We start from the raw sequence: 72089 nt of genomic DNA on the forward strand, positions 1-72089 counted from the left end.
GGCCCCAAATGCATGCTGCATGTCATGAGGGCCCCACGTGCATGCCGCATGTCATGGGGCCCCCAAATGCATGCCGCATGTCATGGGGGCCCAACAGGCATGCCGCATGTCATTGGGGGCCCAAATGCATGCCGCATGTCATTGGGGCCCCAAGCGTATGCCGCGTGTCACGGGTGCCCCATGTGCATGCCGCATGTAATGGGGGCCCCAAATGCATGCGGCATGTCATAGGGGCCCCACATGCATGCCGCATCTCTCAGGTACCCCAAATGCATGCAGCATGTTATGCAGGCCCCAAATGCATGCCGCATGTCATGGGGGCCCAAATGCATGCCGCATGTCATGGGACCCACATTCATGCCGCATGTCATGGGGGCCCCCAATGCATGCCACATGTCATGGGGACCCAAATGCATGCCACATGTCATGGGGGCCTCAAATTCATGCCGCATGTCATGAGGGCCCCGCATGCATGCCGCATGTCATGGGTGCCCCGCAGGCATTCCGCATGTCATGGGGGCCCGCAAATGCATGCCACATGTCATGGGGGCCCCACATGCATGCCGCATGTCATGGGGGCCCAAATGCATGCCACATGTCATGGGGGCCCAACGTGCATGCCGCATGTATTGGGGCCCCAAATTCATGCCGCATGTCATGGGGGCCCCACAGGCATTCCGCATGTCATGTGGGCCCCAAATGCATGCCGCATGTCATGGGGGCCCCACGTGCATGCCGCATGTAATGGGGGCCCCAAATGCATGCCGCATGTCATAGTGGCCCCAAATGCATGCTGCATGTCATGAGGGCCCCACGTGCATGCCGCATGTCATGGGGCCCCCAAATGCATGCCGCATGTCATGGGGGCCCAACAGGCATGCCGCATGTCATTGGGGCCCCAAATGCATGCCGCATGTCTCAGGTACCCCAAATGCATGCAGCATGTTATGCAGGCCTGAAATGCATGCCACATGTCATGGGGCCCCAAATGCATGCCGCATGTCATGGGGGCTCCACGTGCATGCCGCATGTCATGGGGCCCCCAAATGCATGCCGCATGTCATGGGGGCCCAACAGGCATGCCGCATGTCACTGGGGCCCCAAATGCATGCCGCATGTCTCAGGTACCCCAAATGCATGCAGCATGTTATGCAGGCCTGAAATGCATGCCACATGTCATGGGGCCCCAAATGCATGCCGCATGTCATGGGGGCTCCACGTGCATGCCGCATGTAATGGGGCCCCCAAATTCATGCGGCATGTCAAAGGGGTCCCGCGTGCATGGTGCAAGTCATGGGTGCCCCAAATGCATGCAGCATGTCAACGGGGCCCCACGTGCATGCCGCATGTCACGGGGGCCCCAAATGCATGACTCATGTCATGGGGGCCCCACCTGCATGCCGCATGTCATGGGGGACCCAAACGCATGCCGCATGTCATTGGGGCCCCAAGCGTAAGCCACGTGTCACGGGTGCCCCATGTGCATGCCGCATGTAATGGGGGCCCCAAATGCATGCGGCATGTCATAGGGGCCCCACATGCATGCCGCATCTCTCAGGTACCCCAAATGCATGCAGCATGTTATGCAGGCCCCAAATGCATGCCGCATGTCATGGGGGCCCAAATGCATGCCGCATGTCATGGGACCCACATTCATGCCGCATGTCATGGGGGCCCCCAATGCATGCCACATGTCAAGGGGACACAAATGCATGCCACATGTCAAGGGGGCCTCAAATTCATGCCGCATGTCATGAGGGCCCCGCATGCATGCCGCATGTCATGGGGGCCCCGCAGGCATTCCGCATGTCATGGGGGCCCCAAATGCATGCCGCATGTCATGGGGGCCCCACGTGCATCCGTCATGCAATGGGGGATTCAAATGCATGCTGCATGTCATGGGGGCCCCACGTGCATGCCGCATGTCATTAGGGGCCCACGTGCATGCCGCATGTCATAGGGGCACCACGTACATGGCGCATGTCATGGGTGCCCCACATGCATGCCGCATGTCTTGGGGCCCACAAATGCATGCCGCATGTCATAGGGGCCCCACGTGCATGCCACATGTCTTGGGGCCTACAAATGCATGCCGCATGTCATAGGTGCCAAACATGCATGGCACATTTCATGGGGGCCCTACATGCATGCCGCATGTCATGGTGGCCCCACGTGCATGCTTCATGTCATTGGGGCCCCACGTGCATGCCGCATGTCATAGGGGCACCACGTACAATGCGCATGTCATGGGTGCCCCACATGCATGCCGCATGTCATTGGGGCCCCAATTGCATGCCGCATGTCATAGGGGCCCCACATGCATGGCGCATGTCATGGTGCCCCACATGCATGCAGCATGTCATGGGGGCCCAAATGCATGCCGCATGTCATGGGGCCCCCCAAATGCATGCAGCATGTCTTGGGGCCCACAAATGCATGCCGCATGTCATAGGGGCCCCACATGCATGGCTTATTTCATGGGGGCCCCACATGCATGCCGCATGTCATGGGGGCCCCAAATGCGTGCCGCATATCATGGGGGCCACAAATGCATGCAGCATGTCATGGGGGCCCCACGTGCATGCCACATGTCTTGGGGCCCACAAATGCATGCCGCATGTCATAGGGGCACCACATGCATGGCACATTTCTTGGGGGCCCTACATGCATGCCGCATGTCATGGGGGCCCCAAATGCATGCCTCAAGTCATGGGGGCCCCAAATGCATGCAGCATGTCATAGGGGCCCCACATGCATGGTGCATGTCATGGGGGCCCCACTTGCATGCCTCAAGTCATGGGGGCCCCAAATGCATGCCGCATGTCATGGGGGACCCAAACGCATGCCGCATGTCATTGGGGCCCCAAGCGTAAGCCGCTCGTCACGGGTGCCCCATGTGCATGCCGCATGTAATGGGGGCCCCAAATGCATGCGGCATGTCATAGCGGCCCCACATGCATGCCGCATCTCTCAGGTACCCCAAATGCATGCAGCATGTTATGCAGGCCCCAAATGCATGCCGCATGTCATGGGGGCCCAAATGCATGCCGCATGTCATGGGACCCACATTCATGCCGCATGTCATGGGGGCCCCCAATGCATGCCACATGTCAAGGGGACACAAATGCATGCCACATGTCAAGGGGGCCTCAAATTCATGCCGCATGTCATGAGGGCCCCGCATGCATGCCGCATGTCATGGGGGCCCCGCAGGCATTCCGCATGTCATGGGGGCCCCAAATGCATGCCGCATGTCATGGGGGCCCCACGTGCATCCGTCATGTAATGGGGGATTCAAATGCATGCTGCATGTCATGGGGGCCCCACGTGCATGCCGCATGTCATTAGGGGCCCACGTGCATGCCGCATGTCATAGGGGCACCACGTACATGGCGCATGTCATGGGTGCCCCACATGCATGCCGCATGTCTTGGGGCCCACAAATGCATGCCGCATGTCATAGGGGCCCCACGTGCATGCCACATGTCTTGGGGCCTACAAATGCATGCCGCATGTCATAGGTGCCAAACATGCATGGCACATTTCATGGGGGCCCTACATGCATGCCGCATGTCATGGTGGCCCCACGTGCATGCTTCATGTCATTGGGGCCCCACGTGCATGCCGCAAGTCATAGGGGCACCACGCACAATGCGCATGTCATGGGTGCCCCACATGCATGCCGCATGTCATCGGGGCCCCAATTGCATGCCGCATGTCATAGGGGCCCCACATGTATGGCGCATGTCATGGTGCCCCACATGCATGCAGCATGTCATGGGGGCCCAAATGCATGCCGCATGTCATGGGGCCCCCCAAATGCATGCAGCATGTCTTGGGGCCCACAAATGCATGCCGCATGTCATAGGGGCCCCACATGCATGGATTATTTCATGGGGGCCCCACATGCATGCCGCATGTCATGGGGGCCCCAAATGCGTGCCGCATATCATGGGGGCCACAAATGCATGCAACATGTCATGGGGGCCCCACGTGCATGCCACATGTCTTGGGGCCCACAAATGCATGCCGCATGTCATAGGGGCACCACATGCATGGCACATTTCTTGGGGGCCCTACATGCATGCCGCATGTCATGGGGGCCCCAAATGCATGCCTCAAGTCATGGGGGCCCCAAATGCATGCAGCATGTCATAGGGGCCCCACATGCATGGTGCATGTCATGGGGGCCCCACTTGCATGCCTCAAGTCATGGGGGCCCCAAATGCATGCCGCATGTCATGGGGGCCATAAATACATGCCGCATGTCATGGGTGCCCAACGTACATACTGCATGTCATTGGGGCCCCACGTGCTTGCCGCATGTGATGGGTGCCCCACGTGCATGCCTCATGTCATGGTGGCCACAAATGTATGCGGCATGTCATGGGGGCCCCACATGCATGCCGCATGTCATGGGGGCCCAACGTGCATGCCGCATGTCATGGGGGTCCCACATGCATGCCGCATGTCATGGGGGCCCCACATGCATGGCGCATGTCATGGGGGGCTCACATGCGTGCCGCATGTCATGTGGGAACCACTTGAATGCAGCATGTAATGGGGGATCCAAATGCATGACGCATGTCATGGGGGTCCCACATGCATGCCGCATGTCATGAGGGTCCAAATGCATGCGGCATGTCATAGGGGCCCCACGTGCATAACACATGTCATGGGGCCCGCATATGCATGCCGCATGTCATGGGGGCCCCACATGCATGCCGCATGTCATGGGGGCCCCACATGTATGCCGCATGTCATGAGGGCCATAAATGCATGCCGCATGTCATGGGTGCCCAACGTGCATGTCGCATGTATTGGGGGCCCCAGCTGCATGCCGCATATCATGGGGCCCCACACGCATGCCACATGTCATGGGGGCCCCACATGCATGCCGCATTTCATGGGGGGCCCAAATGCATGCCTGATGTTATGGCTGCCCCAAATGCATGACTCATGTCATGGGGGTCCCACGTGCATGCCACATGTCATGGGGGATCCGAACTCATGCCGCATGTCATTGGGGCCCCAAGCATATGCCGCATGTCATGAGGGCCCCATGTGCATGCCACATGTAATGGGGGCCCCAAATGCATGCGGCATGTCATAGGGGCCCCACGTGCATGCTGCATGTCTCGGGCACCCCAAATGCATGCAGCATGTTATTGGGGCCCCACGTGCATGCCGCATGTCTCGGGCACCCCAAATGCATGGCGCATGTCATGGGGGCCCCACAGGCATTCTGCATGTCATGGGGGCCCCAAATGCATTCCGCATGTAATGGGGGCCCCACGTGCATGCCGCATGTCTCAGGTACCCCAAATGCATGCAGCATGTTATGCAGGCCCCAAATGCATGCCGCATGTCATGGGGGCCCAAATGCATGACGCATGTCATGGGGGCCCCACATGCATGCCGCATGTAATGGGGCCCCCAAATTCATGACGCATGTCAAAGGGGCAACACGTGCATGCCGCATGTCATGGGGCCCCCCAAATGCATGCCGCATGTCATGGAGGCCCCAAATGCATGCCGCATGTCATAGGGGCCTCACATGCATGCCGCATGTCATGGGGGCCCAAATGCATGACGCATGTCATGGGGGCCCCACATGCATGCCGCATGTAATGGGGCCCCCAAATTCATGCCGCATGTCAAAGGGGCCCCACGTGCATGGCGCAAGTCATGGGGGCCCAACATGCATGCCGCATTTCATGGGGGCCCAAATGCTTGCCACATGTCATGGGTTCCATAAATGCAAGCCGCATGTCATTGGGGCCTCACATGCATGCTGCATATCATGGGGGCCCCACGTGCATGCCGCTTGTCATGGGGCTCCATGTGCATGCCGCATGTCATGGGGGCCCCGCATGCATGCCGCATGTCATGGGGGTCCCACATGCATGCCACATGTCATGGGGGCCCCAAATGCATGCCGCCTGTCATGGGGGCCTCACATGCATGCTGCATATCATGGGGGCCCCACGTGCAGGCCGCTTGTCATGGGGCTCCATGTTCATGCCGCATGTCATGGGGGCCCCAAATGCATGCCTCAAGTCATGGGGGCCCCAAATGCATGCCGCATATCATGGGGGCCTCACGTGCATGCCGCATTTATTGGGGGCCCAAAATTCATGCCGCATGTCATAGGGGCTCCGCGTGCCTGGTGCATGTCATTGGTGCCCCACATGCATGCCGCATGTCTTGGGGCCCACAAATGCATGCCACATGTCATAGGGGCCCCGCAGGCATTCCACATGTCATGGGGGCCCCAAATGCATGCCGCATGTCATGAGGGCCCCACATGCATTCCACATGTCAAGGGGGCCTCACGTGCATTCCGCATGACATGGGGGCCCCAAATGCATGTTGCATGTCATGGGGGCCCCACGTGCATGCCGCGTGTCACAGTGGCCCCAAATGCATGACTCATGTCATGGGGGCCCCACGTGCATGCCGCATGTCATGGAGAATCCAAACTCATGCCGCATGTCATTGGGGCCCCAAGAGTATGCCGCATGTCATGGGGGCCCCATGTGCATGCCGCATGTAATGGGGGCCCCATGTGCATGCCGCATGTCATGGGGGCCCAAAATGCATGCCTCAAGTCATGGGGCCCCAAAAGGATGCCGCATATCATGGGGGCCCAACGTGCATGCCGCATGTATTGGGGGCCCCAAATGCATGCCGCATGTCATGAGGGCGCCGCATGCATACCGCATATCATGGGGGCCCTAAATGCATGCCGCATGTCATGGGGGCCCGAAATGCATGCCGCATTTCATGGGGGCCCCACGTGCCTGCTGCATGTCATGGGGCCCCCCAAATGCATGCAGCATGTCTTGGGGCCCACAAATGCATACCGCATGTCATAGGGGCCCCACATGCATGGTTCATTTCATGGGGGCCCCACATGCATGCCTCATGTCATGGGGGCCCCAAATGCGTGCCGCATATCATGGGGGCCACAAATGCATGCAGCATGTCATGGGGGCCCCACGTGCATGCCACATGTCTTGGGGCTCACAAATGCATGCCACATGTCATAGGGGTCCCACATGCATGGAACATTTCATGGGGGCCCTACATGCATGCCGCATGTCATGGGGGCCCCAAATGCATGCCTCAAGTCTTGGGGGCCCCAAATGCATGCAGCATGTCATAGGGGCCCCACATGCATGGTGCATGTCATGGGGGCCCCACATGCTTGCCTCAAGTCATGGGGGCCCCAAATGCATGCCGCATGTCATGGGGGCCATAAATGCATGCCGCATGTCATGGGTGCCCAACGTACATGATGCATGTCATTGGGGCCCCACGTGCTTGTTGCATGTCATGGGGGCCCCACGTGCATGCCTCATGTCACGGTGCCACAAATGTATGCGGCATGTCATGGGGGCCCCACTTGCATGCAGCATGTAATGGGGGATCCAAATGCATAACGCATGTCATAGGGGCCCCACGTGCATAACACATGTCATGGGGCCCGCAAATGCATGCCACATGTCATGGGGGCCTCAAATTCATGCCGCATGTCATGAGGGCCCCGCATGCATGCCGCATGTCATGGGTGCCCCGCAGGCATTCCGCATGTCATGGGGGCCCGCAAATGCATGCCACATGTCATGGGGGCCCCACATGCATGCCGCATGTCATGGGGGCCCAAATGCATGCCACATGTCATGGGGGCCCAACGTGCATGCCGCATGTATTGGGGCCCCAAATTCATGCCGCATGTCATGGGGGCCCCACAGGCATTCCGCATGTCATGTGGGCCCCAAATGCATGCCGCATGTCATGGGGGCACCACGTGCATGCCGCATGTAATGGGGGCCCCAAATGCATGCCGCATGTCATAGTGGCCCCAAATGCATGCTGCATGTCATGAGGGCCCCACGTGCATGCCGCATGTCATGGGGCCCCCAAATGCATGCCGCATGTCATGGGGGCCCAACAGGCATGCCGCATGTCATTGGGGCCCCAAATGCATGCCGCATGTCTCAGGTACCCCAAATGCATGCAGCATGTTATGCAGGCCCCAAATGCATGCCACATGTCATGGGGGCCCAAATGCATGCCGCATGTCATTGGGGCCCCAAGCGTATGCCGCGTGTCACGGGTGCCCCATGTGCATGCCGCATGTAATGGGGGCCCCAAATGCATGCGGCATGTCATAGGGGCCCCACATGCATGCCGCATCTCTCAGGTACCCCAAATGCATGCAGCATGTTATGCAGGCCCCAAATGCATGCCGCATGTCATGGGGGCCCAAATGCATGCCGCATGTCATGGGACCCACATTCATGCCGCATGTCATGGGGGCCCCCAATGCATGCCACATGTCATGGGGACCCAAATGCATGCCACATGTCATGGGGGCCTCAAATTCATGCCGCATGTCATGAGGGCCCCGCATGCATGCCGCATGTCATGGGGGCCCCGCAGGCATTCCGCATGTCATGGGGGCCCCAAATGCATGCCGCATGTCATGGGGGCCCCACGTGCATCCGTCATGTAATGGGGGATTCAAATGCATGCTGCTTGTCATGGAGGCCCCACATGCATGCCGCATGTCACGGGGGCCCCAAATGTATGCTGCATGTCATGGGGGCCCCACAAGCATGCCGCATGTTATAGAGGCCCCACATGCATGCAGCATGTCTTGGGGCCATCAAATGCATGCCGCATGTCATAGGGGCCCCACGTGCATGCCACATGTCTTGGGGCCTACAAATGCATGCCGCATGTCATAGGTGCCAAACATGCATGGCACATTTCATGGGGGCCCTACATGCATGCCGCATGTCATGGGGGCCCCACATGCATGCTTCATGTCATTGGGGGCCCACGTGCATGCCGCATGTCATAGGGGCACCACGTACATGGCGCATGTCATGGGTGCCCCACATGCATGCCGCATGTCATCGGGGCCCCAATTGCATGCCGCATGTCATAGGGGCCCCACGTGCATGCCACATGTCTTGGGGCCTACAAATGCATGCCGCATGTCATAGGTGCCAAACATGCATGGCGCATGTCAAGGGGGCCCAAAATGCATGCCTCAATCATGGGGGCCCCAAATGCATGTCGCATATCATGGGGGCCCCACGTGCATGCCGCATGTCATGGGGCCTCCCAAATGCATGCAGCATGTCTTGGGGCCCACAAATGCATGCCGCATGTCATAGGGGCCCCACATGCATGGCTTATTTCATGGGGGCCCCACATGCATGCCGCATGTCATGGGGGCCCCAAATGCGTGCCGCATATCATGGGGGCCACAAATGCATGCAGAATGCCATGGGGGCCCCACGTGCATGCCACATGTCTTGGGGCCCACAAATGCATGCCGCATGTCATAGGGGCACCACATGCATGGCACATTTCTTGGGGGCCCTACATGCATGCCGCATGTCATGGGGGCCCCAAATGCATGCCTCAAGTCATGGGGGCCCCAAATGCATGCAGCATGTCATAGGGGCCCCAAATGCATGCAGCATGTCATAGGGGCCCCACATGCATGGTGCATGTCATGGGGGCCCCACATGCATGCCTCAAGTCATGGGGGCCCCAAATACATGCCGCATGACATGGGGGCCATAAATGCATGCCGCATGTCATGGGTGCCCAACGTACATGCTGCATGTCATTGGGGCCCCACGTGCTTGCCGCATGTCATGGGGGCCCCACGTGCATGCCTCATGTCACGGGGGCCACAAATGTATGCGGCATGTCATGGGGGCCCCACATGCATGCCGCATGTCATGGGGCCCCACGTGCATGCCGCATGTCAAGGGGGTCCCACATGCATGCCGCATGTCATAGGGGCCCCACATGCATGGCGCATGTCATGGGGGCCCCACTTGCATGCAGCATGTAATGGGGGATCCAATTGCATGACGCATGTCATGGGGGTCCCACATGCATGCCGCATGTCATGGGGGCCCAAATGCATGCCGCATGTCATGGGGGCCATAAATGCATGGCGCATGTCATTGGGGCCCCACGTGCATGCGACATGTATTGGGGGACCCAAATTCATGACGCATGTCATGAGGGCCCCGCATGCATGCCGCATGTCATGGGGGCCCCAAATGCATGCCGCATGTCATGGATTCAAATGCATGCCGCATGTCATGGGGGTCCCACATGCATGCCGCATGTCATGGGGGCTCCACGTGCATGCCGCATGTAATGGGGCACCCAAATCCATGCCGCATGTCAAAGGGGCCCCACGTGCATGGCGCAAGTCATGGGTGCCCCACATGCATGCCGCATGTCATAGGGGCCCCACATGCATGGTGCATGTCATGGGGGCCCCAAATGCATGCGGCATGTCATAGGGGCCCCACGTGCATGCCACATGTCTCTGGCACACCAAATGCATGCAGCATGTCATGGGGCCCCACGTGCATGCCGCATGTCTCAGGTACCCCAAATGCATGCAGCATGTTATACAGGCCAGAAAATGGATGCCGCATGTCATGGGGGTCCCAGATGCATGCAGCATGTCATAGGGGCCCCACATGCATGGCACATGTCATGGGGGCCCCAAATGCATGCCGCATGTCTTGGGGGCTCCACGTGCATGCCGCATGTAATGGGGCCCCAAATGCATGCCTCATATCATGGGGACCCCCCGTCCATGCCACATGTATTGGGGGCCCCAAATTCATGCCGCATGTCATGAGGGCCCCACATGCATGTTGCATGTCATGGGGGCCCCGCAGGCATTGCGCATGTCATGGGTGCCTTAAATGCATGCCGCATGTCATGGGGGCCCCACGTGCATGCCGCATTTCATGGGAAACCCAAACGCATGCCGCATGTCATGGGGGCCCAAATGCATGCCACATGTCATGGGGGCCCAACGTGCATGCCGCATGTATTGGGGCCCCAAATTCATGCCGCATGTCATGGGGGCCCCACAGGCATTCCGCATGTCATGTGGGCCCCAAATGCATGCCGCATGTCATGGGGGCCCCACGTGCATGCCGCATGTAATGGGGGCCCCAAATGCATGCCGCATGTCATAGTGGCCCCAAATGCATGCTGCATGTCATGAGGGCCCCACGTGCATGCCGCATGTCATGGGGCCCCCAAATGCATGCCGCATGTCATGGGGGCCCAACAGGCATGCCGCATGTCATTGGGGCCCCAAATGCATGCCGCATGTCTCAGGTACCCCAAATGCATGCAGCATGTTATGCAGGCCCCAAATGCATGCCACATGTCATGGGGGCCCAAATGCATGCCGCATGTCATTGGGGCCCCAAGCGTATGCCGCGTGTCACGGGTGCCCCATGTGCATGCCGCATGTAATGGGGGCCCCAAATGCATGCGGCATGTCATAGGGGCCCCACATGCATGCCGCATCTCTCAGGTACCCCAAATGCATGCAGCATGTTATGCAGGCCCCAAATGCATGCCGCATGTCATGGGGGCCCAAATGCATGCCGCATGTCATGGGACCCACATTCATGCCGCATGTCATGGGGGCCCCCAATGCATGCCACATGTCATGGGGACCCAAATGCATGCCACATGTCATGGGGCCTCAAATTCATGCCGCATGTCATGAGGGCCCCGCATGCATGCCGCATGTCATGGGGGCCCCGCAGGCATTCCGCATGTCATGGGGGCCCCAAATGCATGCCGCATGTCATGGGGGCCCCACATGCATCCGTCATGTAATGGGGGATTCAAATGCATGCTGCTTGTCATGGAGGCCCCACATGCATGCCGCATGTCACGGGGGCCCCAAATGTATGCTGCATGTCATGGGGGCCCCACAAGCATGCCGCATGTTATAGAGGCCCCACATGCATGCAGCATGTCTTGGGGCCATCAAATGCATGCCGCATGTCATAGGGGCCCCACGTGCATGCCACATGTCTTGGGGCCTACAAATGCATGCCGCATGTCATAGGTGCCAAACATGCATGGCACATTTCATGGGGGCCCTACATGCATGCCGCATGTCATGGGGGCCCCACATGCATGCTTCATGTCATTGGGGGCCCACGTGCATGCCGCATGTCATAGGGGCACCACGTACATGGCGCATGTCATGGGTGCCCCACATGCATGCCGCATGTCATCGGGGCCCCAATTGCATGCCGCATGTCATAGGGGCCCCACATGCATGCAGCATGTCATGGGGGCCACAAATGCATGCCGCATGTCATGGGGGCCCTAAATGCATGCCGCATTTAATGGGGGCCCCACGTGCATGCCGCATGTCTTGCTGGCCCCATGTGCATGCCGCATGTCAAGGGGGCCCAAAATGCATGCCTCAATCATGGGGGCCCCAAATGCATGTCGCATATCATGGGGGCCCCACGTGCATGCCGCATGTCATGGGGCCTCCCAAATGCATGCAGCATGTCTTGGGGCCCACAAATGCATGCCGCATGTCATAGGGGCCCCACATGCATGGCTTATTTCATGGGGGCCCCACATGCATGCCGCATGTCATGGGGGCCCCAAATGCGTGCCGCATATCATGGGGGCCACAAATGCATGCAGAATGCCATGGGGGCCCCACGTGCATGCCACATGTCTTGGGGCCCACAAATGCATGCCGCATGTCATAGGGGCACCACATGCATGGCACATTTCTTGGGGGCCCTACATGCATGCCGCATGTCATGGGGGCCCCAAATGCATGCCTCAAGTCATGGGGGCCCCAAATGCATGCAGCATGTCATAGGGGCCCCAAATGCATGCAGCATGTCATAGGGGCCCCACATGCATGGTGCATGTCATGGGGGCCCCACATGCATGCCTCAAGTCATGGGGGCCCCAAATACATGCCGCATGACATGGGGGCCATAAATGCATGCCGCATGTCATGGGTGCCCAACGTACATGCTGCATGTCATTGGGGCCCCACGTGCTTGCCGCATGTCATGGGGGCCCCACGTGCATGCCTCATGTCACGGGGGCCACAAATGTATGCGGCATGTCATGGGGGCCCCACATGCATGCCGCATGTCATAGGGGCCCCACATGCATGGCGCATGTCATGGGGGCCCCACTTGCATGCAGCATGTAATGGGGGATCCAATTGCATGACGCATGTCATGGGGGTCCCACATGCATGCCGCATGTCATTGGGGCCCAAATGCATGCCGCATGTCATGGGGGCCATAAATGCATGGCGCATGTCATGGGGGCCCCACGTGCATGCGACATGTATTGGGGGACCCAAATTCATGACGCATGTCATGAGGGCCCCGCATGCATGCCGCATGTCATGGGGGCCCCAAATGCATGCCGCATGTCATGGATTCAAATGCATGCCGCATGTCATGGGGGTCCCACATGCATGCCGCATGTCATGGGGGCTCCACGTGCATGCTGCATGTAATGGGGCACCCAAATTCATGCCGCATGTCAAAGGGGCCCCACGTGCATGGCGCAAGTCATGGGTGCCCCACATGCATGCCGCATGTCATAGGGGCCCCACATGCATGGTGCATGTCATGGGGGCCCCAAATGCATGCGGCATGTCATAGGGGCCCCACGTGCATGCCACATGTCTCTGGCACACCAAATGCATGCAGCATGTCATGGGGCCCCACGTGCATGCCGCATGTCTCAGGTACCCCAAATGCATGCAGCATGTTATACAGGCCAGAAAATGGATGCCGCATGTCATGGGGGTCCCAGATGCATGCAGCATGTCATAGGGGCCCCACATGCATGGCACATGTCATGGGGGCCCCAAATGCATGCCGCATGTCTTGGGGGCTCCACGTGCATGCCGCATGTAATGGGGCCCCAAATGCATGCCTCATATCATGGGGACCCCCCGTCCATGCCACATGTATTGGGGGCCCCAAATTCATGCCGCATGTCATGAGGGCCCCACATGCATGTTGCATGTCATGGGGGCCCCGCAGGCATTGCGCATGTCATGGGTGCCTTAAATGCATGCCGCATGTCATGGGGGCCCCACGTGCATGCCGCATTTCATGGGAAACCCAAACGCATGCCGCATGTCATGGGGGTCCCACATGCATGCCGCATGTCATGGGGGCCCCACGTGCATGCCACATGTAATGGGGGATTCAAATGCATGCCGCATGTCATGGGGGTCACACATGCATGCCGCATGTCATGGGGGCCCCACATGCATGCCGCATGTCATGGGGCACCCAAATGCATGCCGCATGTCATGGGGTCCCCACTTGCATGCCGCATGTCATGGGGGCCCCACATGCATTCCGCATGTCAAGGTGGCCTCACGTGCATTCCGCATGACATGGGGGCCCCAAATGCATGCCACATGTAATGGTGGCCCCACGTGCATGCAGCATGTAATGGGGGATCCAAATGCATGCCGCATGTCATGGGGGCCATAAATGCATGGCGCATGTCATGGGGGCCCCACGTGCATGCCACATGTATTGGGGACCCAAATTCATGACGCATGTCATGAGGGCCATAAATGCATGCCGCATGTCATGGGGGCCCCACGTGCATGCCGCATGTAATGGGGGATTCAAATGCATGCCGCATGTCATGGGGGTCCCACATGCATGCCGCATGTCATGGTGGCTCCACGTGCATGCCGCATGTAATGGGGCACCCAAATTCATGCCGCATGTCAAAGGGGCCCCACATGCATGGTGCAAGTCATGGGTGCCCCACATGCATGCCGCATGTCATAGGGGCCCCACATGCATGGTGCATGTCATGGGGTCCCAAATGCATGCGGCATGTCATAGGGGCCCCACGTGCATGCCACATGTCTCTGGCACACCAAATGCATGCAGCATGTCATGGGGCCCCACGTGCATGCCGCATGTCCCAGGTACCCCAAATGCATGCAGCATGTTATGCAGGCCCCAAATGGATGCCGCATGTCATGGGGGTCCCGCAGGTATTCCGCATGTCACAGGGGCCCCAAATGCATGCAGAATGTCATGGGGGTCCCACATGCATGCAGCATGTCATAGGGGCCCCACATGCATGTAATGGGGCACCCAAATTCATGCCGCATGTCAAAGGGGCCCCACGTGCATGGTGCAAGTCATGGGTGCCCCACATGCATGCCGCATGTCATAGGGGCCCCAAATGCATGCCGCATGTCTTGGGGGCTCCACGTGCATGCCGCATTTAATGGGGCCCCAAATGCATGCCTACTATCATGGGGGCCCCACGTGCATGCCACATGTATTGGGGGCCCCAAATTCATGCCGCATGTCATGAGGGCCCCACATGCATGTTGCATGTCATGGGGGCCCCGCAGGCATTCCGCATGTCATGGGTGCCCCAAATGCATGCCGCATGTCATGGGGGCCCCACGTGCATGCCGCATTTCATGGGAAACCCAAACGCATGCCGCATGTCATTGGGGCCCCAAGAGTATGCCGCATGTCATGGGGGCCCCATGTGCATGCCGCATGTAATAGGGGCCCCAAATGCATGCGGCATATCATAGGGGCCCCACGTGCATGCCACATGTCTCTGGCACACCAAATGCATGCAGCATGTCATGGGGCCCCACGTGCTTGCCGCATGTCTCAGGTACCCCAAATGCATGCAGCATGTTATGCAGGCCCCAAATGGATGCCGCATGTCATGGGGGTCCCGCAGGTATTCCGCATGTCAAAGGGGCCCCAAATGCATGCAGAATGTCATAGGGGCCACATGCATGCTGCATGTCATAGGGGCCCCACATGCATGGCGCATGTCATGGGGCCCCAAATGCATGCCGCATGTCTTGGGGGCTCCACGTGCATGCCGCATGTAATGGGGCCCCAAATGCATGCCTCATATCATGGGGGCCCCACGTGCATGCCACATGTATTGGGGGACCGAAATTCATGCCGCATGTCATGAGGGCCCCACATGCATGTTGCATGTCATGGGGGCCCCGCAGGCATTCCGCATGTCATGGGTGCCCCAAATGCATGCCGCATGTCATGGGGGCCCCACGTGCATGCCGCATGTAATGGGGGATTCAAATGCATGCCGCATGTCATGGGGGTCCCACATGCATGCCGCATGTCATGGGGGCCCCACATGCATTCCGCATGTCAAGGTGGCCTCACGTGCATTCCGCATGACATGAGGGCCCCACATGCATGCCGCATGTCATGGTTCACCCAAATGCATGCCGCATGTCATGGGGTCCCCACATGCATGCCGCATGTCATGGGGGCCCCACATGCATTCCGCATGTCAAGGTGGCCTCACGTGCATTCCGCATGACATGGGGGCCCCACATGCATGCCGCATGTCATGGGGCACCCAAATGCATGCCGCATGTCATGGGGTCCCCACATGCATGCCACATGTCATGGGGTCCCCACATGCATGCCGCATGTCATGGGGGCCCCAAATGCATGCCGCTTGTCATGGGGACTCCACGTGCATGCCGCATGTCATAGGAGCCCACATGCATGGCGCATTTCATGAGTCCCCACATACATGCCGCATGTCAAGGGGGCCTCACGTGCATTCCGCATGACATGGGGGCCCCAAATGCATGTTGCATGTCATGGGGGCCCCAAATGCAGGCCGCATGTCTTGGGGGCTCCACATGCATATCGCATGTCATGGGGGACCCAAACGCATGCCGCATGTCATTGGGGCCCCAAGCGTATGCCGCATGTCATGGGGGCCTCACGTGCATTCCACATGTCATGGGGGCCCCACGTGCATGCTGCATGTCATGGGGCCCCACATGCATGCCGCATGTCATGGGGGCTCCACATGCATGCCGCATGTCATGGGGGCCCCAAATGCATGCCACATATCATGGGGGCCCCACGTTCATGCCGCATATATTGGGGGCCCCAAATGTATGCCGCATGTCATGAGGGCCCCGCATGCATGCCGTATGTCATGGGGGCCCCGCAGGCATTCCGCATGTCATTGGGGCCCAAAATGCATGCCGCATTTCATGGGGACCACACGTGCATGCCGCATGTAAGGGGGATCCAAAAGCATGCTGCATGTTATGGGGGTCCCACATGCATGCCGCATGTCATGGGGGCCCCAAATGCATGCCGCATGTCATGGCGGCCCCAAATGCATGACTCATGTCATGGGGGCCCCATGTGCATGCCGCATGTCATGGGGGATCCAAACTCATGCGGCATGTCATGGGGGCCCCAAATGCATGCCGCATGTCATGGCGGCCCCAAATGCATGACTCATGTCATGGGGGCCCCATGTGCATGCCGCATGTAATGGGGGCCCCAAATGCATGCCTCATGTCTCAGGTACCCCAAATACATGCAGCATGTTATGCAGGCCCCAAATGCATGCCGCATGTAATGGGGGCCCAAATGAATGCCGCATGTCATGGGGGCCCCACACGCATGCCGCATGTCATGGGGGCCCCAAATGCATGCCGCATGTCATGGGGGCTCCACGTGCATGCCGCATGTAATGGGGCCCCCAAATTCATGGCGCATGTCAAAGGGGCCCCACGTGCATGGTGCAAGTCATGGGTGCCCCACATGCATGCCGCATGTCATCGGGGCCCCACATGCATGGCGCATATCATGGGGGCCCCACATGCATGACGCATGTCATGGAGGCCCCAAATGCATGCCGCATGTCATGGGAGCCCAACATGCATGCCGCATGTCATGGGGGCCCCAAATTAATGTCGCATGTCAAGGGGGCCCCACATGCATGCCGCATGTCATCGGGGCCCCAAATGCATGCCGCATGTCATGAGGGCCCCGCATGCATGCCGCATTTCATAGGGCACCACATGCATGCCATATGTCATGGAGGCCCCAAAAGCACGCCTCAAGTCATGGGGGCCCCAAATCCATGCCGCATATCACGCGGGCCTCACGTGCATGCCGCATTTATTGGGGGCCCCAAATTCATGCCGCATGTCATGAGGGCCCTGCATGCATGCTGCATGTCATGGGGTCCCCGCAGGCATTCCACATGTCATGGGGGCCCCAAATGCATGCCGCATGTCATGGGGGGCCCACATGCATGCCACATGTAATGGGGGCCCAAATGCTAGCCGCATGTCATGGGTTCCATAAATGCCCAACGTACATGCCGCATGTATTGGCGGCCCCAAATTCATGCCGCATGTCATGAGGGCCCCGCATGCATGCCGCATGTCATGGGGGCCCCGCAGGCATTCCGCATGTAATGGGGGATTAAAATGAATGCCGCATGTCATGGGGGTCTCCACGTGCATGCCGCATGTAATGAGGCCCCCAGATGCATGCCACATGTCATAGGGGCCCCACGTGCATGGTGCATGTCATGGGTGCCCCAAATGAATGCCGCATGTGTTGGAGCCCACAAATGCATGCCGCATGTCATAGGGGCCCCACATGCATGGCGCATTTCATGGGGCCCCACGTGCATGCCGCATGTCATGGGGGCCCAAATGCATGCCGCATGTCATGGGGGACTCAAATTCATGTCGCATGTCATGAGGGCCCCGCATGCATGCCGCATGTCATGGGGGCCCCGCAGGATTTCCGCATGTCACGGGGTCCCCAAATGTATGCTGCATATAATGGGGGCCCCACAAGCATGCCGCATGTTATAGAGGCCCCACATGCATGGCGCATGTCATGGGGGCCCCACATGCATGCCGCATTTCAAAGGGGCCCAAATACATGCGTCATGTCATAGGGGCCCCACGTGCATGCTGCATGTCATGGGGGCCCATATGCATGCATCATGTCATAGGGGCCCCACGTGCATGCCGCATGTCTCGGGCATCCCAAATGCATGCAGCATTTTATGTAGGGCCCACGTGCATGCCGCATGTAATGGGGGCCCCAAATGCATGCGGCATGTTATGCAGTCCCCAAATGCATGTCGCATGTCATGGGGGCCCAAATGCATGCCGCATGTCATAGGGGCCTCAAATTCATGTCGCATTTCATGAGGGCCCCGCATGCATGCCACATGTCATGGGGGCCCCGAAGGAATTCCGCATGTCATGGGGGCCCCACGTGCATCCCGCATGTAATGGGGGATTCAAATGCATGTTGCATATCATGGGGGCCCCACGTGCATGCCGCATGTCACGGGGTCCCCAAATGTATGCTGCATATAATGGGGGCCCCACAAGCATGCCGCATGTTATAGAGGCCCCACATGCATGGCACATGTCATGGGCGGCCCCACTTGCATGCAGCATGTAATGAGGGATCCAAATGCATTCCGCATCTCATGGGGGTCCCACATGCATGCCGCATGTCATGGGGGCCCCAAATGCATGCGGCATGTCATAGGGGCCCCACGTGCATGCCGCATGTCTCGGGCATCCCAAATGCATGCAGCATTTTATTGGGGCCCCACGTGCATGCCGCATGTCTCAGGTACCCCAAATGCATGCAGCATGTTATGCAGGCCCCAAATGCATGCCGCATGTCATGGGGGCCCCCAATGCATGCCGACTGTCATGGGGGCCCAAATGCATTCCGCATGTCATGGGGGCCTCAAATTCATGCCGCATGTCATGAGGGCCCCGCATGCATGCCGCATGTCATGGGGGCCCCAAATGCAGGCCGCATGTCATGAGGGCCCCGCATGCATGCCGCATGTCATGGGGGCCCCATGTGCATGCCGCATGTAATGGGGGCCCCAAATGCATGCGGCATGTCATAGCGGCCCCACGTGCATGCCGCATGTTTCGGGCACACCAAATGCATGCAGCATGTCATGGGGGCCCCACGTGCATGCCGCATGTCATCGGGGCCCCAATTGCAAGCCGCATGTCATGGGGGCCCCAAATGCATGCCTCAAGTCATGGGGGCCCCAAATGCATGCCGCATGTCATGAGGGCCCCACATGCATTCCACATGTCAAGGGGGCCTCACGTGCATTCCGCATGACATGGGGGCCCCAAATGCATGTTGCATGTCATGGGGGCCCCACGTGCATGCCGCGTGTCACAGGGGCCCCAAATGCATGACTCATGTCATGGGGGCCCCACGTGCATGCCGCATGTCATGGAGAATCCAAACTCATGCCGCATGTCATTGGGGCCCCAAGAGTATGCCGCATGTCATGGGGGCCCCATGTGCATGCCGCATGTAATGGGGGCCCCATGTGCATGCCGCATGTCATGGGGGCCCAAAATGCATGCCTCAAGTCATGGGGCCCCAAAAGCATGCCGCATATCATGGGGGCCCCACGTGCATGCCGCATGTATTGGGGGCCCCAAATGCATGCCGCATGTCATGAGGGCGCCGCATGCATACCGCATATCATGGGGGCCCTAAATGCATGCCGCACGTCATGGGGGCCCGAAATGCATGCCGCTGCATTTCATGGGGGCCCCACGTGCATGCTGCATGTCATGGGGCCCCCCAAATGCATACAGCATGTCTTGGGGCCCACAAATGCATGCCGCATGTCATAGGGGCCCCACATGCATGGCTCATTTCATGGGGGCCCCACATGCATGCCGCATGTCATGGGGGCCCCAAATGCGTGCCGCATATCATGGGGGCCACAAATGCATGCAGCATGTCATGGGGGCCCCACGTGCATGCCACATGTCTTGGGGCTCACAAATGCATGCCACATGTCACAGGGGTCCCACATGCATGGAACATTTCATGGGGGCCCTACATGCATGCCGCATGTCATGGGGGCCCCAAATGCATGCCTCAAGTCTTGGGGGCCCCAAATGCATGCAGCATGTCATAGGGGCCCCACATGCATGGTGCATGTCATGGGGGCCCCACATGCTTGCCTCAAGTCATGGGGGCCCCAAATGCATGCCGCATGTCATGGGGGCCATAAATGCATGCCGCATGTCATGGGTGCCCAACGTACATGCTGCATGTCATTGGGGCCCCACGTGCTTGTTGCATGTCATGGGGGCCCCACGTGCATGCCTCATGTCACGGTGCCACAAATGTATGCGGCATGTCATGGGGGCCCCACTTGCATGCAGCATGTAATGGGGGATCCAAATGCATAACGCATGTCATAGGGGCCCCACATGCATAACACATGTCATGGGGCCCGCAAATGCATGCCACATGTCATGGGGGCCCCACATGCATGCCGCATGTCATGGGGACCCAAATGCATGCCACATGTCATGGGGGCCCAACGTGCATGCCGCATGTATTGGGGCCCCAAATTCATGCCGCATGTCATGGGGGCCCCACAGGCATTCCGCATGTCACGGGGGCCCCAAATGCATGCCGCATGTCATAGTGGCCCCAAATGCATGCTGCATGTCATGAGGGCCCCACGTGCATGCCGCATGTCATGGGGCCCCCAAATGCATGCCGCATGTCATGGGGGCCCAACAGGCATGCCGCATGTCATTGGGGCCCCAAATGCATGCCGCATGTCTCAGGTACCCCAAATGCATGCAGCATGTTATGCAGGCCCCAAATGCATGCCACATGTCATGGGGGCCCAAATGCATGCCGCATGTCATTGGGGCCCCAAGCGTATGCCGCGTGTCACGGGTGCCCCATGTGCATGCCGCATGTAATGGGGGCCCCAAATGCATGCGGCATGTCATAGGGGCCCCACATGCATGCCGCATCTCTCAGGTACCCCAAATGCATGCAGCATGTTATGCAGGCCCCAAATGCATGCTGCATGTCATGGGGGCCCAAATGCATGCCACATGTCATGGGACCCACATTCATGCCGCATGTCATGGGGGCCCCCAATGCATGCCACATGTCATGGGGACCCAAATGCATGCCACATGTCATGGGGGCCTCAAATGCATGCCGCATGTCACGGGGGCCCCAAATGTATGCTGCATGTCATGGGGGCCCCACAAGCATGCCGCATGTTATAGAGGCCCCACATGCATGCAGCATGTCTTGGGGCCATCAAATGCATGCCGCATGTCATAGGGGCCCCACGTGCATGCCACATGTCTTGGGGCCTACAAATGCATGCCGCATGTCATAGGTGCCAAACATGCATGGCACATTTCATGGGGGCCCTACATGCATGCTGCATGTCATGGGGGCCCCACATGCATGCTTCATGTCATTGGGGGCCCACGTGCATGCCGCATGTCATAGGGGCACCACGTACATGGCGCATGTCATGGGTGCCCCACATGCATGCCGCATGTCATCGGGGCCCCAATTGCATGCCGCATGTCATAGGGGCCCCATATGCATGGCGCATGTCATGGTGGCCCACATGCATGCAGCATGTCATGGGGACCACAAATGCATGCCGCATGTCATGGGGGCCCTAAATGCATGCCGCATTTAATGGGGGCCCCACGTGCATGCCGCTTGTCTTGGGGGCCCCATGTGCATGCCGCATGTCAAGGGGGCCCAAAATGCATGCCTCAATCATGGGGGCCCCAAAAGCATGTCGCATATCATGGGGGCCCCACGTGCATGCCGCATGTCATGGGGCCCCCCAAATGCATGCAGCATGTCTTGGGGCCCACAAATGCATGCCGCATGTCATAGGGGCCCCACATGCATGGCTTATTTCATGGGGGCCCCACATGCATGCCGCATGTCATGGGGGCCCCAAATGCGTGCCGCATATCATGGGGGCCACAAATGCATGCAGCATGTCATGGGGTCCCCACGTGCATGCCACATGTCTTGGGGCCCACAAATGCATGCCGCATGTCATAGGGGCACCACATGCATGGCACATTTCTTGGGGGCCCTACATGCATGCCGCATGTCATGGGGGCCCCAAATGCATGCCTCAAGTCATGGGGGCCCCAAATGCATGCAGCATGTCATAGGGGCCCCAAATGCATGCAGCATGTCATAGGGGCCCCACATGCATGGTGCATGTCATGGGGGCCCCACATGCATGCCTCAAGTCATGGGGGCCCCAAATACATGCCGCATGACATGGGGGCCATAAATGCATGCCGCATGTCATGGGTGCCCAACGTACATGCTGCATGTCATTGGGGCCCCACGTGCTTGCCGCATGTCATGGGGGCCCCACGTGCATGCCTCATGTCACGGGGGCCACAAATGTATGCGGCATGTCATGGGGGCCCCACATGCATGCCGCATGTCATAGGGCCCCACGTGCATGCCGCATGTCAAGGGGGTCCCACATGCATGCCGCATGTCATAGGGGCCCCACATGCATGGCGCATGTCATGGGGGCCCCACTTGCATGCAGCATGTAATGGGGGATCCAATTGCATGACGCATGTCATGGGGGTCCCACATGCATGCCGCATGTCATGGGGGCCCAAATGCATGCCGCATGTCATGGGGGCCATAAATGCATGGCGCATGTCATGGGGGCCCCACGTGCATGCGACATGTATTGGGGGACCCAAATTCATGACGCATGTCATGAGGGCCCCGCATGCATGCCGCATGTCATGGGGGCCCCAAATGCATGCCGCATGTCATGGGGGATTCAAATGCATGCCGCATGTCATGGGGGTCCCACATGCATGCCGCATGTCATGGGGGCTCCACATGCATGCCGCATGTAATGGGGCACCCAAATTCATGCCGCATGTCAAAGGGGCCCCACGTGCATGGCGCAAGTCATGGGTGCCCCACATGCATGCCGCATGTCATAGGGGCCCCACATGCATGGTGCATGTCATGGGGGCCCCAAATGCATGCGGCATGTCATAGGGGCCCCACGTGCATGCCGCATGTCTCAGGTACCCCAAATGCATGCAGCATGTTATACAGGCCCCAAATGGATGCCGCATGTCATGGGGGTCCCAGATGCATGCAGCATGTCATAGGGGCCCCACATGCATGGCGCATGTCATGGGGGCCCCAAATGCATGCCGCATGTCTTGGGGGCTCCACGTGCATGCCGCATGTAATGGGGCCCCAAATGCATGCCTCATATCATGGGGGCCCCACGTGCATGCCACATGTATTGGGGGCCCCAAATTCATGCCGCATGTCATGAGGGCCCCACATGCATGTTGCATGTCATGGGGGCCCCGCAGGCATTGCGCATGTCATGGGTGCCCCAAATGCATGCCGCATGTCATGGGGGCCCCACGTACATGCCGCATTTCATGGGAAACCCAAACGCATGCCGCATGTCATGGGGGTCCCACATGCATGCCGCATGTCATGGGGGCCCCACGTGCATGCCACATGTAATGGGGGATTCAAATGCATGCCGCATGTCATGGGGGTCACACATGCATGCCGCATGTCATGGGGGCCCCACATGCATGCCGCATGTCATGGGGCACCCAAATGCATGCCGCATGTCATGGGGTCCCCACTTGCATGCCGCATGTCATGGGGGCCCCACATGCATTCCGCATGTCAAGGTGGCCTCACGTGCATTCCGCATGACATGGGGGCCCCAAATGCATGCCACATGTCATGGGGGCCCCACGTGCATGCAGCATGTAATGGGGGATCCAAATGCATGCCGCATGTCATGGGGGCCATAAATGCATGGCGCATGTCATGGGGGCCCCACGTGCATGCCACATGTATTGGGGACCCAAATTCATGACGCATGTCATGAGGGCCCCGCATGCATGCCGCATGTCATGGGGGCCCCAAATGCATGCCGCATGTCATGGGGGCCCCACGTGCATGCCGCATGTAATGGGGGATTCAAATGCATGCCGCATGTCATGGGGGTCCCACATGCATGCCGCATGTCATGGTGGCTCCACGTGCATGCCGCATGTAATGGGGCACCCAAATTCATGCCGCATGTCAAAGGGGCCCCACGTGCATGGTGCAAGTCATGGGTGCCCCACATGCATGCCGCATGTCATAGGGGCCCCACATGCATGGTGCATGTCATGGGGGCCCCAAATGCATGCGGCATGTCATAGGGGCCCCACGTGCATGCCACATGTCTCTGGCACACCAAATGCATGCAGCATGTCATGGGGCCCCACGTGCATGCCGCATGTCTCAGGTACCCCAAATGCATGCAGCATGTTATGCAGGCCCCAAATGGATGTCATGGGGGTCCCGCAGGTATTCCGCATGTCAAAGGGGCCCCAAATGCATGCAGAATGTCATAGGGGCCACATGCATGCTGCATGTCATAGGGGCCCCACATGCATGGCGCATGTCATGGGGCCCCAAATGCATGCCGCATGTCTTGGGGGCTCCACATGCATGCCGCATGTAATGGGGCCCCAAATGCATGCCTCATATCATGGGGGCCCCACGTGCATGCCACATGTATTGGGGGACCAAAATTCATGCCGCATGTCATGAGGGCCCCACATGCATATTGCATGTCATGGGGGCCCCGCAGGCATTCCGCATGTCATGGGTGCCCCAAATGCATGCCGCATGTTATGGGGGCCCCACGTGCATGCCGCATGTAATGGGGGATTCAAATGCATGCCGCATGTCATGGGGGTCCCACATGCATGCCGCATGTCATGGGGGCCCCACATGCATTCCGCATGTCAAGGTGGCCTCACGTGCATTCCGCATGACATGGGGGCCCCACACGCATGCCGCATGTCATGGTTCACCCAAATGCATGCCGCATGTCAAGGTGGCCTCACGTGCATTCCGCATGACATGGGGGCCCCACATGCATGCCGCATGTCATGGGGCACCCAAATGCATGCCGCATGTCATGGGGTCCCCACATGCATGCCACATGTCATGGGGTCCCCACATGCATGCCGCATGTCATGGGGGCCCCAAATGCATGCCGCTTGTCATGGGGACTCCACGTGCATGCCGCATGTAATGGGGCCCCCAAATGCATGCCACATGTCATAGGGGCCCCGCGTGCATGCCGCATGTCATAGGAGCCCACATGCATGGCGCATTTCATGAGTCCCCACATACATGCCGCATGTCAGGGGGGCCCTAAATGCATGCCTCAAGTCATAGGGGCCCCAAATGCATGCCGCATATCATGGGGGCCTCACGTGCATGCCGCATTTCTTGGGGGCCCCGCATGCATGCCGCATGTCATGGGGGCCCCGCAGGCATTCCTCATGTCATGGGGGCCCCGCAGGCATTCCACATGTCATGGGGGCCCCACATGCATTTCACATGTCAAGGGGGCCTCACGTGCATTCCGCATGACATGGGGGCCCCAAATGCATGTTGCATGTCATGGGGGCCCCACGTGCATGCCGCATGTCATGGGGGCCCCAAATGCAGGCCGCATGTCATGGGGGCTCCACATGCATATCACATGTCATGGGGGACCCAAACGCATGCCGCATGTCATTGGGGCCCCAAGCGTATGCCGCATGTCATGGGGGCCTCACGTGCATTCCACATGTCATGGGGGCCCCACGTGCATGCTGCATGTCATGGGGCCCCACATGCATGCCGCATGTCATGGGGGCTCCACATGCATGCCGCATGTCATGGGGCCCCAAATGCATGCCACATATCATGGGGGCCCCACGTTCATGCCGCATGTCATGGGGGATCCAAACTCATGCCGCATGTCATGGGGGCCCCAAATGCATGCCGCATGTCATGGCGGCCCCAAATGCATGACTCATGTCATGGGGGCCCCATGTGCATGCCGCATGTAATGGGGGCCCCAAATGCATGCCACATGTCTCAGGTACCCCAAATGCATGCAGCATGTTATGCAGGCCCCAAATGCATGCCGCATGTAATGGGGGCCCAAATGCATGCCGCATGTCATGGGGGCTCCACGTCCATGCCGCATGTAATGGGGCCCCCAAATTCATGGCGCATGTCAAAGGGGCCCCACGTGCATGGCGCAAGTCATGGGTGCCCCACATGCATGCCGCATGTCATCGGGGCCCCACATGCATGGCGCATGTCATGGGGGCCCCACATGCATGACGCATGTCATGGAGGCCCCAAATGCATGCCGCATGTCATGGGAGCCCCACATGCATGCCGCATGTCATGGGGGCCCCAAATTAATGTCGCATGTCAAGGGGGCCCCACATGCATGCCGCATGTCATCGGGGCCCCAAATGCATGCCGCATGTCATGAGGGCCCCGCATGCATGCCGCATTTCATAGGGCACCACATGCATGCCATATGTCATGGAGGCCCCAAAAGCACGCCTCAAGTCATGGGGGCCCCAAATCCATGCCGCATATCACGCGGGCCTCACGTGCATGCCGCATTTATTGGGGGCCCCAAATTCATGCCGCATGTCATGAGGGCCCTGCATGCATGCTGCATGTCATGGGGTCCCCGCAGGCATTCCACATGTCATGGGGGCCCCAAATGCATGCCGCATGTCATGGGGGCCCCACATGCATGCCGCATGTCATGGGGCCCCCAAATGCATGCCGCATGTCATGGGGGGCCCACATGCATGCCGCATGTAATGGGGGCCCAAATGCTAGCCGCATGTCATGGGTTCCATAAATGCCCAACGTACATGCCGCATGTATTGGCGGCCCCAAATTCATGCCGCATGTCATGAGGGCCCCGCATGCATGCCGCATGTCATGGGGGCCCCGCAGGCATTCCGCATGTAATGGGGGATTCAAATGAATGCCGCATGTCATGGGGGCCCCGCAGGCATTCCGCATGTAATGGGTGCCCCAAATGAATGCCGCATGTGTTGGAGCCCACAAATGCATGCCGCATGTCATAGGGGCCCCACATGCATGGCGCATTTCATGGGGCCCCACGTGCATGCCGCATGTAATGGGGGCCCCAAATGTATGCGGCATGTTATGCAGTCCCCAAATGCATGCCGCATGTCATGGGGGACCAAATGCATGCCGCATGTCATGGGGGACTCAAATTCATGTCGCATGTCATGAGGGCCCCGCATGCATGCCGCATGTCATGGGGGCCCCGCAGGAATTCCGCATGTCACGGGGTCCCCAAATGTATGCTGCATATAATGGGGGCCCCACAAGCATGCCGCATGTTATAGAGGCCCCACATGCATGGCGCATGTCATGGGGGCCCCACATGCATGCCGCATTTCATAGGGGCCCAAATGCATGCGTCATGTCATAGGGGCCCCACGTGCATGCTGCATGTCATGGGGGCCCAAATGCATGCATCATGTCATAGGGGCCCCACGTGCATGCCGCATGTCTCGGGCATCCCAAATGCATGCAGCATTTTATGGGGGCCCACATGCATGCCGCATGTAATGGGGGCCCCAAATGCATGCGGCATGTTATGCAGTCCCCAAATGCATGTCGCATGTCATGGGGGCCAAATGCATGCCGCATGTCATAGGGGCCTCAAATTCATGTCGCATGTCATGAGGGCCCCGCATGCATGCCACATGTCATGGGGGCCCCGAAGGAATTCCGCATGTCATGGGGGCCCCACGTGCATCCCGCATGTAATGGGGGATTCAAATGCATGTTGCATATCATGGGGGCCCCACGTGCATGCCGCATGTCACGGGGTCCCCAAATGTATGCTGCATATAATGGGGGCCCCACAAGCATGCCGCATGTTATAGAGGCCCCACATGCATGGCGCATGTCATGGGCGGACCCAATTGCATGCAGCATGTAATGAGGGATCCAAATGCATGCCGCATCTCATGGGGGTCCCACATGCATGCCGCATGTCATGGGGGCCCCAAATGCATGCGGCATGTCATAGGGGCCCACGTGCATGCCGCATGTCTCGGGCATCCCAAATGCATGCAGCATTTTATTGGCGCCCCACGTGCATGCCGCATGTCTCAGGTACCCCAAATGCATGCAGCATGTTATGCAGGCCCCAAATGCATGCCGCATGTCATGGGGGCCCCCAATGCATGCCGACTGTCATGGGGGTCCAAATGCATTCCGCATGTCATGGGGGCCTCAAATTCATGCCGCATGTCATGAGGGCCCCGCATGCATGCTGCATGTCATGGGGGCCCCAAATGCAGGCCGCATGTCATGGGGGCTCCACATGCATGCCGCATGTCATGGGGGCCCCACGTGCATGCTTCATGTCATTGGGGCCCCACGTGCATGCTTCATGTCATTGGGGCCCCACGTGCTTTCCGCATGTCATGGGGGCCCAAATGCATGCCGCATGTCATGGGGGCCCAAATGCATGCCGCATGTCATAGTGGCCCCAAATGCATGCTGCATGTCATGAGGGCCCCACGTGCATGCCGCATGTCATAGGGGCCCCACGTACATGGCGCATGTCATGGGTGCCCCACATGCATGCCGCTTGTCATTGGGGCCCCAATTGCATGCCGCATGTCATAGGGGCCCCACATGCATTGCGCATGTCATGGGGGCCCAAAATGCATGCCTCAAGTCATGGGGGCCCCAAATGCATGCCGCATTTCATGGCGGCCCCACGTGCATGCCGCATGTATTGGGGGCCCCAAATGCATGCCGCATGTCATGAGGGCAACGCATGCATGCCGCATGTTATGGGGGCCCTAAATGCATGCCACATGTCATGGGGGCCCCAAATGCATGCAGCATGACTTGGGGCCCACAAATGCATGCCGAATGTCATAGGGGCCCCACATGCATGGCTCATTTCATAGGGGCCCCACATGCATGCCTCATGTCATGGTGGCCCCAAAGGCGTGCCGCATATCATGGGGGCCCCACTTGCATGCAGCATGTAATGAGGGATCGAAATGCAAGCTGCATCTCATGGGGGTCCCACATGCATGCCGCATGTCATGGGGGCCCCAAATGGGGGCCCCAGGTGCATGCCGCATGTCTCGGGCATCCCAAATGCATGCAACATTTTATGGGGGCCCCACGTGCATGCCGCATGTCTCAGGTACCCCAAATGCATGCAGCATGTTATGCAGGCCCCAAATGCATGCCGCATGTCATGGGGGCCCAAATGCATGCCGCATGTCATGAGGGCCCCACATGCATGACGTATGTCATGGGGCCCCCAAATGCATGCCACATGTCTTGGGGCCCACGAATGCATGCCGAATGTCATAGGGGCCCCACATGCACGGCGCATATCATGGGGGCCCCACGTGCATGCTGCCTATATTGGGGGCCCCAAATTCATGCCGCATATCATGAGGCCACCGCATGCATGCCGCATGTCATGGGGGCCCCGCAGGCATTCCACATGTCATGGGGGCCCCAAATGCATGCCAAATGTCATGGGGGTCCCACGTGCATGCCGCATGTCATAGGGGCCCCACATACATGCCGAATGTCATGGGGGTCCCACGTGCACGCCGCATGTCATAGGGGCACCAGATGCATGGCGCATGTCATGGGGGTCCACATGCATGCCGCATGTCATGGGGGCCAAACTTGCATGCAGCATGGAATGAGGGATCCAAATGCATGCCGCATGTCATGGGGGCCCCAAATGCATGCGGCATGTCATAGGGGCCCCACATGCATGCCGCATGTCTCGGGCATTCCAAATGCATGCAGCATTTTATGGGGGCCCCACGTGCATGCGGCATGTCTCAGGTACCCCAAATGCATGCAGCATGTTATGCAGGCCCCAAATGCATGCCGCATGTCTTGGGGGCTCCACGTGCATGCCACATGTAATGGGGCCCCCAAATGCATGCCACATGTCATAGGGGCCCCACGTGCATGGCGCATGTCATGGGTGCCCCACATGCATGCCACATGTCATCGGGGCCCCACGTGCATGCCGCATGTATTGGGGCCCCAAATTCATGCCGCATGTCATGAGGGCCCAACATGCATGCCGCATGTCTTGGGGCCCACAAATGCATGCAGCATTTCATAGGGGCCCCACATGCATGGCGCATTTCATGGGGGCCCCAAATTCATGCCTTAAGTCATGGGGGCCCCAAATGCATGCCGCATATCATGGGGGCCCACGTGCATGCCGCATGTATTGGGGCCCCAAATGCATGCCGCATGTCATGAGGGCACCGCATGCATGCTGCATGTCATGGGGCCCCAATTGCATGCCGCATGTAATAGGGGCCCCACATGCATGGCGCATGTCAAGGGGCCCCGCAGGCATTCCGCATGTCATGGGGGACCCAAATGCATGCCGCATTTCATGGGGGCCCCACGTGCATGCCGCATGTCATGGGGCCCCAATTGCATGCCGCATGTAATAGGGGCCCCACATGCATGGCGCATGTCATGGTGCCCCACATGTATGCCGCATGTCATGGGGGCCCCGCAGGCATTCCGCATGTCATGGGGGCCCCAAATGCATGCCACATTTCATGGGGGCCTCACATGCATTCCGCATGTCATGGGGGCCCCACGTGCATGCTGCATGTCATTGGGGCCCCACGTGCTTGCCGCATGTCATGGGGGCCCAAATGCGTGCCACATATCATGGCGGCCACAAATGCATGCAGCATGTCATGGGGGCCCCACGTGCATGCCACATGTCTTGGGGCCCACAAATGCATGCCTCAAGTCATGGGGGCCCCAAATGCATGCCACATATCATGGGGGCCCCACGTGCATGCCGCATATATTGGGGCCCCCAAATGCATGCCGCATGTCATGAGGGCCCCGCATGCATGCCGCATGTCATTGGGGCCCCACAGGCATTCCGCATGTCATTGGGGCCCCAAATGCATGCCGCATGTCTCAGGTACCCCAAATGCATGCAGCATGTTATGCAGGCCTGAAATGCATGCCACATGTCATGGGGCCCCAAATGCATGCCGCATGTCATGGGGGCTCCACGTGCATGCCGCATGTAATGGGGCCCCCAAATTCATGCGGCATGTCAAAGGGGCACCGCGTGCATGGTGCAAGTCATGGGTGCCCCAAAATGCATGCCGCATGTCAACGGGGCCCCACGTGCATGCCGCATGTCACGGGGGCCCCAAATGCATGACTCATGTCATGGGGGCCCCACCTGCATGCCGCATGTCATGGGGGACCCAAACGCATGCCGCATGTCATTGGGGCCCCAAGCGTATGCCGCGTGTCACGGGTGCCCCATGTGCATGCCGCATGTAATGGGGGCCCCAAATGCATGCGGCATGTCATAGGGGCCCCACATGCATGCCGCATCTCTCAGGTACCCCAAATGCATGCAGCATGTTATGCAGGCCCCAAATGCATGCCGCATGTCATGGGGGCCCAAATGCATGCCGCATGTCATGGGACCCACATTCATGCCGCATGTCATGGGGGCCCCCAATGCATGCCACATGTCAAGGGGACCCAAATGCATGCCACATGTCATGGGGGCCTCAAATTCATGCCGCATGTCATGAGGGCCCCGCATGCATGCCGCATGTCATGGGGGCCCCGCAGGCATTCCGCATGTCATGGGGGCCCCAAATGCATGCCGCATGTCATGGGGGCCATAAATGCATGGCGCATGTCATGGGGGCCCCACGTGCATGCCACATGTATTGGGGACCCAAATTTATGACGCATGTCATGAGGGCCCCGCATGCATGCCGCATGTCATGGGGGCCCCAAATGCATGCCGCATGTCATGGGGGCCCCACGTGCATGCCGCATGTAATGGGGGATTCAAATGCATGCCGCATGTCATGGGGGTCCCACATGCATGCCGCATGTCATGGGGGCTCCACGTGCATGCCACATGTCTTGGGGCCCACAAATGCATGCCACATGTCATAGGGGTCCCACATGCATGGAACATTTCATGGGGGCCCTACATGCATGCCGCATGTCATGGGGGCCCCAAATGCATGCCTCAAGTCTTGGGGGCCCCAAATGCATGCAGCATGTCATAGGGGCCCCACATGCATGGTGCATGTCATGGGGGCCCCACGTGCATGCCACATGTCTTGGGGCCCACAAATGCATGCCACATGTCATAGGGGTCCCACATGCATGGAACATTTCATGGGGGCCCTACATGCATGCCGCATGTCATGGGGCCCCAAATGCATGCCTCAAGTCTTGGGGGCCCCAAATGCATGCAGCATGTCATAGGGGCCCCACATGCATGGTGCATGTCATGGGGGCCCCACATGCTTGCCTCAAGTCATGGGGGCCCCAAATGCATGCCGCATGTCATGGGGGCCATAAATGCATGCCGCATGTCATGGGTGCCCAACGTACATGCTGCATGTCATTGGGGCCCCATGTGCTTGTTGCATGTCATGGGGGCCCCACGTGCATGCCTCATGTCACGGTGCCACAAATGTATGCGGCATGTCATGGGGGCCCCACTTGCATGCAGCATGTAATGGGGGATCCAAATGCATAACGCATGTCATAGGGGCCCCACGTGCATAACACATGTCATGGGGCCCGCAAATGCATGCCACATGTCATGGGGGCCCCACATGCATGCCGCATGTCATGGGGACCCAAATGCATGCCACATGTCATGGGGGCCCAACGTGCATGCCGCATGTATTGGGGCCCCAAATTCATGCCGCATGTCATGGGGGCCCCACAGGCATTCCGCATGTCATGGGGGCCCCAAATGCATGCCGCATGTCATGGGGCCCCACGTGCATGCCGCATGTAATGGGGGCCCCAAATGCATGCCGCATGTCATAGTGGCCCCAAATGCATGCTGCATGTCATGAGGGCCCCACGTGCATGCCGCATGTCATGGGGCCCCCAAATGCATGCCGCATGTCATGGGGGCCCAACAGGCATGCCGCATGTCATTGGGGCCCCAAATGCATGCCGCATGTCTCAGGTACCCCAAATGCATGCAGCATGTTATGCAGGCCCCAAATGCATGCCACATGTCATGGGGGCCCAAATGCATGCCGCATGTCATGGGGGCTCCACGTGCATGCCGCATTTAATGGGGCCCCCAAATTCATGCGACATGTCAAAGGGGCACCGCGTGCATGGTGCAAGTCATGGGTGCCCCAAAATGCATGCCGCATGTCAACGGGGCCCCACGTGCATGCCGCATGTCACGGGGGCCCCAAATGCATGACTCATGTCATGGGGGCCCCACCTGCATGCCGCATGTCATGGGGGACCCAAATGCATGCCGCATGTCATTGGGGCCCCAAGCGTATGCCGCGTGTCACGGGTGCCCCATGTGCATGCCGCATGTAATGGGGGCCCCAAATGCATGCGGCATGTCATAGGGGCCCCACATGCATGCCGCATCTCTCAGGTACCCCAAATGCATGCAGCATGTTATGCAGGCCCCAAATGCATGCCGCATGTCATGGGGGCCCAAATGCATGCCGCATGTCATGGGACCCACATTCATGCCGCATGTCATGGGGGCCCCCAATGCATGCCACATGTCAAGGGGACCCAAATGCATGCCACATGTCATGGGGGCCTCAAATTCATGCCGCATGTCATGAGGGCCCCGCATGCATGCCGCATGTCATGGGGGCCCCGCAGGCATTCCGCATGTCATGGGGGCCCCAAATGCATGCCGCATGTCATGGGGGCCCCACGTGCATCCGTCATGTAATGGGGGATTCAAATGCATGCTGCATGTCATGGGGGCCCCTCGTGCATGCCGCATGTCATTGGGGGCCCACGTGCATGCCGCATGTCATAGGGACACCACGTACATGGCGCATGTGATGGGTGCCCCACATGCATGCCGCATGTCTTGGGGCCCACAAATGCATGCCGCATGTCATAGGGGCCCCACGTGCATGCCACATGTCTTGGGGCCTACAAATGCATGCCGCATGTCATAGGTGCCAAACATGCATGGCACATTTCATGGGGGCCCTACATGCATGCCGCATGTCATGGGGGCCCCACGTGCATGCTTCATGTCATTGGGGCCCCACGTGCATGCCGCATGTCATAGGGGCACCACGTACAATGCGCATGTCATGGGTGCCCCACATGCATGCCGCATGTCATCGGGGCCCCAATTGCATGCTGCATGTCATAGGGGCCCCACATGCATGGCACATGTCATGGTGCCCCACATGCATGCAGCATGTCATGGGGGCCCCAAATGCATGCCGCATGTCAAGGGGGCCCTAAATGCATGTCGCATATCATGGGGCCCCACGTGCATGCCGCATGTCATGGGGCCCCCCAAATGCATGCAGCATGTCATAGGGGCACCACATGCATGGCACATTTCTTGGGGGCCCTACATGCATGCCGCATGTCATGGGGGCCCCAAATGCATGCCTCAAGTCATGGGGGCCCCACGTGCATGCCACATGTCTTGGGGCCCACAAATGCATGCCGCATGTCATAGGGGCACCACATGCATGGCACATTTCTTGGGGGCCCTACATGCATGCCGCATGTCATGGGGGCCCCAAATGCATGCCTCAAGTCATGGGGGCCCCAAATGCATGCAGCATGTCATAGGGGCCCCAAATGCATGCAGCATGTCATAGGGGCCCCACATGCATGGTGCATGTCATGGGGGCCCCACTTGCATGCCTCAAGTCATGGGGGCCCCAAATGCATGCCGCATGTCATGGGGGCCATAAATACATGCCGCATGTCATGGGTGCCCAACGTACATACTGCATGTCATTGGGGCCCCACGTGCTTGCCGCATGTGATGGGTGCCACACGTGCATGCCTCATGTCATGGGGGCCACAAATGTATGCGGCATGTCATGGGGGCCCCACATGCATGCCGCATGTCATGGGGGCCCCACGTGCATGCCGCATGTCATGGGGGTCCCACATGCATGCCGCATGTCATGGGGGCCCCACATGCATGGCGCATGTCATGGGGGGCCCACATGCGTGCCGCATGTCATGTGGGCCCCACTTGCATGCAGCATGTAATGGGGGATCCAAATGCATGACGCATGTCATGGGGGTCCCACATGCATGCCGCATGTCATGAGGGTCCAAATGCATGCGGCATGTCATAGGGGCCCCACGTGCATGCCACATGTCTTGGGGCCTACAAATGCATGCCGCATGTCATAGGTGCCAAACATGCATGGCACATTTCATGGGGGCCCTACATGCATGCCGCATGTCATGGGGGCCCCACGTGCATGCTTCATGTCATTGGGGCCCCACGTGCATGCCGCATGTCATAGGGGCACCACGTACAATGCGCATGTCATGGGTGCCCCACATGCATGCCGCATGTCATCGGGGCCCCAATTGCATGCTGCATGTCATAGGGGCCCCACATGCATGGCACATGTCATGGTGCCCCACATGCATGCAGCATGTCATGGGGGCCCCAAATGCATGCCGCATGTCAAGGGGGCCCTAAATGCATGTCGCATATCATGGGGCCCCACGTGCATGCCGCATGTCATGGGGCCCCCCAAATGCATGCAGCATGTCATAGGGGCACCACATGCATGGCACATTTCTTGGGGGCCCTACATGCATGCCGCATGTCATGGGGGCCCCAAATGCATGCCTCAAGTCATGGGGGCCCCACGTGCATGCCACATGTCTTGGGGCCCACAAATGCATGCCGCATGTCATAGGGGCACCACATGCATGGCACATTTCTTGGGGGCCCTACATGCATGCCGCATGTCATGGGGGCCCCAAATGCATGCCTCAAGTCATGGGGGCCCCAAATGCATGCAGCATGTCATAGGGGCCCCAAATGCATGCAGCATGTCATAGGGGCCCCACATGCATGGTGCATGTCATGGGGGCCCCACTTGCATGCCTCAAGTCATGGGGGCCCCAAATGCATGCCGCATGTCATGGGGGCCATAAATACATGCCGCATGTCATGGGTGCCCAACGTACATACTGCATGTCATTGGGGCCCCACGTGCTTGCCGCATGTGATGGGTGCCACACGTGCATGCCTCATGTCATGGGGGCCACAAATGTATGCGGCATGTCATGGGGGCCCCACATGCATGCCGCATGTCATGGGGGCCCCACGTGCATGCCGCATGTCATGGGGGTCCCACATGCATGCCGCATGTCATGGGGGCCCCACATGCATGGCGCATGTCATGGGGGGCCCACATGCGTGCCGCATGTCATGTGGGCCCCACTTGCATGCAGCATGTAATGGGGGATCCAAATGCATGACGCATGTCATGGGGGTCCCACATGCATGCCGCATGTCATGAGGGTCCAAATGCATGCGGCATGTCATAGGGGCCCCACGTGCATAACACATGTCATGGGGCCCGCATATGCATGCCGCATGTCATGGGGGCCCCACATGCATGCTGCATGTCATGGGGGCCCCACATGTATGCCGCATGTCATGAGGGCCATAAATGCATGCCGCATGTCATGGGTGCCCAACGTGCATGTCGCATGTATTGGGGGCCCCAGCTGCATGCCGCATATCATGGGGCCCCACATGCATGCCACATGTCATGAGGGCCCCACATGCATGCCGCATTTCATGGAGGGCCCAAATGCATGCCTGATGTCATGGCTGCCCCAAATGCATGACTCATATCATGGGGGTCCCACGTGCATGCCACATGTCATTGGGGATCCAAACTCATGTCGCATGTCATTGGGGCCCCAAGCATATGCCGCATGTCATGAGGGCCCCATGTGCATGCCACATGTAATGGGGGCCCCAAATGCATGCGGCATGTCATAGGGGCCCCACGTGCATGCCGCATGTCTCGGGCACCCCAAATGCATGCAGCATGTTATGGGGGCCCCACGTGCATGCCGCATGTCTCGGGCACCCCAAATGCATGGCGCATGTCATGGGGGCCCCACAGGCATTCTGCATGTCATGGGGGCCCAAATGCATGACGCATGTCATGGGGGCCCCACATGCATGCCGCATGTAATGGGGCCCCCAAATTCATGCCGCATGTCAAAGGGGCCCCACGTGCATGGCGCAAGTCATGGGGGCCCAACATGCATGCCGCATTTCATGGGGGCCCAAATGCTTGCCACATGTCATGGGTTCCATAAATGCAAGCCGCATGTCATTGGGGCCTCACATGCATGCTGCATATCATGGGGGCCCCACGTGCATGCCGCTTGTCATGGGGGTCCCACATGCATGCCACATGTCATGGGGGCCCCAAATGCATGCCGCCTGTCATGGGGGCCTCACATGCATGCTTCATATCATGGGGGCCCCACGTGCATGCCGCTTGTCATGGGGCTCCATGTTCATGCCGCATGTCTTGGGGGCCCCAAATGCATGCCTCAAGTCATGGGGGCCCCAAATGCATGCCGCATATCATGGGGGCCTCACGTGCATGCCGCATTTATTGGGGGCCCCAAATTCATGCCACATGTCATAGGGGCCCCACGTGCATGGTGCATTTCAAGGGGCCCCACATGCATGCCGCATGTCATGGGGGCCCCAAATGCATGCATCAAGTCATGGGGGCCCCAAATGCATGCCGCATATCAGGGGGGCCCCACGTGCATGCCGCATTTATTGGGGGCCCAAAATTCATGCCGCATGTCATAGGGGCCCCGCGTGCCTGGTGCATGTCATGGGTGCCCCACATGCATGCCGCATGTCTTGGGGCCCACAAATGCATGCCGCATGTCATAGGGGCCCCGCAGGCATTCCACATGTCATGGGGGCCCCAAATGCATGCCGCATGTCATGAGGGCCCCACATGCATTCCCCATGACATGGGGGCCCCAAATGCATGTTGCATGTCATGGGGGCCCCACGTGCATGCCGCGTGTCACAGGGGCCCCAAATGCATGACTCATGTCATGGGGGCCCCACGTGCATGCCGCATGTCATGGAGAATCCAAACTCATGCCGCATGTCATTGGGGCCCCAAGAGTATGCCGCATGTCATGGGGGCCCCATGTGCATGCCGCATGTAATGGGGGCCCTATGTGCATGCCGCATGTCATGGGGGCCCAAAATGCATGCCTCAAGTCATGGGGCCCCAAAAGCATGCCGCATATCATGGGGGCCCCACGTGCATGCTGCATGTCATGGGGCCCCCCAAATGCATGCAGCATGTCTTGGGGCCCACAAATGCATGCCGCATGTCATAGGGGCCCCACATGCATGGCTCATTTCATGGGGGCCCCACATGCATGCCTCATGTCATGGGGGCCCCAAATGCGTGCCGCATATCATGGGGGCCACAAATGCATGCAGCATGTCATGGGGGCCCCACGTGCATGCCACATGTCTTGGGGCCCACAAATGCATGCCACATGTCATAGGGGTCCCACATGCATGGAACATTTCATGGGGGCCCTACATGCATGCCGCATGTCATGGGGGCCCCAAATGCATGCCTCAAGTCTTGGGGGCCCCAAATGCATGCAGCATGTCATAGGGGCCCCACATGCATGGTGCATGTCATGGGGGCCCACATGCTTGCCTCAAGTCATGGGGGCCCCAAATGCATGCCGCATGTCATGGGGGCCATAAATGCATGCCGCATGTCATGGGTGCCCAACGTACATGCTGCATGTCATTGGGGCCCCACATGCTTGTTGCATGTCATGGGGGCCCCACGTGCATGCCTCATGTCACGGTGCCACAAATGTATGCGGCATGTCATGGGGGCCCCACTTGCATGCAGCATGTAATGGGGGATAAAAATGCATAACGCATGTCATAGGGGCCCCACGTGCATAACACATGTCATGGGGCCCGCAAATGCATACCACATGTCATGGGGGCCCCACATGCATGCCGCATGTCATGGGGACCCAAATGCATGCCACATGTCATGGGGGCCCAACGTGCATGCCGCATGTATTGGGGCCCCAAATTCATGCCGCATGTCATGGGGGCCCCACAGGCATTCCGCATGTCATGGGGGCCCCAAATGCATGCCGCATGAAATGGGGGCCCCAAATGCATGCCGCATGTCATAGTGGCCCCAAATGCATGCTGCATGTCATGAGGGCCCCACGTGCATGCCGCATGTCATAGTGGCCCCAAATGCATGCAGCATGTTATGCAGGCCCCAAATGCATGCCACATGTCATGGGGGCCCAAATGCATGCCGCATGTCATTGGGGCCCCAAGCGTATGCCGCGTGTCACGGGTGCCCCATGTGCATGCCGCATGTAATGGGGGCCCCAAATGCATGTGGCATGTCATAGGGGCCCCACATGCATGCCGCATCTCTCAGGTACCCCAAATGCATGCAGCATGTTATGCAGGCCCCAAATGCATGCCGCATGTCATGGGGGCCCAAATGCATGCCGCATGTCATGGGACCCACATTCATGCCGCATGTCATGGGGGCCCCCAATGCATGCCACATGTCATGGGGACCCAAATGCATGCCACATGTCATGGGGGCCTCAAATTCATGCCGCATGTCATGAGGGCCCCGCATGCATGCCGCATGTCATGGGGGCCCCGCAGGCATTCCGCATGTCATGGGGGCCCCAAATGCATGCCGCATGTCATGGGGGCCCCACGTGCATCCGTCATGTAATGGGGGATTCAAATGCATGCTGCTTGTCATGGGGGCCCCACATGCATGCCGCATGTCACGGGGGCCCCAAATGTTTGCTGCATGTCATGGGGGCCCCACAAGCATGCCGCATGTTATAGAGGCCCCACATGCATGCAGCATGTCTTGGGGCCATCAAATGCATGCCGCATGTCATAGGGGCCCCACGTGCATGCCACATGTCTTGGGGCCTACAAATGCATGCCGCATGTCATAGGTGCCAAACATGCATGGCACATTTCATGGGGGCCCTACATGCATGCCGCATGTCATGGGGGCCCCACATGCATGCTTCATGTCATTGGGGGCCCACGTGCATGCCGCATGTCATAGGGGCACCACGTACATGGCGCATGTCATGGGTGCCCCACATGCATGCCGCATGTCATCGGGGCCCCAATTGCATGCCGCATGTCATAGGGGCCCCATATGCATGGCGCATGTCATGGTGCCCCACATGCATGCAGCATGTCATGGGGGCCACAAATGCATGCCGCATGTCATGGGGGCCCTAAATGCATGCCGCATTTAATGGGGGCCCCACGTGCATGCCGCATGTCTTGGGGGCCCCATGTGCATGCCGCATGTCAAGGGGGCCCAAAATGCATGCCTCAATCATGGGGGCCCCAAATGCATGTCGCATATCATGGGGGCCCCACGTGCATGCCGCATGTCATGGGGCCCCCCAAATGCATGCAGCATGTCTTGGGGCCCACAAATGCATGCCGCATGTCATAGGGGCCCCACATGCATGGCTTATTTCATGGGGGCCCCACATGCATGCCGCATGTCATGGGGGCCCCAAATGCGTGCCGCATATCATGGGGGCCACAAATGCATGCAGCATGTCATGGGGGCCCCACGTGCATGCCACATGTCTTGGGGCCCACAAATGCATGCCGCATGTCATAGGGGCACCACATGCATGGCACATTTCTTGGGGGCCCTACATGCATGCCGCATGTCATGGGGCCCCCAAATGCATGCCTCAAGTCATGGGGGCCCCAAATGCATGCAGCATGTCATAGGGGCCCCAAATGCATGCAGCATGTCATAGGGGCCCCACATGCATGGTGCATGTCATGGGGGCCCCACATGCATGCCTCAAGTCATGGGGGCCCCAAATACATGCCGCATGACATGGGGGCCATAAATGCATGCCGCATGTCATGGGTGCCCAACGTACATGCTGCATGTCATTGGGGCCCCACGTGTTTGCCGCATGTCATGGGGGCCCCACGTGCATGCCACATGTCACGGGGGCCACAAATGTATGCGGCATGTCATGGGGGCCCCACATGCATGCCGCATGTCATGGGGCCCCACGTGCATGCCGCATGTCAAGGGGGTCCCACATGCATGCCGCATGTCATAGGGGCCCCACATGCATGGCGCATGTCATGGGGGCCCCACTTGCATGCAGCATGTAATGGGGGATCCAGTTGCATGACGCATGTCATGGGGGTCCCACATGCATGCCGCATGTCATGGGGGCCCAAATGCATGCCGCATGTCATGGGGGCCATAAATGCATGGCGCATGTCATGGGGGCCCCACATGCATTCCGCATGTCAAGGTGGCCTCACGTGCATTCCGCATGACATGGGGGCCCCAAATGCATGCCACATGTCATGGGGGCCCCACGTGCATGCAGCATGTAATGGGGGATCCAAATGCATGCCGCATGTCATGGGGGCCATAAATGCATGGCGCATGTCATGGGGGCCCCACGTGCATGCCACATGTATTGGGGACCCAAATTCATGACGCATGTCATGAGGGCCCCGCATGCATGCCGCATGTCATGGGGGCCCCACGTGCATGCCGCATGTAATGGGGGATTCAAATGCATGCCGCATGTCAAAGGGGCCCCACGTGCATGGTGCAAGTCATGGGTGCCCCACATGCATGCCGCATGTCATAGGGGCCCCACATGCATGGTGCATGTCATGGGGGCCCCAAATGCATGCGGCATGTCATAGGGGCCCCACGTGCATGCCACATGTCTCTGGCACGCCAAATGCATGCAGCATGTCATGGGGCCCCACGTGCATGCCGCATGTCTCAGGTACCCCAAATGCATACAGCATGTTATGCAGGCCCCAAATGGATGCCGCATGTCATGGGGGTCCCGCAGGTATTCCGCATGTCACAGGGGCCCCAAATGCATGCAGAATGTCATGGGGGTCCCACATGCATGCAGCATGTCATAGGGGCCCCACATGCATGGCGCATGTCATGGGGGCCCCAAATGCATGCCGCATGTCTTGGGGGCTCCACGTGCATGCCGCATGTAATGGGGCCCCAAATGCATGCCTCATATCATGGGGGCCCCACGTGCATGCCACATGTATTGGGGGACCGAAATTCATGCCGCATGTCATGAGGGCCCCACATGCATGTTGCATGTCATGGGGGCCCCGCAGGCATTCCGCATGTCATGGGTGCCCCAAATGCATGCCGCATGTCATGGGGTCCCCACATGCATGCCGCATGTCATGGGGGCCCCACATGCATTCCGCATGTCAAGGTGGCCTCACGTGCATTCCGCATGACATGGGGGCCCCATATGCATGCCGCATGTCATGGGGCACCCAAATACATGCCGCATGTCATGGGGTCCCCACATGCATGCCACATGTCATGGGGTCCCCACATGCATGCCGCATGTCATGGGGGCCCCAAATGCATGCCGCTTGTCATGGGGACTCCACGTGCATGCCGCATGTAATGGGGCCCCCAAAATGCATGCCAAATGTCATAGGGGCCCCACGTGCATGCCGCATGTCATAGGAGCCCACATGCATGGCGCATTTCATGAGTCCCCACATACATGCCGCATGTCATGGGGGCCCCAAATGCATGCCTCAAGTCATAGGGGCCCCAAATGCATGCCGCATATCATGGGGGCCTCACGTGCATGCCGCATTTCTTGGGGGCCCCGCATGCATGCCGCATGTCATGGGGGCCCCACATGCATTTCACATGTCAAGGGGGCCTCACGTGCATTCCGCATGACATGGGGGCCCCAAATGCATGTTGCATGTCATGGGGGCCCCACGTGCATGCCGCATGTCATGGGGGCCCCAAATGCAGGCCGCATGTCATGGGGGCTCCACATGCATGTCGCATGTCATGGGGGACCCAAACGCTTGCCGCATGTCATTGGGGCCCCAAGCGTATGCCGCATGTCATGGGGGCCTCACGTGCTTTCCACATGTCATGGGGGCCCCACGTGCATGCTGCATGTCATGGGGCCCCACATGCATGCCGCATGTCATGGGGGCTCCACATGCATGCCGCATGTCATGGGGGCCCCAAATGCATGCCACATATCATGGGGGCCCCACGTTCATGCCGCATATATTGGGGGCCCCAAATGTATGCCGCATGTCATGAGGGCCCCGCATGCATGCCGTATGTCATGGGGGCCCCGCAGGCATTCCGCATGTCATTGGGGCCCAAAATGCATGCCGCATTTCATGGGGGCCACACGTGCATGCCGCATGTAAGGGGGGATCCAAACGCATGCTGCATGTTATGGGGGTCCCACATGCATGCCGCATGTCATGGGGGCCCCAAATGCATGCCGCATGTCATGGCGGCCCCAAATGCATGACTCATGTCATGGGGGCCCCACGTGCATGCCGCATGTCATGGGGGATCCAAACTCATGCCGCATGTCATGGGGGCCCCAAATGCATGCCGCATGTCATGGCGGCCCCAAATGCATGACTCATGTCATGGGGGCCCCATGTGCATGCCTCATGTCTCAGGTACCCCAAATGCATGCAGCATGTTATGCAGGCCCCAAATGCATGCCGCATGTAATGGGGGCCCAAATGCATGCCGCATGTCATGGGGGCCCCACACGCATGCCGCATGTCATGGGGGCCCCAAATGCATGCCGCATGTCATGGGGGCTCCACGTGCATGCCGCATGTAATGGGGCCCCCAAATTCATGGCGCATGTCAAAGGGGCCCCACGTGCATGGCGCAAGTCATGGGTGCCCCACATGCATGCCGGATGTCATCGGGGCCCCACATGCATGGCGCATGTCATGGGGGCCCCACATGCATGACGCATGTCATGGAGGCCCCAAATGCATGCCGCATGTCATGGGAGCCCCACATGCATGCCGCATGTCATGGGGCCCCAAATTAATGTCGCATGTCAAGGGGGCCCCACATGCATGCCGCATGTCATCGGGGCCCGAAATGCATGCCGCATGTCATGAGGGCCCCGCATGCATGCCGCATTTCATAGGGCACCACATGCATGCCATATGTCATGGAGGCCCCAAAAGCACGCCTCAAGTCATGGGGGCCCCAAATCCATGCCACATATCACGCGGGCCTCACGTGCATGCTGCATTTATTGGGGGCCCCAAATTCATGCCGCATTTCATGAGGGCCCCCAAATGCATGCCGCATGTCATGGGGGGCCCACATGCATGCCGCATGTAATGGGGGCCCATATGCTAGCCGCATGTCATGGGTTCCATAAATGCCCAACGTACATGCCGCATGTATTGGCGGCCCCAAATTCATGCCGCATGTCATGAGGGCCCCGCATGCATGCCGCATGTCATGGGGGCCCCGCAGACATTCCGCATGTAATGGGGGATTCAAATGAATGCCGCATGTCATGGGGGTCTCCACGTGCATGCCGCATGTAATGAGGCCCCCAAATGCATGCCACATGTCATAGGGGCCCCACGTGCATGGTGCATGTCATGGGTGCCCCAAATGAATGCCGCATGTGTTGGAGCCCACAAATGCATGCCGCATGTCATAGGGGCCCCACATGCATGGCGCATTTCATGGGGCCCCACGTGCATGCCGCATGTAATGGGGGCCCCAAATGCATGCGGCATGTTATGCAGTCCCCAAATGCATGCCGCATGTCATGGGGGCCCAAATGCATGCCGCATGTCATGGGGGACTCAAATTCATGTCGCATGTCATGAGGGCCCCGCATGCATGCCGCATGTCATGGGGGCCCCGCAGGAATTCCGCATGTCACGGGGTCCCCAAATGTATGCTGCATATAATGGGGGCCCCACAAGCATGACGCATGTTATAGAGGCCCCACATGCATGGCGCATGTCATGGGGGCCCCACATGCATGCCGCATTTCATAGGGGCCCAAATGCATGCGTCATGTCATAGGGGCCCCACGTGCATGCTGCATGTCATGGGGCCCAAATGCATGCATCATGTCATAGGGGCCCCACGTGCATGCCGCATGTCTCGGGCATCCCAAATGCATGCAGCATTTTATGGGGGGCCCACGTGCATGCCGCATGTAATGGGGGCCCCAAATGCATGCGGCACGTTATGCAGTCCCCAAATGCATGCCGCATGTCATGGGGGCCCAAATGCATGCCGCATGTCATAGGCGCCTCAAATTCATGTCGCATGTCATGAGGGCCCCGCATGCATGCCACATGTCATGGGGGCCCCGAAGGAATTCCGCATGTCATGGGGGCCCCAAATGCATGCCGCATGTCATGGGGGCCCCACGTGCATCCCGCATGTAATGGGGGATTCAAATGCATGTTGCATGTCATGGGGGCCCCACGTGCATGCCGCATGTCACGGGGTCCCCAAATTTATGCTGCATATAATGGGGGCCCCACAAGCATGCCGCATGTTATAGAGGCCCCACATGCATGGCGCATGTCATGGGCGGCCCCACTTGCATGCAGCATGTAATGAGGGATCCAAATGCATGCCGCATCTCATGGGGGTCCCACATGCATGCCGCATGTCATGGGGGCCCCAAATGCATGCGGCATGTCATAGGGGCCCCACGTGCATGCCACATGTCTCGGGCATCCCAAATGCATGCAGCATTTTATTGGGGCCCCACGTGCATGCCGCATGTCTCAGGTACCCCAAATGCATGCAGCATGTTATGCAGGCCCCAAATGCATGCCGCATGTCATGGGGGCCCCCAATGCATGCCGACTGTCATGGGGGCCCAAATGCATTCCGCATGTCATGGGGGCCTCAAATTCATGCCGCATGTCATGAGGGCCCCGCATGCATGCCGCATGTCATGGGGGCCCCAAATGCAGGCCGCATGTCATGGGGGCTCCACATGCATGCCGCATGTCATGGGGGCCCCACGTGCATGCTTCATGTCATTGGGGCCCCACGTGCATGCTTCATGTCATTGGGGCCCCACGTGCTTTCCGCATGTCATGGAGGCCCAAATGCATGCCGCATGTCATGGGGGCCCAAATGCATGCCACATGTCATAGTGGCCCCAAATGCATGCTGCATGTCATGAGGGCCCCACGTGCATGCCGCATGTCATAGGGGCCCCACGTACATGGCGCATGTCATGGGTGCCCCACATGCATGCCGCTTGTCATCGGGGCCCCAATTGCATGCCGCATGTCATAGGGGCCCCACATGCATTGCGCATGTCATGGGGGCCCAAAATGCATGCCTCAAGTCATGGGGGCCCCAAATGCATGCCGCATTTCATGGCGGCCCCACTTGCATGCCGCATGTATTGGGGACCCCAAATGCATGCCGCATGTCATGAGGGCAACGCATGCATGCCGCATGTTATGGGGGCCCTAAATGCATGCCACATGTCATGGGGGCCCCAAATGCATGCAGCATGACTTGGGGCCCACAAATGCATGCCGAATGTCATAGGGGCCCCACATGCATGGCTCATTTCATAGGGGCCCCACATGCATGCCTCATGTCATGGTGGCCCCAAAGGCGTGCCGCATATCATGGGGGCCACAAATGCATGCAGCATGTCATGGGGGTCCCACATGCATGCTGCATGTCATGGGGGGCCCCACTTGCATGCAGCATGTAATGAGGGATCGAAATGCAAGCTGCATCTCATGGGGGTCCCACATGCATGCCGCATGTCATGGGGGCCCCAAATGGGGCCCCAGGTGCATGCCGCATGTCTCGGGCATCCCAAATGCATGCAGCATTTTATGGGGGCCCCACGTGCATGCCGCATGTCTCAGGTACCCCAAATGCATGCAGCATGTTATGCAGGCCCCAAATGCATGCCCCATGTCATGGGGGCCCAAATGCATGCCGCATGTCATGAGGGCCCCACATGCATGACGTATGTCGTGGGGCCCCCAAATGCATGCCACATGTCTTGGGGCCCACGAATGCATGCCGAATGTCATAGGGGCCCCACATGCACGGCGCATATCATGAGGCCACCGCATGCATGCCGCATGTCATGGGGGCCCCGCAGGCATTCCACATGTCATGGGGGCCCCAAATGCATGCCAAATGTCATGGGGGTCCCACGTGCATGCCGCATGTCATAGGGGCCCCACATACATGCCGAATGTCATGGGGGTCCCACGTGCACGCCGCATGTCATAGGGGCACCAGATGCATGGCGCATGTCATGGGGGTCCACATGCATGCCGCATGTCATGGGGGCCAAACTTGCATGCAGCATGGAATGAGGGATCCAAATGCATGCTGCATGTCATGGGGGCCCCAAATGCATGCGGCATGTCATAGGGGCCCCACGTGCATGCCGCATGTCTCGGGCATTCCAAATGCATGCAGCAATTTATGGGGGCCCCACGTGCGTGCCGCATGTCTCGGGCATTCCAAATGCATGCAGCATTTTATGGGGGCCCCACGTGCATGCCGCATGTCTCAGGTACCCCAAATGCATGCAGCATGTTATGCAGGCCCCAAATGCATGCCGCATGTCTTGGGGGCTCCACGTGCATGCCGCATGTAATGGGGCCCCCAAATGCATGCCACATGTCATAGGGGCCCCACGTGCATGGCGCATGTCATGGGTGCCCCACATGCATGCCACATGTCATCGGGGCCCACGTGCATGCCGCATGTATTGGGGCCCCAAATTCATGCCGCATGTCATGAGGGCCCAACATGCATGCCGCATGTCTTGGGGCCCACAAATGCATGCAGCATTTCATAGGGGCCCCACATGCATGGCGCATTTCATGGGGGCCCCAAATTCATGCCTTAAGTCATGGGGGCCCCAAATGCATGCCGCATATCATGGGGGCCCACGTGCATGCCGCATGTATTGGGGCCCCAAATGCATGCCGCATGTCATGAGGGCACCGCATGCATGCTGCATGTCATGGGTCCCCAATTGCATGCCGCATGTAATAGGGGCCCCACATGCATGGCGCATGTCAAGGGGCCCCGCAGGCATTCCGCATGTCATGGGGGACCCAAATGCATGCCGCATTTCATGGGGGCCCCACGTGCATGCCGCATGTCATGGGGCCCCAATTGCATGCCGCATGTAATAGGGGCCCCACATGCATGGCGCATGTCATGGTGCCCCACATGTATGCCGCATGTCATGGGGGCCCCGCAGGCATTCCGCATGTCATGGGGGCCCCAAATGCATGCCACATTTCATGGGGGCCTCACATGCATTCCGCATGTCATGGGGGCCCCACGTGCATGCTGCATGTCATTGGGGCCCCACGTGCTTGCCGCATGCCATGGGGGCCCAAATGCGTGCCACATATCATGGCGGCCACAAATGCATGCAGCATGTCATGGGGGCCCCACGTGCATGCCACGTGTCTTGGGGCCCACAAATGCATGCCTCAAGTCATGGGGGCCCCAAATGCATGCCACATATCATGGGGGCCCCACGTGCATGCCGCATATATTGGGGGCCCCAAATGCATGCCGCATGTCATGAGGGCCCCGCATGCATGCCGCGTGTCATTGGGGCCCCACAGGCATTCCGCATGTCATGGGGGCCCCACGTGCATGCTTCATGTCATTGGGGCCCCACGTGCTTGCCGCATGTCATGGGGGCCCAAATGCATGCCGCATGTCATGGGGGCCATAAATGCATGACGCATGTCATGGGTGCCCAACGTACATGCTGCATGTCATTGGGGCCCCACGTGCTTGCCGCATGTCATGGGGGCCCCACGTGCATGCCTCATGTCACGAGGGCCACAAATGTATGTGTCATGTCATGGGGGCCCCACGTGCATGCCGCATGTCATGGGGCCCCCCAAATGCATGCCGCATGTCATAGGGGCCCAACATGCATGGAGCATGTCATGGGGGCCCCGCATGCATGCCACATGTCATAGGGCCCCCACGTACATGGCGCATGTCATGGGTGCCCCACATGCATGCCGCTTGTCATCGGGGCCCCAATTGCATGCCGCATGTCATAGGGGCCCCACATGCATTGCGCATGTCATGGGGCCCCCCAAATGCATGCCGCATGTCATAGGGGCCCAACATGCATGGAGCATGTCATGGGGGCCCCGCATGCATGCCGCATGTCATGGGGATCCAAATGCATGACGCATGTCATGGGGGTCCCAAATGCATGCGGCATGTCATAGGGGCCCCACGTGCATAACACATGGCATGGGGCCCGCAAATGCATGCCGCATGTCATGGGGGCCCCACATGCATGCCGCATGTCATGGGGGCCCAAATGCATGCCGCATGTCATGGGGGCCATAAATGCATGCCGCATGTCATGGGTGCCCAACGTGCATGCCGCATGTATTGGGGGCCCCAACTGCATGCCGCATATCATGGGGCCCCACATGCATGGTGCATGTCATGGTGTCCCACATGCATGCCGCATGTCATGGGGGCCCCAAATGCATGTTGCATGTCAAGGGGGCCCTAAATGCATGCCGCATGTAATGGGGGCCCCACGTGCATGCCGCATGTCATGGGGGCCCCAAATGCATGTTGCATGTCAAGGGGGCCCTAAAAGCATGCCGCATGTAATGGGTGCCCCACGTGCATGCCGCATGTCATGGGGGCCCAAAATGCATGCCTCAAGTCATGGGGCCCCAAATGCATGCCGCATATCATGGGGGCCCCACGTGCATGCCGCATGTATTGGGGGCCCCAAATGCATTCCGCATGTCATGAGGGCGCCGCATGCATGCCGCATGTCATGGGGGCCATAAATGCATGCCGCATGTCATGGGGGGCCCAAATGCATGCCGCATTTCATGGGGGCCCCACGTGCATGCTGCATGTCATGGGGCCCCCCAAATGCATGCAGCATATCTTGGGGCCCACAAATGCATGCCGCATGTCATAGGGGCCCCACATGCATGGCTCATTTCATGGGGGCCCCACATGCATGCCTCATGTCATGGGGTCCCCAAATGCGTGCTGCATATCATGGGGGCCCCAAATGCATGCAGCATGTCATAGGGGCCCCACATGCATGGTACATGTCATGGGGGCCCCACATGCTTGCCTCAAGTCATGGGGGCCCCAAATGCATGCCGCATGTCATGGGGGCCATAAATGCATGCCGCATGTCATGGGTGCCCAACGTACATGCTGCATGTCATTGGGGCCCCACGTGCTTGTCGCATGTCATGGGGGCCCCACGTGCATGCCTCATGTCACGGTGCCACAAATGTATGCGGCATGTCATGGGGGCCCCACTTGCATGCAGCATGTAATGGGGGATCCAAATGCATAACGCATGTCATGGGGGTCCCACATGCATGCCGCATGTCATGGGGGCCCCAAATGCATGCGGCATGTCATAGGGGCCCCACGTGCATAACACATGTCATGGGGCCCGCAAATGCATAACGCATGTCATGGGGCCCACATGCATGCCGCATGTCATGGGGGCCCAACGTGCATGCCGCATGTATTGGGGCCATAAATGCATGCCGCATGTCATGGGTGCCCAACGTGCATGCCGCATGTATTGGGGGCCCCAACTGCATGCCGCATATCATGTGGCCCCACATGCATGGTGCATGTCATGGTGTCCCACATGCATGCCGCATGTCATGGGGGCCCCAAATGCATGTTGCATGTCAAGGGGGCCCTAAATGCATGCCGCATGTAATGGGGGCCCCACGTGCATGCCGCATGTCATGGGGCCCCCAAATGCATGCCGCATGTCAAGGGGGCCCAACATGCATGCCGCATGTCATTGGGGCCCCAAATGCATGCCTCATGTCTCAGGTACCCCAAATGCATGCAGCATGTTATGCAGGCCCCAAATGCATGCCACATGTCATGGGGGCCCAAATGCATGCCGCATGTCATGGGGGCCCCAAATGCATGCCGCATGTCTTGGGGGCTACACGTGCATGCCGCATGTAATGGGGCCCCAAATGCATGCCGCATGTCATGAGGGCCCCACATGCATGTTGCATGTCATGGGGGCCCCGCAGGCATTTCGCATGTCATGGGTGCCCCAAATGCATGCCGCATGTCATGGGGGCCCCACGTGCATGCCGCATTTCATGGGAAACCCAAACGCATGCCGCATGTCATTGGGGCCCCAAGCGTATGCCGCATGTCATGGGGGCCCCATTTGCATGCCGCATGTAATGGGGGCCCCAAATGCATGCGGCATGTCATAGGGGCCCCACGTGCATGCCACATGTCTCTGGCACACCAAATGCATGCAGCATGTCATGGGCCCCACGTGCATGCCGCATGTCTCAGGTACCAAATGGATGCCGCATGTCATGGGGGTCCCGCAGGTATTCCGCATGTCAAAGGGGCCCCAAATGCATGCAGAATGTCATAGGGGCCACATGCATGCCGCATGTCATAGGGGCCCCACATGCATGGCGCATGTCATGGGGCCCCAAATGCATACCGCATGTCTTGGGGGCTCCACGTGCATGCCGCATGTAATGGGGCCCCAAATGCATGCCTCATATCATGGGGGCCCCACGTGCATGCCACATGTATTGGGGGACCCAAATTCATGCCGCATGTCATGAGGGCCCCAAATGCATGCCGCATGTCATGGGGGCCCCACGTGCATGCCGCATGTCATGGGGGCCCCACATGCATTCCGCATGTCAAGGTGGCCTCAAGTGCATTCCGCATGACATGGGGGCCCCAAATGCATGCCACATGTCATGGGGGCCCCACGTGCATGCAGCATGTAATGGGGGATCCAAATGCATGCCGCATGTCATGGGGGTCCCAAATGCATGTCGCATGTCATGGGGGCCCCGAAGGCATTCCGCATGTCATGGGTGCCCCAAATGCATGCCGCATGTCATGGGGGCCCCACGTGCATGCCGCATGTAATGGGGGATTCAAATGCATGCCACATGTCATGGGGGTCCCACATGCATGCCGCATGTCATTGGGGCCCCACATGCATGTCACATGTCATGGGGGCCCCAAATGCATGCCGCTTGTCATGTGGGCCCCACGTGCATGCCGCATGTAATGGGGCATCCAAATGCATGCTGCATGTCATTGGGGCCCCACGTGCTTGTTGCATGTCATGGGGGCCCCACGTGCATGCCTCATGTCACGGTGCCACAAATGTATGCGGCATGTCATGGGGGCCCCACTTGCATGCAGCATGTAATTGGGGATCCAAATGCATAACGCATGTCATAGGGGCCCCACGTGCATAACACATGTCATGGGGCCCGCAAATGCATGCCACATGTCATGGGGGCTCCACATGCATGCCGCATGTCATAGGGACCCAAATGCATGCCACATGTCATGGGGGCCCAACGTGCATGCCGCATGTATTGGGGCCCCAAATTCATGCCGCATGTCATGGGGGCCCCACAGGCATTCCGCATGTCATGGGGGCCCCAAATGCATGCCGCATGTCATGGGGCCCCACGTGCATGCCGCATGTAATGGGGGCCCCAAATGCATGCCGCATGTCATAGTGGCCCCAAATGCATGCTGCATGTCATGAGGGCCCCACGTGCATGCCGCATGTCATGGGGCCCCCAAATGCATGCCGCATGTCATGGGGGCCCAACAGGCATGCCGCATGTCATTGGGGGCCCAAATGCATGCCGCATGTCATTGGGGCCCCAAGCGTATGCCGCGTGTCACGGGTGCCCCATGTGCATGCCGCATGTAATGGGGGCCCCAAATGCATGCGGCATGTCATAGGGGCCCCACATGCATGCCGCATCTCTCAGGTACCCCAAATGCATGCAGCATGTTATGCAGGCCCCAAATGCATGCCGCATGTCATGGGGGCCCAAATGCATGCCGCATGTCATGGGACCCACATTCATGCCGCATGTCATGGGGGCCCCCAATGCATGCCACATGTCATGGGGACCCAAATGCATGCCACATGTCATGGGGGCCTCAAATTCATGCCGCATGTCATGAGGGCCCCGCATGCATGCCGCATGTCATGGGTGCCCCGCAGGCATTCCGCATGTCATGGGGGCCCGCAAATGCATGCCACATGTCATGGGGGCCCCACATGCATGACGCATGTCATGGGGGCCCAAATGCATGCCACATGTCATGGGGGCCCAACGTGCATGCCGCATGTATTGGGGCCCCAAATTCATGCCGCATGTCATGGGGGCCCCACAGGCATTCCGCATGTCATGTGGGCCCCAAATGCATGCCGCATGTCATGGGGGCCCCACGTGCATGCCGCATGTAATGGGGGCCCCAAATGCATGCCGCATGTCATAGTGGCCCCAAATGCATGCTGCATGTCATGAGGGCCCCACGTGCATGCCGCATGTCATGGGGCCCCCAAATGCATGCCGCATGTCATGGGGGCCCAACAGGCATGCCGCATGTCATTGGGGCCCCAAATGCATGCCGCATGTCTCAGGTACCCCAAATGCATGCAGCATGTTATGCAGGCCTGAAATGCATGCCACATGTCATGGGGCCCCAAATGCATGCCGCATGTCATGGGGGCTCCACGTGCATGCCGCATGTCATGGGGCCCCCAAATGCATGCCGCATGTCATGGGGGCCCAACAGGCATGCCGCATGTCATTGGGGCCCCAAATGCATGCCGCATGTCTCAGGTACCCCAAATGCATGCAGCATGTTATGCAGGCCTGAAATGCATGCCACATGTCATGGGGCCCCAAATGCATGCCGCATGTCATGGGGGCTCCACGTGCATGCCGCATGTAATGGGGCCCCCAAATTCATGCGGCATGTCAAAGGGGTCCCGCGTGCATGGTGCAAGTCATGGGTGCCCCAAATGCATGCAGCATGTCAACGGGGCCCCACGTGCATGCCGCATGTCACGGGGGCCCCAAATGCATGACTCATGTCATGGGGGCCCCACCTGCATGCCGCATGTCATGGGGGACCCAAACGCATGCCGCATGTCATTGGGGCCCCAAGCGTAAGCCACGTGTCACGGGTGCCCCATGTGCATGCCGCATGTAATGGGGGCCCCAAATGCATGCGGCATGTCATAGGGGCCCCACATGCATGCCGCATCTCTCAGGTACCCCAAATGCATGCAGCATGTTATGCAGGCCCCAAATGCATGGCGCATGTCATGGGGGCCCAAATGCATGCCGCATGTCATGGGACCCACATTCATGCCGCATGTCATGGGGGCCCCCAATGCATGCCACATGTCAAGGGGACACAAATGCATGCCACATGTCAAGGGGGCCTCAAATTCATGCCGCATGTCATGAGGGCCCCGCATGCATGCCGCATGTCATGGGGGCCCCGCAGGCATTCCGCATGTCATGGGGGCCCCAAATGCATGCCGCATGTCATGGGGGCCCCACGTGCATCCGTCATGTAATGGGGGATTCAAATGCATGCTGCATGTCATGGGGGCCCCACGTGCATGCCGCATGTCATTAGGGGCCCACGTGCATGCCGCATGTCATAGGGGCACCACGTACATGGCGCATGTCATGGGTGCCCCACATGCATGCCGCATGTCTTGGGGCCCACAAATGCATGCCGCATGTCATAGGGGCCCCACGTGCATGCCACATGTCTTGGGGCCTACAAATGCATGCCGCATGTCATAGGTGCCAAACATGCATGGCACATTTCATGGGGGCCCTACATGCATGCCGCATGTCATGGTGGCCCCACGTGCATGCTTCATGTCATTGGGGCCCCACGTGCATGCCGCATGTCATAGGGGCACCACGTACAATGCGCATGTCATGGGTGCCCCACATGCATCCCGCATGTCATTGGGGCCCCAATTGCATGCCGCATGTCATAGGGGCCCCACATGCATGGCGCATGTCATGGTGCCCCACATGCATGCAGCATGTCATGGGGGCCCAAATGCATGCCGCATGTCATGGGGCCCACCAAATGCATGCAGCATGTCTTGGGGCCCACAAATGCATGCCGCATGTCATAGGGGCCCCACATGCATGGCTTATTTCATGGGGGCCCCACATGCATGCCGCATGTCATGGGGGCCCCAAATGCGTGCCGCATATCATGGGGGCCACAAATGCATGCAGCATGTCATGGGGGCCCCACGTGCATGCCACATGTCTTGGGGCCCACAAATGCATGCCGCATGTCATAGGGGCACCACATGCATGGCACATTTCTTGGGGGCCCTACATGCATGCCGCATGTCATGGGGGCCCCAAATGCATGCCTCAAGTCATGGGGGCCCCAAATGCATGCAGCATGTCATAGGGGCCCCACATGCATGGTGCATGTCATGGGGGCCCCACTTGCATGCCTCAAGTCATGGGGGCCCCAAATGCATGCCGCATGTCATGGGGGACCCAAACGCATGCCGCATGTCATTGGGGCCCCAAGCGTAAGCCGCGCGTCACGGGTGCCCCATGTGCATGCCGCATGTAATGGGGGCCCCAAATGCATGCGGCATGTCATAGGGGCCCCACATGCATGCCGCATCTCTCAGGTACCCCAAATGCATGCAGCATGTTATGCAGGCCCCAAATGCATGCCGCATGTCATGGGGGCCCAAATGCATGCCGCATGTCATGGGACCCACATTCATGCCGCATGTCATGGGGGCCCCCAATGCATGCCACATGTCAAGGGGACACAAATGCATGCCACATGTCAAGGGGGCCTCAAATTCATGCCGCATGTCATGAGGGCCCCGCATGCATGCCGCATGTCATGGGGGCCCCGCAGGCATTCCGCATGTCATGGGGGCCCCAAATGCATGCCGCATGTCATGGGGGCCCCACGTGCATCCGTCATGTAATGGGGGATTCAAATGCATGCTGCATGTCATGGGGGCCCCACGTGCATGCCGCATGTCATTAGGGGCCCACGTGCATGCCGCATGTCATAGGGGCACCACGTACATGGCGCATGTCATGGGTGCCCCACATGCATGCCACATGTCTTGGGGCCCACAAATGCATGCCGCATGTCATAGGGGCCCCACATGCATGCCACATGTCTTGGGGCCTACAAATGCATGCCGCATGTCATAGGTGCCAAACATGCATGGCACATTTCATGGGGGCCCTACATGCATGCCGCATGTCATGGTGGCCCCACGTGCATGCTTCATGTCATTGGGGCCCCACGTGCATGCCGCATGTCATGGGGGCCCCAAATGCGTGCCGCATATCATGGGGGCCACAAATGCATGCAGCATGTCATGGGGGCCCCACGTGCATGCCACATGTCTTGGGGCCCACAAATGCATGCCGCATGTCATAGGGGCACCACATGCATGGCACATTTCTTGGGGGCCCTACATGCATGCCGCATGTCATGGGGGCCCCAAATGCATGCCTCAAGTCATGGGGGCCCCAAATGCATGCAGCATGTCATAGGGGCCCCACATGCATGGTGCATGTCATGGGGGCCCCACTTGCATGCCTCAAGTCATGGGGGCCCCAAATGCATGCCGCATGTCATGGGGGCCATAAATACATGCCGCATGTCATGGGTGCCCAACGTACATACTGCATGTCATTGGGGCCCCACGTGCTTGCCGCATGTGATGGGTGCCCCACGTGCATGCCTCATGTCATGGTGGCCACAAATGTATGCGGCATGTCATGGGGGCCCCACATGCATGCCGCATGTCATGGGGGCCCAACGTGCATGCCGCATGTCATGGGGGTCCCACATGCATGCCGCATGTCATGGGGGCCCCACATGCATGGCGCATGTCATGGGGGGCTCACATGCATGCCGCATGTCATGTGGGAACCACTTGAATGCAGCATGTAATGGGGGATCCAAATGCATGACGCATGTCATGGGGGTCCCACATGCATGCCGCATGTCATGAGGGTCCAAATGCATGCGGCATGTCATAGGGGCCCCACGTGCATAACACATGTCATGGGGCCCGCATATGCATGCCGCATGTCATGGGGGCCCCACATGCATGCCGCATGTCATGGGGGCCCCACATGTATGCCGCATGTCATGAGGGCCATAAATGCATGCCGCATGTCATGGGTGCCCAACGTGCATGTCGCATGTATTGGGGGCCCCAGCTGCATGCCGCATATCATGGGGCCCCACACGCATGCCACATGTCATGGGGGCCCCACATGCATGCCGCATTTCATGGGGGGCCCAAATGCATGCCTGATGTTATGGCTGCCCCAAATGCATGACTCATGTCATGGGGGTCCCACGTGCATGCCACATGTCATGGGGGATCCGAACTCATGCCGCATGTCATTGGGGCCCCAAGCATATGCCGCATGTCATGAGGGCCCCATGTGCATGCCACACGTAATGGGGGCCCCAAATGCATGCGGCATGTCATAGGGGCCCCACGTGCATGCTGCATGTCTCGGGCACCCCAAATGCATGCAGCATGTTATTGGGGCCCCACGTGCATGCCGCATGTCTCGGGCACCCCAAATGCATGGCGCATGTCATGGGGGCCCCACAGGCATTCTGCATGTCATGGGGGCCCCAAATGCATTCCGCATGTAATGGGGGCCCCACGTGCATGCCGCATGTCTCAGGTACCCCAAATGCATGCAGCATGTTATGCAGGCCCCAAATGCATGCCGCATGTCATGGGGGCCCAAATGCATGACGCATGTCATGGGGGCCCCACATGCATGCCGCATGTAATGGGGCCCCCAAATTCATGACGCATGTCAAAGGGGCAACACGTGCATGCCGCATGTCATGGGGCCCCCCAAATGCATGCCGCATGTCATGGAGGCCCCAAATGCATGCCGCATGTCATAGGGGCCTCACATGCATGCCGCATGTCATGGGGGCCCAAATGCATGACGCATGTCATGGGGGCCCCACATGCATGCCGCATGTAATGGGGCCCCCAAATTCATGCCGCATGTCAAAGGGGCCCCACGTGCATGGCGCAAGTCATGGGGGCCCAACATGCATGCCGCATTTCATGGGGGCCCAAATGCTTGCCACATGTCATGGGTTCCATAAATGCAAGCCGCATGTCATTGGGGCCTCACATGCATGCTGCATATCATGGGGGCCCCACGTGCATGCCGCTTGTCATGGGGCTCCATGTGCATGCCACATGTCATGGGGGCACCGCATGCATGCCGCATGTCATGGGGGTCCCACATGCATGCCACATGTCATGGGGGCCCCAAATGCATGCCGCCTGTCATGGGGGCCTCACATGCATGCTGCATATCATGGGGGCCCCACGTGCAGGCCGCTTGTCATGGGGCTCCATGTTCATGCCGCATGTCATGGGGGCCCCAAATGCATGCCTCAAGTCATGGGGGCCCCAAATGCATGCCGCATATCATGGGGGCCTCACGTGCATGCCGCATTTATTGGGGGCCCAAAATTCATGCCGCATGTCATAGGGGCTCCGCGTGCCTGGTGCATGTCATTGGTGCCCCACATGCATGCCGCATGTCTTGGGGCCCACAAATGCATGCCACATGTCATAGGGGCCCCGCAGGCATTCCACATGTCATGGGGGCCCCAAATGCATGCCGCATGTCATGAGGGCCCCACATGCATTCCACATGTCAAGGGGGCCTCACGTGCATTCCGCATGACATGGGGGCCCCAAATGCATGTTGCATGTCATGGGGGCCCCACGTGCATGCCGCGTGTCACAGTGGCCCCAAATGCATGACTCATGTCATGGGGGCCCCACGTGCATGCCGCATGTCATGGAGAATCCAAACTCATGCCGCATGTCATTGGGGCCCCAAGAGTATGCCGCATGTCATGGGGGCCCCATGTGCATGCCGCATGTAATGGGGGCCCCATGTGCATGCCGCATTTCATGGGGGCCCCACGTGCCTGCTGCATGTCATGGGGCCCCCCAAATGCATGCAGCATGTCTTGGGGCCCACAAATGCATACCGCATGTCATAGGGGCCCCACATGCATGGTTCATTTCATGGGGGCCCCACATGCATGCCTCATGTCATGGGGGCCCCAAATGCGTGCCGCATATCATGGGGGCCACAAATGCATGCAGCATGTCATGGGGGCCCCACGTGCATGCCACATGTCTTGGGGCTCACAAATGCATGCCACATGTCATAGGGGTCCCACATGCATGGAACATTTCATGGGGGCCCTACATGCATGCCGCATGTCATGGGGGCCCCAAATGCATGCCTCAAGTCTTGGGGGCCCCAAATGCATGCAGCATGTCATAGGGGCCCCACATGCATGGTGCATGTCATGGGGGCCCCACATGCTTGCCTCAAGTCATGGGGGCCCCAAATGCATGCCGCATGTCATGGGGGCCATAAATGCATGCCGCATGTCATGGGTGCCCAACGTACATGATGCATGTCATTGGGGCCCCACGTGCTTGTTGCATGTCATGGGGGCCCCACGTGCATGCCTCATGTCACGGTGCCACAAATGTATGCGGCATGTCATGGGGGCCCCACTTGCATGCAGCATGTAATGGGGGATCCAAATGCATAACGCATGTCATAGGGGCCCCACGTGCATAACACATGTCATGGGGCCCGCAAATGCATGCCACATGTCATGGGGGCCTCAAATTCATGCCGCATGTCATGAGGGCCCCGCATGCATGCCGCATGTCATGGGTGCCCCGCAGGCATTCCGCATGTCATGGGGGCCCGCAAATGCATGCCACATGTCATGGGGGCCCCACATGCATGCCGCATGTCATGGGGGCCCAAATGCATGCCACATGTCATGGGGGCCCAACGTGCATGCCGCATGTATTGGGGCCCCAAATTCATGCCGCATGTCATGGGGGCCCCACAGGCATTCCGCATGTCATGTGGGCCCCAAATGCATGCCGCATGTCATGGGGGCACCACGTGCATGCCGCATGTAATGGGGGCCCCAAATGCATGCCGCATGTCATAGTGGCCCCAAATGCATGCTGCATGTCATGAGGGCCCCACGTGCATGCCGCATGTCATGGGGCCCCCAAATGCATGCCGCATGTCATGGGGGCCCAACAGGCATGCCGCATGTCATTGGGGCCCCAAATGCATGCCGCATGTCTCAGGTACCCCAAATGCATGCAGCATGTTATGCAGGCCCCAAATGCATGCCACATGTCATGGGGGCCCAAATGCATGCCGCATGTCATTGGGGCCCCAAGCGTATGCCGCGTGTCACGGGTGCCCCATGTGCATGCCGCATGTAATGGGGGCCCCAAATGCATGCGGCATGTCATAGGGGCCCCACATGCATGCCGCATCTCTCAGGTACCCCAAATGCATGCAGCATGTTATGCAGGCCCCAAATGCATGCCGCATGTCATGGGGGCCCAAATGCATGCCGCATGTCATGGGACCCACATTCATGCCGCATGTCATGGGGGCCCCCAATGCATGCCACATGTCATGGGGACCCAAATGCATGCCACATGTCATGGGGGCCTCAAATTCATGCCGCATGTCATGAGGGCCCCGCATGCATGCCGCATGTCATGGGGGCCCCGCAGGCATTCCGCATGTCATGGGGGCCCCAAATGCATGCCGCATGTCATGGGGGCCCCACGTGCATCCGTCATGTAATGGGGGATTCAAATGCATGCTGCTTGTCATGGAGGCCCCACATGCATGCCGCATGTCACGGGGGCCCCAAATGTATGCTGCATGTCATGGGGGCCCCACAAGCATGCCGCATGTTATAGAGGCCCCACATGCATGCAGCATGTCTTGGGGCCATCAAATGCATGCCGCATGTCATAGGGGCCCCACGTGCATGCCACATGTCTTGGGGCCTACAAATGCATGCCGCATGTCATAGGTGCCAAACATGCATGGCACATTTCATGGGGGCCCTACATGCATGCCGCATGTCATGGGGGCCCCACATGCATGCTTCATGTCATTGGGGGCCCACGTGCATGCCGCATGTCATAGGGGCACCACGTACATGGCGCATGTCATGGGTGCCCCACATGCATGCCGCATGTCATCGGGGCCCCAATTGCATGCCGCATGTCATAGGGGCCCCACGTGCATGCCACATGTCTTGGGGCCTACAAATGCATGCCGCATGTCATAGGTGCCAAACATGCATGGCGCATGTCAAGGGGGCCCAAAATGCATGCCTCAATCATGGGGGCCCCAAATGCATGTCGCATATCATGGGGGCCCCACGTGCATGCCGCATGTCATGGGGCCTCCCAAATGCATGCAGCATGTCTTGGGGCCCACAAATGCATGCCGCATGTCATAGGGGCCCCACATGCATGGCTTATTTCATGGGGGCCCCACATGCATGCCGCATGTCATGGGGGCCCCAAATGCGTGCCGCATATCATGGGGGCCACAAATGCATGCAGAATGCCATGGGGGCCCCACATGCATGCCACATGTCTTGGGGCCCACAAATGCATGCCGCATGTCATAGGGGCACCACATGCATGGCACATTTCTTGGGGGCCCTACATGCATGCCGCATGTCATGGGGGCCCCAAATGCATGCCTCAAGTCATGGGGGCCCCAAATGCATGCAGCATGTCATAGGGGCCCCAAATGCATGCAGCATGTCATAGGGGCCCCACATGCATGGTGCATGTCATGGGGGCCCCACATGCATGCCTCAAGTCATGGGGGCCCCAAATACATGCCGCATGACATGGGGGCCATAAATGCATGCCGCATGTCATGGGTGCCCAACGTACATGCTGCATGTCATTGGGGCCCCACGTGCTTGCCGCATGTCATGGGGGCCCCACGTGCATGCCTCATGTCACGGGGGCCACAAATGTATGCGGCATGTCATGGGGGCCCCACATGCATGCCGCATGTCATGGGGCCCCACGTGCATGCCGCATGTCAAGGGGGTCCCACATGCATGCCGCATGTCATAGGGGCCCCACATGCATGGCGCATGTCATGGGGGCCCCACTTGCATGCAGCATGTAATGGGGGATCCAATTGCATGACGCATGTCATGGGGGTCCCACATGCATGCCGCATGTCATGGGGGCCCAAATGCATGCCGCATGTCATGGGGGCCATAAATGCATGGCGCATGTCATGGGGGCCCCACGTGCATGCGACATGTATTGGGGGACCCAAATTCATGACGCATGTCATGAGGGCCCCGCATGCATGCCGCATGTCATGGGGGCCCCAAATGCATGCCGCATGTCATGGATTCAAATGCATGCCGCATGTCATGGGGGTCCCACATGCATGCCGCATGTCATGGGGGCTCCACGTGCATGCCGCATGTAATGGGGCACCCAAATTCATGCCGCATGTCAAAGGGGCCCCACGTGCATGGCGCAAGTCATGGGTGCCCCACATGCATGCCGCATGTCATAGGGGCCCCACATGCATGGTGCATGTCATGGGGGCCCCAAATGCATGCGGCATGTCATAGGGGCCCCACGTGCATGCCACATGTCTCTGGCACACCAAATGCATGCAGCATGTCATGGGGCCCCACGTGCATGCCGCATGTCTCAGGTACCCCAAATGCATGCAGCATGTTATACAGGCCAGAAAATGGATGCCGCATGTCATGGGGGTCCCAGATGCATGCAGCATGTCATAGGGGCCCCACATGCATGGCACATGTCATGGGGGCCCCAAATGCATGCCGCATGTCTTGGGGGCTCCACGTGCATGCCGCATGTAATGGGGCCCCAAATGCATGCCTCATATCATGGGGACCCCCCGTCCATGCCACATGTATTGGGGGCCCCAAATTCATGCCGCATGTCATGAGGGCCCCACATGCATGTTGCATGTCATGGGGGCCCCGCAGGCATTGCGCATGTCATGGGTGCCTTAAATGCATGCCGCATGTCATGGGGGCCCCACGTGCATGCCGCATTTCATGGGAAACCCAAACGCATGCCGCATGTCATGGGGGCCCAAATGCATGCCACATGTCATGGGGGCCCAACGTGCATGCCGCATGTATTGGGGCCCCAAATTCATGCCGCATGTCATGGGGGCCCCACAGGCATTCCGCATGTCATGTGGGCCCCAAATGCATGCCGCATGTCATGGGGGCCCCACGTGCATGCCGCATGTAATGGGGGCCCCAAATGCATGCCGCATGTCATAGTGGCCCCAAATGCATGCTGCATGTCATGAGGGCCCCACGTGCATGCCGCATGTCATGGGGCCCCCAAATGCATGCCGCATGTCATGGGGGCCCAACAGGCATGCCGCATGTCATTGGGGCCCCAAATGCATGCCGCATGTCTCAGGTACCCCAAATGCATGCAGCATGTTATGCAGGCCCCAAATGCATGCCACATGTCATGGGGGCCCAAATGCATGCCGCATGTCATTGGGGCCCCAAGCGTATGCCGCGTGTCACGGGTGCCCCATGTGCATGCCGCATGTAATGGGGGCCCCAAATGCATGCGGCATGTCATAGGGGCCCCACATGCATGCCGCATCTCTCAGGTACCCCAAATGCATGCAGCATGTTATGCAGGCCCCAAATGCATGCCGCATGTCATGGGGGCCCAAATGCATGCCGCATGTCATGGGACCCACATTCATGCCGCATGTCATGGGGGCCCCCAATGCATGCCACATGTCATGGGGACCCAAATGCATGCCACATGTCATGGGGGCCTCAAATTCATGCCGCATGTCATGAGGGCCCCGCATGCATGCCGCATGTCATGGGGGCCCCGCAGGCATTCCGCATGTCATGGGGGCCCCAAATGCATGCCGCATGTCATGGGGGCCCCACGTGCATCCGTCATGTAATGGGGGATTCAAATGCATGCTGCTTGTCATGGAGGCCCCACATGCATGCCGCATGTCACGGGGGCCCCAAATGTATGCTGCATGTCATGGGGGCCCCACAAGCATGCCGCATGTTATAGAGGCCCCACATGCATGCAGCATGTCTTGGGGCCATCAAATGCATGCCGCATGTCATAGGGGCCCCACGTGCATGCCACATGTCTTGGGGCCTACAAATGCATGCCGCATGTCATAGGTGCCAAACATGCATGGCACATTTCATGGGGGCCCTACATGCATGCCGCATGTCATGGGGGCCCCACATGCATGCTTCATGTCATTGGGGGCCCACGTGCATGCCGCATGTCATAGGGGCACCACGTACATGGCGCATGTCATGGGTGCCCCACATGCATGCCGCATGTCATCGGGGCCCCAATTGCATGCCGCATGTCATAGGGGCCCCACATGCATGCAGCATGTCATGGGGGCCACAAATGCATGCCGCATGTCATGGGGGCCCTAAATGCATGCCGCATTTAATGGGGGCCCCACGTGCATGCCGCATGTCTTGCTGGCCCCATGTGCATGCCGCATGTCAAGGGGGCCCAAAATGCATGCCTCAATCATGGGGGCCCCAAATGCATGTCGCATATCATGGGGGCCCCACGTGCATGCCGCATGTCATGGGGCCTCCCAAATGCATGCAGCATGTCTTGGGGCCCACAAATGCATGCCGCATGTCATAGGGGCCCCACATGCATGGCTTATTTCATGGGGGCCCCACATGCATGCCGCATGTCATGGGGGCCCCAAATGCGTGCCGCATATCATGGGGGCCACAAATGCATGCAGAATGCCATGGGGGCCCCACGTGCATGCCACATGTCTTGGGGCCCACAAATGCATGCCGCATGTCATAGGGGCACCACATGCATGGCACATTTCTTGGGGGCCCTACATGCATGCCGCATGTCATGGGGGCCCCAAATGCATGCCTCAAGTCATGGGGGCCCCAAATGCATGCAGCATGTCATAGGGGCCCCAAATGCATGCAGCATGTCATAGGGGCCCCACATGCATGGTGCATGTCATGGGGGCCCCACATGCATGCCTCAAGTCATGGGGGCCCCAAATACATGCCGCATGACATGGGGGCCATAAATGCATGCCGCATGTCATGGGTGCCCAACGTACATGCTGCATGTCATTGGGGCCCCACGTGCTTGCCGCATGTCATGGGGGCCCCACGTGCATGCCTCATGTCACGGGGGCCACAAATGTATGCGGCATGTCATGGGGGCCCCACATGCATGCCGCATGTCATGGGGCCCCACGTGCATGCCGCATGTCAAGGGGGTCCCACATGCATGCCGCATGTCATAGGGGCCCCACATGCATGGCGCATGTCATGGGGGCCCCACTTGCATGCAGCATGTAATGGGGGATCCAATTGCATGACGCATGTCATGGGGGTCCCACATGCATGCCGCATGTCATTGGGGCCCAAATGCATGCCGCATGTCATGGGGGCCATAAATGCATGGCGCATGTCATGGGGGCCCCACGTGCATGCGACATGTATTGGGGGACCCAAATTCATGACGCATGTCATGAGGGCCCCGCATGCATGCCGCATGTCATGGGGGCCCCAAATGCATGCCGCATGTCATGGATTCAAATGCATGCCGCATGTCATGGGGGTCCCACATGCATGCCGCATGTCATGGGGGCTCCACGTGCATGCCGCATGTAATGGGGCACCCAAATTCATGCCGCATGTCAAAGGGGCCCCACGTGCATGGCACAAGTCATGGGTGCCCCACATGCATGCCGCATGTCATAGGGGCCCCACATGCATGGTGCATGTCATGGGGGCCCCAAATGCATGCGGCATGTCATAGGGGCCCCACGTGCATGCCACATGTCTCTGGCACACCAAATGCATGCAGCATGTCATGGGGCCCCACGTGCATGCCGCATGTCTCAGGTACCCCAAATGCATGCAGCATGTTATACAGGCCAGAAAATGGATGCCGCATGTCATGGGGGTCCCAGATGCATGCAGCATGTCATAGGGGCCCCACATGCATGGCACATGTCATGGGGGCCCCAAATGCATGCCGCATGTCTTGGGGGCTCCACGTGCATGCCGCATGTAATGGGGCCCCAAATGCATGCCTCATATCATGGGGACCCCCCGTCCATGCCACATGTATTGGGGGCCCCAAATTCATGCCGCATGTCATGAGGGCCCCACATGCATGTTGCATGTCATGGGGCCCCGCAGGCATTGCGCATGTCATGGGTGCCTTAAATGCATGCCGCATGTCATGGGGGCCCCACGTGCATGCCGCATTTCATGGGAAACCCAAACGCATGCCGCATGTCATGGGGGCCCAAATGCATGCCACATGTCATGGGGGCCCAACGTGCATGCCGCATGTATTGGGGCCCCAAATTCATGCCGCATGTCATGGGGGCCCCACAGGCATTCCGCATGTCATGTGGGCCCCAAATGCATGCCGCATGTCATGGGGGCCCCACGTGCATGCCGCATGTAATGGGGGCCCCAAATGCATGCCGCATGTCATAGTGGCCCCAAATGCATGCTGCATGTCATGAGGGCCCCACGTGCATGCCGCATGTCATGGGGCCCCCAAATGCATGCCGCATGTCATGGGGGCCCAACAGGCATGCCGCATGTCATTGGGGCCCCAAATGCATGCCGCATGTCTCAGGTACCCCAAATGCATGCAGCATGTTATGCAGGCCCCAAATGCATGCCACATGTCATGGGGGCCCAAATGCATGCCGCATGTCATTGGGGCCCCAAGCGTATGCCGCGTGTCACGGGTGCCCCATGTGCATGCCGCATGTAATGGGGGCCCCAAATGCATGCGGCATGTCATAGGGGCCCCACATGCATGCCGCATCTCTCAGGTACCCCAAATGCATGCAGCATGTTATGCAGGCCCCAAATGCATGCCGCATGTCATGGGGGCCCAAATGCATGCCGCATGTCATGGGACCCACATTCATGCCGCATGTCATGGGGGCCCCCAATGCATGCCACATGTCATGGGGACCCAAATGCATGCCACATGTCATGGGGGCCTCAAATTCATGCCGCATGTCATGAGGGCCCCGCATGCATGCCGCATGTCATGGGGGCCCCGCAGGCATTCCGCATGTCATGGGGGCCCCAAATGCATGCCGCATGTCATGGGGGCCCCACGTGCATCCGTCATGTAATGGGGGATTCAAATGCATGCTGCTTGTCATGGAGGCCCCACATGCATGCCGCATGTCACGGGGGCCCCAAATGTATGCTGCATGTCATGGGGGCCCCACAAGCATGCCGCATGTTATAGAGGCCCCACATGCATGCAGCATGTCTTGGGGCCATCAAATGCATGCCGCATGTCATAGGGGCCCCACGTGCATGCCACATGTCTTGGGGCCTACAAATGCATGCCGCATGTCATAGGTGCCAAACATGCATGGCACATTTCATGGGGGCCCTACATGCATGCCGCATGTCATGGGGGCCCCACATGCATGCTTCATGTCATTGGGGGCCCACGTGCATGCCGCATGTCATAGGGGCACCACGTACATGGCGCATGTCATGGGTGCCCCACATGCATGCCGCATGTCATCGGGGCCCCAATTGCATGCCGCATGTCATAGGGGCCCCACATGCATGCAGCATGTCATGGGGGCCACAAATGCATGCCGCATGTCATGGGGGCCCTAAATGCATGCCGCATTTAATGGGGGCCCCACGTGCATGCCGCATGTCTTGCTGGCCCCATGTGCATGCCGCATGTCAAGGGGGCCCAAAATGCATGCCTCAATCATGGGGGCCCCAAATGCATGTCGCATATCATGGGGGCCCCACGTGCATGCCGCATGTCATGGGGCCTCCCAAATGCATGCAGCATGTCTTGGGGCCCACAAATGCATGCCGCATGTCATAGGGGCCCCACATGCATGGCTTATTTCATGGGGGCCCCACATGCATGCCGCATGTCATGGGGGCCCCAAATGCGTGCCGCATATCATGGGGGCCACAAATGCATGCAGAATGCCATGGGGGCCCCACGTGCATGCCACATGTCTTGGGGCCCACAAATGCATGCCGCATGTCATAGGGGCACCACATGCATGGCACATTTCTTGGGGGCCCTACATGCATGCCGCATGTCATGGGGGCCCCAAATGCATGCCTCAAGTCATGGGGGCCCCAAATGCATGCAGCATGTCATAGGGGCCCCAAATGCATGCAGCATGTCATAGGGGCCCCACATGCATGGTGCATGTCATGGGGGCCCCACATGCATGCCTCAAGTCATGGGGGCCCCAAATACATGCCGCATGACATGGGGGCCATAAATGCATGCCGCATGTCATGGGTGCCCAACGTACATGCTGCATGTCATTGGGGCCCCACGTGCTTGCCGCATGTCATGGGGGCCCCACGTGCATGCCTCATGTCACGGGGGCCACAAATGTATGCGGCATGTCATGGGGGCCCCACATGCATGCCGCATGTCATGGGGCCCCACGTGCATGCCGCATGTCAAGGGGGTCCCACATGCATGCCGCATGTCATAGGGGCCCCACATGCATGGCGCATGTCATGGGGGCCCCACTTGCATGCAGCATGTAATGGGGGATCCAATTGCATGACGCATGTCATGGGGGTCCCACATGCATGCCGCATGTCATTGGGGCCCAAATGCATGCCGCATGTCATGGGGGCCATAAATGCATGGCGCATGTCATGGGGGCCCCACGTGCATGCGACATGTATTGGGGGACCCAAATTCATGACGCATGTCATGAGGGCCCCGCATGCATGCCGCATGTCATGGGGGCCCCAAATGCATGCCGCATGTCATGGATTCAAATGCATGCCGCATGTCATGGGGGTCCCACATGCATGCCGCATGTCATGGGGGCTCCACGTGCATGCTGCATGTAATGGGGCACCCAAATTCATGCCGCATGTCAAAGGGGCCCCACGTGCATGGCGCAAGTCATGGGTGCCCCACATGCATGCCGCATGTCATAGGGGCCCCACATGCATGGTGCATGTCATGGGGGCCCCAAATGCATGCGGCATGTCATGGGGCCCCACGTGCATGCCACATGTCTCTGGCACACCAAATGCATGCAGCATGTCATGGGGCCCCACGTGCATGCCGCATGTCTCAGGTACCCCAAATGCATGCAGCATGTTATACAGGCCAGAAAATGGATGCCGCATGTCATGGGGGTCCCAGATGCATGCAGCATGTCATAGGGGCCCCACATGCATGGCACATGTCATGGGGGCCCCAAATGCATGCCGCATGTCTTGGGGGCTCCACGTGCATGCCGCATGTAATGGGGCCCCAAATGCATGCCTCATATCATGGGGACCCCCCGTCCATGCCACATGTATTGGGGGCCCCAAATTCATGCTGCATGTCATGAGGGCCCCACATGCATGTTGCATGTCATGGGGGCCCCGCAGGCATTGCGCATGTCATGGGTGCCTTAAATGCATGCCGCATGTCATGGGGGCCCCACGTGCATGCCGCATTTCATGGGAAACCCAAACGCATGCCGCATGTCATGGGGGTCCCACATGCATGCCGCATGTCATGGGGGCCCCACGTGCATGCCACATGTAATGGGGGATTCAAATGCATGCCGCATGTCATGGGGGTCACACATGCATGCCGCATGTCATGGGGGCCCCACATGCATGCCGCATGTCATGGGGCACCCAAATGCATGCCGCATGTCATGGGGTCCCCACTTGCATGCCGCATGTCATGGGGGCCCCACATGCATTCCGCATGTCAAGGTGGCCTCACGTGCATTCCGCATGACATGGGGGCCCCAAATGCATGCCACATGTAATGGTGGCCCCACGTGCATGCAGCATGTAATGGGGGATCCAAATGCATGCCGCATGTCATGGGGGCCATAAATGCATGGCGCATGTCATGGGGGCCCCACGTGCATGCCACATGTATTGGGGACCCAAATTCATGACGCATGTCATGAGGGCCCCGCATGCATGCCGCATGTCATGGGGGCCCCACGTGCATGCCGCATGTAATGGGGGATTCAAATGCATGCCGCATGTCATGGGGGTCCCACATGCATGCCGCATGTCATGGTGGCTCCACGTGCATGCCGCATGTAATGGGGCACCCAAATTCATGCCGCATGTCAAAGGGGCCCCACATGCATGGTGCAAGTCATGGGTGCCCCACATGCATGCCGCATGTCATAGGGGCCCCACATGCATGGTGCATGTCATGGGGTCCCAAATGCATGCGGCATGTCATAGGGGCCCCACGTGCATGCCACATGTCTCTGGCACACCAAATGCATGCAGCATGTCATGGGGCCCCACGTGCATGCCGCATGTCCCAGGTACCCCAAATGCATGCAGCATGTTATGCAGGCCCCAAATGGATGCCGCATGTCATGGGGGTCCCGCAGGTATTCCGCATGTCACAGGGGCCCCAAATGCATGCAGAATGTCATGGGGGTCCCACATGCATGCAGCATGTCATAGGGGCCCCACATGCATGTAATGGGGCACCCAAATTCATGCCGCATGTCAAAGGGGCCCCACGTGCATGGTGCAAGTCATGGGTGCCCCACATGCATGCCGCATGTCATAGGGGCCCCAAATGCATGCCGCATGTCTTGGGGGCTCCACGTGCATGCCGCATTTAATGGGGCCCCAAATGCATGCCTACTATCATGGGGGCCCCACGTGCATGCCACATGTATTGGGGGCCCCAAATTCATGCCGCATGTCATGAGGGCCCCACATGCATGTTGCATGTCATGGGGGCCCCGCAGGCATTCCGCATGTCATGGGTGCCCCAAATGCATGCCGCATGTCATGGGGGCCCCACGTGCATGCCGCATTTCATGGGAAACCCAAACGCATGCCGCATGTCATTGGGGCCCCAAGAGTATGCCGCATGTCATGGGGGCCCCATGTGCATGCCGCATGTAATAGGGGCCCCAAATGCATGCGGCATATCATAGGGGCCCCACGTGCATGCCACATGTCTCTGGCACACCAAATGCATGCAGCATGTCATGGGGCCCCACGTGCTTGCCGCATGTCTCAGGTACCCCAAATGCATGCAGCATGTTATGCAGGCCCCAAATGGATGCCGCATGTCATGGGGGTCCCGCAGGTATTCCGCATGTCAAAGGGGCCCCAAATGCATGCAGAATGTCATAGGGGCCACATGCATGCTGCATGTCATAGGGGCCCCACATGCATGGCGCATGTCATGGGGCCCCAAATGCATGCCGCATGTCTTGGGGGCTCCACGTGCATGCCGCATGTAATGGGGCCCCAAATGCATGCCTCATATCATGGGGGCCCCACGTGCATGCCACATGTATTGGGGGACCGAAATTCATGCCGCATGTCATGAGGGCCCCACATGCATGTTGCATGTCATGGGGGCCCCGCAGGCATTCCGCATGTCATGGGTGCCCCAAATGCATGCCGCATGTCATGGGGGCCCCACGTGCATGCCGCATGTAATGGGGGATTCAAATGCATGCCGCATGTCATGGGGGTCCCACATGCATGCCGCATGTCATGGGGGCCCCACATGCATTCCGCATGTCAAGGTGGCCTCACGTGCATTCCGCATGACATGAGGGCCCCACATGCATGCCGCATGTCATGGTTCACCCAAATGCATGCCGCATGTCATGGGGTCCCCACATGCATGCCGCATGTCATGGGGGCCCCACATGCATTCCGCATGTCAAGGTGGCCTCACGTGCATTCCGCATGACATGGGGGCCCCACATGCATGCCGCATGTCATGGGGCACCCAAATGCATGCCGCATGTCATGGGGTCCCCACATGCATGCCACATGTCATGGGGTCCCCACATGCATGCCGCATGTCATGGGGGCCCCAAATGCATGCCGCTTGTCATGGGGACTCCACGTGCATGCCGCATGTAATGGGGCCCCCAAATGCATGCCACATGTCATAGGGGCCCCACGTGCATGCCGCATGTCATAGGAGCCCACATGCATGGCGCATTTCATG

The sequence above is a fragment of the Phyllobates terribilis genome, unplaced genomic scaffold (genome assembly GCF_046119375.1).
Source record: "Phyllobates terribilis strain yellow unplaced genomic scaffold, ASM4611937v1 Scaffold_4__5_contigs__length_816908805, whole genome shotgun sequence".
Classification (NCBI taxonomy): domain Eukaryota; kingdom Metazoa; phylum Chordata; class Amphibia; order Anura; family Dendrobatidae; genus Phyllobates; species Phyllobates terribilis.